The sequence below is a fragment of the Cheilinus undulatus genome, linkage group 17, assembly GCF_018320785.1.
Source record: "Cheilinus undulatus linkage group 17, ASM1832078v1, whole genome shotgun sequence".
In the NCBI taxonomy this organism is placed as follows: Eukaryota; Metazoa; Chordata; class Actinopteri; order Labriformes; family Labridae; genus Cheilinus; species Cheilinus undulatus.
The window spans coordinates 24,756,349-24,818,813 of record NC_054881.1 but is presented as its reverse complement, the minus strand read 5'-3'; the positions used below and the strand labels follow the sequence as shown (position 1 = coordinate 24,818,813).

Below are 62,465 nucleotides of genomic sequence, written 5' to 3'. Positions count from 1 at the left end.
ATTTCTCTGATGTCGAAGAAGGAAGCAGTGTGTTTGAAGCGTGCCTCAAATTAACTCAAATGTGGCCAATTAATCTATCAGAATCATCATCTTGGCTTTCCCAAAATGTTTAAGTCAGTAATATAAGTAAATGCAAATTTCTGACTTTGAAGAAAGTAATAAAAAATTCTCTGAAAAAGTCTCCCTCTCATTATTCTGACATTTAGCAAATAGAAATAATTTTGGAAATCCTAACTGACTTTTACAGGAAAAGTTTTGTCTGATTTCATGTCACACAGTGAAAGAAAAAAGGTTGTGTCTTTTTATAGAGTATGTGAACTTCTGGTTTCAACTGTATAAACTAGTAAAAAAAAATCAAAAGACACTGATTTCTAGTTCGATGCAACTGAACCATAAATAACCAGGCATCCCTTCCTAGTTTTCAAGTATCAAAGCGACAATGAAACTCCTACACACTGTAAATCCCATGAATACATTGGCAAAAATTAAGACAGAGATTTATTTATGAGTTTGCTTGCAGCTTTTGATGGATTCATTCCTCTCCTAAAAACCCTAGCTTATAAATTAGGTTTAGTGTTTATATAAGTAGTGGCACCTTTACACAATGTAAAGTAATGTATGTTTGGAAGTGGTGTATAAAAGTATTGAAAATTTTGACAACTTTACTCTTAAGTCACATATTTAAAAACAAAAAAGTGGCTTTGGGACACTATCTTTTAAATAACATTGAATCCAACGTGCAAATTTGACATCTGCATCTGATTAAGAGGTAAATTTACAAATAATCAAATGCGACTTCAGAATCAAATCTAACATGAAGAATGCTGCTGTCCTGGGATGTTTAGAGTTGTGAAAAAAAAAATTAGGGAAAAAATTGGTATGTCTTCAGCAAGATAAAGGAAAAGTTTTGTTCGTGTTTGTGAGTTGTAAAAGTACTTCGCATCTAGTTGGTGACCCTACACCATCTGCTCGCTCTTATATGTTGTTTTGGGAATTCCATCTGAGGGAGCCTGACTGAGGTTAAGGGAACAGTAAAATAATAGTTTTGACACCACACATCTGGGGATTATTTAAAAAAATAACTGTTTGTGATGAGATTTGACTCAGGATAAGCCCCAGTGATTGTCAGGGAGGCAAATCAAGCCTAAAGCTCTCCTGCCAAATAGAAAACACTCCTGATGTCTGTTTTTGTCATATTATCTGCAGAAGGCCGAAGTTTGTCAACAGGGCTGAAATTGATGTTAAACCGATGCATAGGTGCATCCCTAAATTCAGCATGATTCTAGAATAAATCAAATGATATCAATACCTATTTTCTGCAGCAAAAATAAAAATCCAACACACCCAATATCAACCAGTCTCTTGTTTTGAACTACCAATAAATGTGTGCAACTCATGGAAACTGTCTAAATTGAATAGTATACATAAGAACATCAAAATAACAGAGACAATCGTTTTTTCAAACGTGTGCTATTGAAAAGCATCAAAGTATTTAAATTTGGACAGCCCTTATCTTGAATAAATCTTAATTTCAGATCCAGAGTTATTTTGTTTGGCGCCTTTGGTCTGGTGATTTTTTTAAAGATTAAGAGATTCTTTCTTTTTCTGCATTACTTTTCCCACTTACAATCCAAAGTTATCAAGCAACAACCAGGTTATCCTGCTACATGTATTATTGGCATTGATGCAGGTCCAGATCTCATACAGTTATGTTTTCAGTAAAACATTTCAGGTATTTTCTTACAGGTGTGAAATTCCTCCTTTTTAAGGCCTTTACAGTAAGAATAAAGGTGTGCATCATCAGTTTAATAGACCACAAAGCCTGCAATAACCATAGCAGGAAGCTTCAAGTAACAAAACTCTGACAGTTTACACTTTGGATGCAGACAGCCAATTTTAAATGCATATAATACAGACACTGCCATCGATACATTTACTATATGTTACATTACACTGTTGTCTGCATTGTTTTTCACATCAACCAAATTGGCAATGCAGTCATAGAATTGGCTGTTTATAATGCTAATAATTTGGTTAGCATAAAAGAGTTCCCTAGATACACACACAAGTTCAAAGTAGGTATACACAACATCACATTCTTTCACAGCCACCCTCATGCTGCATTGCTGCCATCTTTGACAGAACATTTAAGCCATATATGAAGAGGGAATTCCTTACAAAAGTCAATATTTAGAGATGAATCTTTTGCCAGTGTCAAGAAACATTCCTGGCTTAAAAGTAAGCCTCTCAGGGAAGACCAGTGTTGTTAAGTGTCATTACAGAATTTATTCAGGTCTATGTCAGCCTTTATTCACATCACCTCAGATACTGGATTCACCTCCTCCTGAGAAAGCTATAGCCCTTTTAATGAGCAAGCAGCTAGCCATTGAGTCTCTGTGTTACCACCTCTCTGTACATGATAGAGATGTACACAAAGAGAAGCAAAATAACAAAGAAATCGTCCATGAATCCCAGGAGGCCAAAAAGGGCTTCAGGGAGGATGTCCAGCGGGGAGGCCAGGTAGGTGAGTGCTCCGACCAGGCAGAGGAGGATTCGAATCCTGAACATCCAGAAGAGGCCACCAACTGAAAACATCTCCCTGAAGGCATGACGCAGCAGGGTGGGCACATCTCGCAGCCTGTCCATATACTGGGAAAAAGAGAAGAAAAAATATCATAAGAACAAATTAAAAAATAATAATAAATTTGTTCAGAATATGATGCACAATTCAGAATGTAATTTGCATAACCATATCTTTAAACAGCCCTGCCACAGATCAGATTATCAGTATATTTACCGTTTCAGTCAAAGTAAAATTATTGTGGCAGTTTTACTAAAACAGGACATTTCAAAATGCGTTTAAACATGTTAGTCCACCTGAAACTGTTGGAATGAATACCCAGATAATGTGGTTGGAGACTGATTTACCCTTAAGATATTACAAGCTGAACAGCATCAACGCTAATCACAACAGAAGTAAACATAGCTATGCAAAATAAACAGAGCTATAAATGTGTCCACATTTCCTCCCCTCAACATACTCATAGTTTACTGTTTGATTTTTTTGTAAGCAAGGCCAACAGAAAGAATGTCTACAGAAAATAGGTGAGAGGAAGCATATCGCCACCTACTGTAGCGAATGCAATCATGTTTCCACTTTGATTTCCCCTCTGTGCATGCATACTGGGAGAGTATATATTGTATACACTGGACAGTTATTCATTTAAATAGCCTAACAAAATTCAAACCATTGCTTGACTTTGCTGGACATGTAAACATGTTGAGTGTGATACTATGGGGCAGGCACACTCACACTAGGCTATTACCATGCCCAAGCATGACTGACTCAAAGTTCAGTTTGTGTATGAGAGCTCCATACTGTGGCAAAGTATGGCAGACTTCTCTGACCTATTTTAAACAATCACAGAGTGCCACAGGACTGCACCTGACCAAAATGGCTCAAAATAAGCCAAAAGTCAGTGAAGTTACCGTCATGTTGTCTGTATACACTCCTGATCAAAATCTTAAGACCAGTTGAGGAATTGCAAGAATGTGCATTTTGCACTGCTTTTAGGTTTTAAGTAGAGCTTCAAAATGAAAAGGAGGAAATGGAAATGAGACCCAAAAAAAATTGAGTAAGCAATTTATTGAAAACAACAATTTAACTGCAATAGGCTGTTCATCAGCTGTCAGGTATTCACACTGTCATGACTTCCTGATGGCAAAGGCAAAAAAGCTTTCTGTCTTTGAATGCGGTCTGATTGTTGAGCTGCATAAGCAAGGTCTCTCACAACGCGCCATTGATGCTGAGGTTGGACGCAGTAAGACAGTCATTTTGAATTTCTTAAAAGATCCTGAGGGTTATGGTTCAAAAAAGTCAAGTGGTAGATCCAAATAACTTCAACCGGCGCTGAGCCAGAAGATCCGATTGGCTGTCCGTCAAGACACAGGATGATCCTCGACCCAAATTAAGGCCGTTACTGGTGCCGACTACAGCCCAATAATCATCAGACCGCATCTGCAAGGGAAGGGCTTAAAAAACTAAAAACATCTTCAACGCCTCATCTCCTTCAACGCCACAAAATTGCACGTTTGGACTTTGCAAGGGAGCACCAAACATGGGACACTGAAAGGTGAAAGAAAGCTTTATTCTCTGATGATGCCCTTTGTGAAGCCAACTTCACCACTTTGAGCAACGTTCCCACCAGCCTCCTGGAAACACTTGCATGAAGCATACAGAAACGAATTTTTGAAGTGATCGACAAGAACAGTGGAGCTACTCATTACCAAGTTCTTTTTTGAAACTTTTATTTCTATTTTTGGGGGTATTTTCAATTTTTTTTTTTTTCAAGCTATGGTCTTAAACTTTTGATCAGCTGACGAACAGCCTATTTCAGTTTAATTGCTGTTTTCAATAAATTGCTCACTCAATCTTTTTTTTTGTCTCACCCATTTCTTCTTTTTGCATTTTGAAGCTCTTCCTATAGCCTACTTAAGATCCAACAGTGCAAAAGGTAAATTCTTGCAATTTTTTAACTGGTCTTAAGATTTCGATCAGGAGTGTATTTCTCCACTGTGCTGACAATAGGACTGCGCATCTTGTTAACTATGTGTGTGATATTATGATGTGAGATGACGTTGGCCCAGTTGTACAGTTTCTTTTGTTCTACTATTTACTTGGCTACCTTTGAATAACATCCCCTTTTTTGTCAGAATGCATGTAATATTTCTTCCAACTTTTAAATAAAGTATTCACATTAGGGCTGTCGCGGTATACCAGTATTGACGATAACCGTGGTATTAAAAAATAAAATTTCAATATCATGTTAAAAATGTGCATATGATAATATCGTGTAAATGATCCAGTGCCACTCCAACGCCATCACGAGCCCTGAACATTTTTAATAAGCCCATCAATGTAACAGATCTTCAACTCCTGCTGTCCTCCACCCTCTGTGCCCCTCTTCTGAAACTGTCTAGCCTCACTTCAGCGCTCTCTTTCTCTCTCTCTCTCTCCATGTGTGCCCCCGGCATATGCACACTGTGAGTCCAGCAAGACGTTTAAAGATCACAAGTTTTCTTTTTCCTCGTTCACAAAGCTCTTAACGGACAGTATGTAGAGATAGAGACCTGCGTGGGACAGCTAACACCCTACCTGCCCATTCCCCCTGATTTCCTGATCATTAACACCTGCTGGTGCGGTGTGTGCCATCCCTCTCTCTCACCGCACAACATGCGTGTCCAATTCCTCCTAAATTCTGACCATCCATGTAATGCACAGAATGACAGAAGCTGTGTTCAGGTTAAGAAATTATAATAGTGCGTTCACTTAAGCACTGCCCTTTGCAAGTAAGGTTTTTTCATTGTTCTAAAGCAAGTCTTCTCACTGAATGAAACACGAAAAAAAGTCTCACATCCTCGTCAGCTATAATGCTCCAAAAACATCGGCAGCTGGCAGCCTGGACTAATTAACTGGACAATATTGATAAGAGTAACATCAGGGTGATATTTACAGACTACATCCTTTATTTTTTAAGCCGTAGGTGGAATTATTTTCCTGATCATTGTTCGTGAGTGCCAAAGAGTGCAGCGCTCCGTCAGCTCTCTCTGAGAGGTCGTTTTTACTCTGTTTACCCCTTTCTATCCCTGTCCTTGTCCGTAAATTAAACGCTTTATGAAAAGAGGCCAATTTTTATGGATAGAAGAAATTTCCCCTCAAATAACAGAATGTTGGCTCAGAGTCTCTGTGCCAGTGTCCATTCCTGTGCGTCATGTCGCGCATCAGAGCAGTGGAGACACTGATACTGTCTGCAGCACTATGAGGAGTGTTAATGCTTCTGTGCGCATTTATAGACTGTGCCTTGTTTACTAACTTAAACAGTTTTAGTGCAAAAATTAAATTCAGACCTGATCCCAACGCAGCCATCTAACTCAGTTCTTTTAGTGGAGCTAACAGGATAATTCTGGTTAAAAACTGCTGCAGGTGCTCTTGAAATATATCTGTAATTAATAATTTCCTAATGTGTTTATAACCCTACGTTTCTGACACTGTTTGGCATTATGATAATGTAAATCCTGTGTGGTGGAGAGTTTATCAGTCAGAGCGAGAGCCATGGGGGGCTTGTGGGGTCTATGCCCCTAATGTTTTCTCAGAAGCCCAGAATCTTTACCTCTGGTGAAAGTGCATTATCTCTGATAACTGATAAATGTAAAAAGAACTATCTTGGATTTTAATAACAGATTGACCCTGCTGATCACAACATGGAAATTTCATTCTTGTTGCCAAACAGAAAAAACCCAAATCAGATGTTTTTTTTTTTTTTACTTTGAAAAGCTTAAAAGCACATGCTACAGAATAAATAAAAACCCTACATTAATATTTCTGCATTTTTTAAGAAATATGACCCTCCACAATGACACAACAGCTGCAGTACTTCCTTAGACAGGTATTTTGAGTGTATTTCATCTGCCAAAAGAGAGAACACAACATAAATAAAGTTAAAGATAAATTTGATTAATTGTCCCATTATTATTTATATTTTTATCGATATTGTGATAATATTGTTATTGTGACATTTTTTGCCCACAATAATCGTGAAGTGAAAATCTGATATTGTGACAGCCCTAATTCACATTTTAAGTATTCTTTCAGTGGAAAATGACAACTAGTCAAGAAACCAACAATTCATCATGTTTGAAATCCCTCAAACTGTCTCTGTCTTTGGTTTGGTTATCTCAGTGGCAACACTCCAGGTTGAATAAAGGTTAAGTAAAAATAACAAGAATGCTTTACGTTGAAGTTGCAAGAAATGTTGCATACAGTTAACTAAGTAAAACCTATTAATAGCAGAACCAGAAAAAGCAGCATCTAGTTTTATCCAGAGATGTAAAGGTAAATGCATCTAACATAAGTTTTGGATAAATTATGTCTGAGTCTGAACACAGAGTACCCTATGTGTCTGTAGTGTACTCACAGATCTTGGCTGGCCTGAGAACCTGCGGTTGTAATCATTGATGTCTCTTAATATCAGCAGGGGTTCAGCCTCGCCATCCTGGACCCTCTGAGGAGCAGCGTGCTCATGAAATAGTGGGAAGAGCAATGTAACCTGGGCAAAAAAAAGAAAAAACATACCAATACCAAACAAAAAATGTATGCATACTTCTTAAGGAATTACATTTTCTAAAGAGGGAAAAAGATACTTCAGTAATCAAGATACAACCAGATGTCTGACTTTAGACTGTCATTTACAAAAATATTATTCTTACTGTGATTATGATTTTGACAATTACCTACACTAAACAATTCTATATATCTGGCAGTATATTGTTCAGTTGCATTGTATCCATAGATGTTGAAAGTCTTACCATTTGTCTGCAGATGGGGCAGTTTATAGCACCCAGCCAAGTGCCGTACCTCCAGTAGGCTATAATGCAAGAGCCTGTGTGGGAAACAGCACAAAACTTAGCATAATTAGACACATAGGAATCAATAGCTCCTGTTTCTTCTCAAGTTGTGTTTTGATTCATCACATCATCTTTTCAACTGAATCAAAGCTCTGCCAATATTTGCTAATGCTCTGACAACATCCTCGAGAGGTGACAATCACTTCTTCACAAACAAACTGAGTACAATGTCTTCCAGCCTTGAAAAGCATCCTCACTTTATTTCTTCTTTGATTGATAAAGTAACAGTCTGCTCTGTGTATAAATCCTCTTCAAAATTCTTACCACAGAAAAGGTGCCCACAGTTTGTTTCCACCGGCAGAACAGCCTGCTGTAAACACACAGGGCAAGACATGTCTGTGTAATACTGCTGCCTGGCCTCCGCCTGACTGTTTTCATCCTGATGGAGAAACAGAGTACACAAAACAAAGACACACATTAGGTGTAATATAAGAGTAACCAAGGTCAATTTTAAATATATCTCTTGACTTAAATAATATTTGAACTATTGAATCCAGCTTTAGCACTGCTCAGTATTACAGCGTACTACCTTAAATCCTGCCATAAGAAAAAAATATTAAAGGCTGTGTTTTAGTTCCTGGTTCTTCAAAGGAAATAATCTTATAATTACCTGTGATGTTTAGCAATAAAAACATTTCATTTGACTTTTAAAGCATGCCGCTTCTATCCAAGGCATTCACAGATAAAACAAAGGTTTATCCTTTTGTAAACACAGATTAATATGAACAGCCTACTTCTTGCTGTAAATGCGTACCAGGAAATATTGCTTTCGGTTCATCTAATTTACAAAATCAAATACTATATTCCCACATCTAACTGTAAACAATTTGACCAAAACAATTGTTTTGACATTTTAATAATTATATTTCATTGATAAAAAGCCAAGTCATAAGTGTCAAAATACCTGCTCTGTTTGGAGCTGTTGTCGAACGGCTCGAACATGCTCCTGATTCTCAGGATGGATGTTCTGCTCTTCTTGTCTGAGGGGTCAAAAATCAGGCATTTGTGATTCTTGTGTAACAGTCCAGCAGCACATAAGCAAACTGTGTCAATCATCTGCAATTCATTTAAAAAGTGAAAGCCAAACCCAAAGCAGTCGTTTATTCTCCTTCAACAATCAACAGTGTATGCTAAAGCCATATTAACATAAAAAAGGCAATGCAAAACATTAAAAACAGAAGCTGACTACAGAGTACAGCAAAGCTACAGAAAGACTGCCATTTCAGACTAACAAAAAAATGTCTGTATGAGACCATGGAGGAGACTGGGTGAGAGCAAGCTTTAATGCTCTTAGAGTTTAATGTCAGAATATTAAAAAATTACCATTGTCACTACTTTATAATTGTCAAATATCATCCTGGCATTGCCACCTACCTGCAGAGCAGAGTGAGAAGGCCTGCAAGAAAGGTGACGCTAACAACTACAACAAATAAGACTTGGTTGCTGACACCCTCAATGAGGGTGTCCTCATCTTGGATCAGGTAGTCTCCACATTGACCGTCCTCCATCACCCACACTCATAGCCTACAACACTGGAAAAACAAGAGAGAAAAAGTTCAGCAATTCATGGGAAAAAAAGCTCTGATGTCTCTATAAACAGACAAAGAAAAACACAGTACTTTCATTTAAAAAATTAGGGCTGTCAAGATTAATCAGGTTAATTATGATTAATTAAGGTTCACAATTAATGCATTCATTTTTCAAATGCATACTTTATTATCCCTTTTAACACACTTTTGTTAAAGCCCTAACCATTTCCCTGCAGCCACAGTGATGTGAAATAAGCACGTCACTGCTCCTTTATGTCTCATTTAAAAAAAAAAAAAAAAAAAAAAAAACTTGGACAGCTCAGTGGACAAATCAGAAGCCATCTGAACTAGGGGTGCACCAATCGATCGGTGCTGATTTCCTTACTTTTGGGGGGTCTGCAATCAGCCGATACTTGCATATGAAACCGATCTTATCCACCGATCTTATCTACCTCTACCTACTAAAATGTGAAAAACTAAAGGAACTGATATAATTTAGTAGTTTGGACAGCGATGCTCTAAACTTTCATTTATATTTGAGAGAACTACCTCATGTGCAGTTAAAACAACATGTTTGCATTGTTTCACAGGTATTGTTCAATGTTTTTCAATAAAATAAGATTGGAACATTGAAGGTGTATGCTGTCAGTTATCAAAAAAAGACACGGTATCAGCCAACACCAGGTCAGGCAGGTCAGGCTTTTTAAAGATGTGATTGGCCAAAAAATTGCAATCGGTGCACCCCTAATCTGAACCTTTTTTATGTTCTCCTATTTCACTGAAGTTTATGTTAAAATATTTTATCTACCTCTAAAGTAGGTCTATATCTAAATAGGAAGTCCATTACCCTAAGTTTAAGACTGCAGAAAAATCCCAAATAACTCAAGAACGGTTACCGTGCGTCGAAGCCCTTGAATAGACAGCAGATCTGGGAACTTACTTAGCTTTGCTTGACTCTTAACATTCGTCCAAAATCAGATTGAAATCCTTGATATGAGAATCACAAACTATGTCAGAAGTCGTTGTTGCTTACTGCCCTACCAAAACCAACATTCATAGTCTGACACAAGCTTAAGGAGCTTCTGTCCACCCTGCTAGCTACATCGACGAAGAGTAGCTTTATTGCTCGTTTCGTTTTGAACGATGTTAACGATGACGACGCTGTGTCTTTGTAGCTAACGTTTGAGTTACAATGGTTATTAGACCAGAAAGCTCATCTAAAGCCGACTTTAGCTGGAACATAATCGCTCGTGTCTAATTCATAAACCCCCTTAGAGAGTGAAGGCATTTGTTTGGCTTCTACAGAAGCCGAGAAGTCACAGGGTGACACATGAGCACAATTACCACTAAGCTACTCAAGCCTTCGTACCATTATAAATACACAGCCGCACATTAGGGAACGAAGTCGTTACTTGACGCATGACCTCACCTACCAACAAGACGTCCACTCCTATCACTAAAGGCTTCACTTGTCAACTCCATTCACCGTCTCAAGTCTGGAGACATTTCCTTTCCAACATGTCAGATTCAAAGTCCGAGCCACAGAAGGATGTCCCGGAGTGAATGCAGCATCGTCGCTAAGTCACGTCATGCTTTTTTTTTCATCAGCTGAAATTTCTAACGTCGCTGTTTCAGGTTGTTGCCCCTTCCTCTTCTGCTTTTTATTTTTCTTCGTTTTGTTCAGTATGAAGGCTTGAATTGCAATACTTTTAGGTTGAATGTTGCCCCCTACTGTTCAGGAGTAATAAAGTTTCGCAATAAACGTAAAATACTGCTTCGTTGTGTTCCACACTCATACCATTAGGTGGCAGTACTGAACAGTATACTGAGCTGTGAACACCTACGAACACAAGAAGAAGTAACGAGCATCAGTAAATATTTTTCTGCTAGCTTGATCGTCCTAACTAAACACTGTACAACTTTTCCACGACACGTTATAATTGGGGCAAAATGCCTCGGTATGCTCAGATAGTGATGGGCCCGGCGGGAAGCGGGAAGGTAGGATTGTCTGTTATTTTGTTTTAAGTGTAGAAATGCATTATTATGCTATTCGGCTAATGTTGTATGCTAAAGCATGAGGTTGTCAGGTTGTTTCCACATCGGCCTGGTTAAAGTTATGGCTCCCTATTCGTGTATTGTTTAAGTTCTTTTTTTTTAATTTCAGAGTACCTACTGCTCCACCATGATCCAGCATTCAGAGGCTATAAACCGCTCCGTTCAGGTGGTCAACCTGGACCCAGCAGCTGAGCACTTTGACTACCCTGTCATGGCAGGTAAATAAACATATTTGCACTTCCGAATCGTGGGATATGGGTGAAAAGTAACCGAGTGCATGTGAAGTAGCACATTGCAGGAGAATGATTTCACTTTTACTCCCAAAACAACATTTTACTAACATTAAGTTTCACCTTATATTAAACAACCTGGCTGGAGAGTTATTCTCTCATGTTGTTGTTGCACATTCAGACTTGACAGACATTTGACTCTGTTTTCCCATGATAACACCTCAAATTCAGTTGTTTCCCCAAGATTCCAACTAGTTTATCTCCTTTATTTGGATAATAAAGCTGTTTTTCGTATGCTAATGATGTAACTTCATAAGATATCTTTAGAAAATTACCAAAATGTACAAATTACTGGAAAATAGAGCCAAATATATATATATATATATATATATATATATGTCCTCCCATTGCTTCTGTTATGATGTGCTTTTAAAAATGTTTTTTTTGTCCTTTCTCTTTTCAGTCACATTTTTAACCTGTTTAGGTTCCAAATTGTAGCCTGTTGTTGAAATTTAGGTCACAGTTTCTCATTAATGAAAATGTTACAATCTGAATGTTGACCTTATTATTAGAGTGCAGCCGCCTGACTCTGTGCCAGAGAAGAAACAAAGTCTGTTTTCTGGCTCAAATCTCTGTAATGTTCCTTTAAATGATGATCCACAGACCACTGTGGCTGATAGATTTGGCAAAATTACCTTACAATGAATAATAAAAAACAGTATTTAACTGAATTTTAACTTTCAATAAAGGCAGTGACGTCAGCTAACAACAGACAGTACTGAGTCATGACATCATGAGTCCGCATATTGGCCCCGCCCACATGAAACCATGCCTGGAAAGAGGTGAAAAACTTTCTAACGATCTAAAGCCAGAATTCAGTCACATGTAGATCTCAGGGTTTTCATACGATTACAGCAACTATATTCCAACATATCTAGTGTGATAAGACAGGTATTTTGGATTTCACTTTGCAGAGTCTTTAAGGAGGTTGTCATGGATCCTGATGTTAGACCAGTTGAGAAATTGGGGTTTATAAAAAGCACACATGCTCACAGTAAACACAACAATACAGATATAATTCAATGTAACACATAGAATAAAGAAAACAAGAAAAGTACATGATTTTTGTTTTTCATCAGTTGTGAATGCATGTTATGTATATTTTGGATGACACAGATTCCTCATGTCTTTCTTTCTTCAGCCAAAGAGATTAATGAACAAAGATAATATGCAAGCATCATAAATGTTCTTAAACACATGCTTGTATTTGATTATATTAAAAAGGTGTTATTCTTTTTCCTAAGACAGTCTTGTGTTTTTTGTATCCAAAGATATCCGTGAGCTGATCCAGGTGGATGATGTGATGGAAGATGAGTCTCTCAGATTTGGCCCTAATGGTGGTTTGGTGTTTTGCATGGAGTATTTTGCTAACAACTTTGACTGGCTGGAGGAGAGCCTGGGGCATGTAGAAGATGACTACATACTGTTTGATTGTCCAGGTAATCATCCTGCTAAAGGCTGTTTAGGATGGATTTAACTATTTCTGTTGGCAATGCCCCAATAATGTTGAGGAATTAAATGATGTCACTTCTGTTCTTGGAACATGTATTTTTATCACCTTTTAGGCTACTGATCTCCATGACAAAACAAGAGAAAGAAAATTAGATTTGCTATGTTTTTATTACAGGGTTATGATTATAAATTGCTAACACTATTCCAGTTTAGGTTAGGTTGTCTTTGCCTTTTTGGCCATTTTCAAAAATGCCTAATTTTTGCAGGTCAGATTGAACTTTACACACACCTTCCTGTGATGAGGCAGCTGGTGGAACAGCTCCAGCAGTGGGAGTTTAGGGTGTGCGGGGTTTTTCTGGTGGACTCTCAGTTCATGGTTGAGTCTTTTAAGGTAACAGCCAAGTTGTGTCTTATCTCATTGAGTTTCATTTCAGCTCTGTCCTGTTAAATCTATTAACAGTATCTTATCTGAGTCCCTCTTTCCTCTTTTCACTGCAGTTCATCTCAGGAGTCATGGCTGCCCTGAGTGCCATGGTGTCATTAGAGATTCCTCAAGTCAACATAATGACAAAAATGGATTTGCTTAGTCCAAAAGCTAAGAAGGAAATAGAAAAGTGAGTGTCCTGTCTATGATGCACACATTATATGAAACCTGTTGCAACATTCCCCTGTCACCAATTTAGAAAAGGTCCAGAAAATGAATTCCTCTCCATGAGTTGGTTTCTCCTTACAATCTGAAGTCACGATATTTATTATTTAATTGATTGTCTGTTTGTACTTAATTTACACATCATGCACTAAATGCTGCAGTGTTCCAACAAATCGATTCATTGAAAGCATTACAAATTTGCGTGTTTTGTTTGCAGGTCAGTGTTATGTAGTATGTTCTGTTTTCCCTCCCAGGCTTTGCAAATAAAATCAGCTACAAAAAAGGTTAATTTCCTGAAACTTAACTCAATATCTTTTCAATAATCCTGTGACCAGAAATAATCAACATTAATGGGAGAAACTTTCCTAATCAGAACATCCCTTGAAGTTATAAATTGGACAGTACTTTGGCGCAGAGCCAAGCAGCTGAGCGCTGATCAGATCCATTTTTTCTTTAGTCTGAGAGGATCATGTTTCTCGTGAGGGGTGTGACTTTGGCTCATTGAGCCGACACATCCACACCATCCTAGAGCTGATTTTACTACCCCATTTTCCATGATTTTGAAGCTTGATTTTATAAACTTAGAGATGTTTTTATGACTGAAATTTGGACTGGGGTTCATAATAACACAGCGGCCTGTCATAAAACAAACCTAAAATAGCGAAATAAATAAAATATATCTTAACAGTGACTTTTATTCCTTCAAATGTTAGAAATTAAGAATGATTTTCTTCTGGAATCACTGATTGGCTTTTTCTTTTATCAGGTACCTTGACCCAGACATGTACTCCATGATGGAAGATAACTCCGATACCATCAGAAGCAAAACGTTCAAGAAGTTAACTAAAGCCATTTGTGAACTTGTAAGTAAAGCCTACAAACTTACACTTGGTTTAAATTTTATTCTGGATTATACATTTTTTTTTACAGCCTCTCCTTCAATTTGATCTAGATTGATGACTACAGTATGGTCAGATTCCTGCCTTTTGATCGCACAGATGAGGAGGGTATTAACATAGTCCTGCAGCATATTGACCTCTCCATACAGTATGGAGAGGACCTGGAGGTCAAGGAGCCAAAGGTGAAGATAAATTGAAATTAATTTAAATTTAGCAGTTTACATAATATGTGTATTTATCTTTGCTGTAATATATCTTTTATCGTTCTTCAGGAGTTGGATGAAGAGTTGGCTAACTTAAACTATGATGAAGCTTTTCAAGGCTGTGGGGACAGCTGATGATTAAACCACTTCAGGAATTCTGCAGAAAAGTGACTGGCTGCAAGGACGTGAGAAAGGGACATGCAGGGAACAAAACAGACCCTGAAGATCTTGTGTTTATTTGTTCAGAAGTTTTTATTTATGTGTGCCGTGATGCTGAGTCCTGAGATTCGGCTTTAACCCATGCACACCCATTATGTCTTTACTCATATCCGGACTTTAAACATTTGTTGGTAAGAAGAAATATTTGTGCTTTATTTTTTAATAAAATATTACCCCAAGCTGAACAGGTTTGCCTGTGTGAATAAAAACAGTATGTTGGCGCCCCCGTGTGGCAGCTACGCAACAGAACATTTAGCCACTTCCTGTAAAGCTGAAGGGTGGGACAAGCGGAAGCAGGGTCCTGTGGCGTTAATATTTTTCTCCGGCTGAGCAGTTGGATTGATATTTATCACTCAGCATGCCGGTAAGTAAATTTAACATGGGTATTAAACAAACTAAGGGTATTTGCGCCTTTTAGAGGCAAAACCCTGCATAAAAACTCAACTGTGACATAGCGGCCTTCGGGCTAAAGCTAGCAATGATGACGAGTCTAGTTAGCATTCTTGGCTAGCTTTTATTAGCGTTTTGTCGTAATTCGGTGATACTTAGATTACTAAACACAATAAAGTAGCCCCAAGTCTACGATAACATACTTTTAATGTACATAAATAAATGCTACATTATGCGGAGACAACACAAGCTTTGCAACATTAATGACGGTAGCAGAGCTGTCATTGATGCCAACTGACGGATCTGTATCCAGCAAATTCTGCTTGTTATGTGGTATGTGACAGCAACTTTTGTCCTTTCCTAAGGCCTATCACTCAACCCTGATGATCCCTGAAACCAGGCTGGTTGGGAATATGGCTTTACTTCCCTTGAAAACCCAGTTCAAGGGGCCAGCCAGAGGAGACGGTAAGGCTGCATGGTTCTTAGAACCAGTGTAAAAAGGATAGAAACCCAATTAATCCCAAACCAAACATGTGATGTTAAGTTGAAAATGGTTTTGATAGTTCATGCAGGATCTATACCTTGTTAAGACACGTTGCTCATTTCCTGATGAGTTAGTATCATTTCCATATATGGCATTGAGAGTGCACACTATGCTTCAGCTTCTCCATTTATGCGTGTTATACTGTTCACAACTTTTTCAGTGCATGCAAAGCAAGATAGTCAGGGTCTTTCTGATTAAGTGAGACCCTTTCTGTGCTGCTGTTTTGCACATGCAATGACTCAGAGAAGAGAAGATGTAATGAAGTGTTGCAAAGTGGGATCACATTTTATTAGAAATGTCAGAGTCATTTTTAAAGGGGTATTTCAGTATTTTTGAAGTTGGGTTGTCAGGGGTACTTCGCAAAACTAGTGCGGGTTAGTATCCTGCAGTGATATCAGAAAGCATTGCCCCTTCAAAAAGGACCTGCTAAAAGAAACTAGGATGTGCGGTGTAGCAGATGGGTATAGTTTCACGATGTAATTTAGCGAGTTTAAGGTAAAGATGAGCCAGCTAACAATGCTGGCTCAACTGCACACTATAAAATGTTTGGAGTGTTTTATTTTTACCCAGAAAACCTCTGTGTTTTCAAAGCAATGTGAGCATCAGCTACTTGCTAAGTGTTCTTCTGCCTTATCTTATCTAAACAGCTGTATGTGCCAAACCCAGAGGGTTTCTGGGTAAATAATAAAGCCTCAAACATTTTCATTACACTGTACAATTCAGTCCACGTTGTGTTTTTGGGCACATTTGACCCTAAACTAGCTGATTTATGCAGCGAAACTGTACCCATCTGCTACACTGTATAGCTTAGCATCTCCAAACATATCCTGTTTAAGGGACAATATTCACTGAAATCTCTGGAGGCTAGTGCCACTACTAATGCCAGGTACCTTAAACAGCCCAGCTTCAACTACTTCCTTTAAGCTATTAAGTATGTGCCTTTAAAGGAGTCATGTATTGATTAACATATTTTTTAATACCCTGTCCTTCATTTCAGGTGTAGAGTCAGACATTATTGATGAGGCTATCTACTACTTCAAAGCCAATGTTTTCTTTAAGAACTATGAAATCAAGGTAAGAAATTAACTGTCGTCTCCTCTGACAAATTCACTGACCCATTAACGTAGTGTAAAAAAAACAAGTAAACATATGTCCGTATGCATATGAGGTTTTCTTGTAAAAGTTATAGTATGACATAAATTGCAGAGGTGGAGAAAGTGCAAGATTGTCATACTCATGAAAACGTACAGTTACTTTGGTTAAAATTGACTTGAGTAGAAGTAAAAGTACTGTTCTGTAAGTCTACTCAAGTAAAAAGTAGATCATTCAGAGTTTACTGAGTAGCTACTTTTATAGTGAAATATGATCTTCCCTTAATGTGTTATAACAACAGAATATGAATCTCCAACCAGGTGTGACTTAACCCAAAGTAAAATGTAACAGCTGTTTTGGGTTAAAATGTAGAATCAATCTTTCTTTATTGACCATTGTTAACAGAAAGCATGGACCTCCTTTTTTTGTTTTTTGTTTCTAAATTCAGGACTTAATTCTTTTTAAAATGTAGTGAAGCACAATCCTTTGCCCAAAAATAAATGCATAAATAAAAGTATTGATTTTAAAAACAGTTCAAAAAAGTACAAGTACACGAAATAGCCTTTTAATTACAGTGATGTGATAAAATGTAATTGGTTACTTTTCACCCCTTATAAAATGATCAGTCTTTTTATAGTGTGTATGTTCCTCTTTTAGCTCTCTCTCTTCTCTGTCTCTTCCTTCTGTATGGTCTAAAGCAGCCATATTTTGTTCTTTCACATGCCCAAGCATGTTTTCTCAAGTTCCCTTCAGCTATGCATAGTTACTCAGGATTTTCAGCCACGCAACCTTTTACTGCACCAAACAGGCACATTACACAATATGTTAGCACATACTAACAAAACACCTGTAATTATTTGTTTCAGCCTAATTTCACCAGATAATCTGTATGTTTCTGTTTCTTCCAGAATGAGGCAGACAGGACGCTGATTTATGTCACACTGTACATCTCTGAATGCCTAAAGAAGCTACAGAAGGTAGATTGCAGATTTATTGATGTGCATATTACTGTATATTGGCTTCATGCAAATCTTAATGTTTACAGAAGTAATTGTGTGCCTCCTGTGATGACTGATAACCTTCAAGTTCTTACAGATGATTAGGAGAATGTTAGTTTCCCTCACAGAACAGAAGACGACATTTGTTGTCATCATTTGATGGGAACATTTGCAGATAATTGTTGTGTTTTTTGCTCTTTACAGTGCAGCTGTAGGAGCCAAGGAGAGAAGGAGATGTACACTCTTGGCATCACTAACTTTCCCATTCCTGGAGAACCAGGATTCCCTCTTAATGCAATGTACAGTAAACCAGCAAACAAGCAGGAGGAAGGTAAGGGTCAACACTATTAACCAGGGCCAGTATCCATTTCTGCATCTAAAGAGGTTCACCAAGACTATAAAGAAAAATGAGTCAAACGAGGTCTTACTTTGTTGGACATGAACAGCATTTTTACAGTCTTTAGCTGTGAAAAATTGAGGACCTGTATCCCCAGTCTGTATTCTGAATTACTGCCAGTGTCCTTGTTCCCTTCTTGTATTTCATGCAGTTTCTTGGCTGAAGTAAGATGAAGTAAAAATAGCTATGATGATCAGAGTGCTGTTGGCCCTTGTAGTTGGAAACGCTGTTTCAAGCCTCTGTTTTGTACTTGAACAGTATCGGGACATTTATGATGCAGTAATTTAGTCTCTTTTATAATTTCATCAGTTGAAAGGAAATCTCTAAAAATGCTACAGTTTCAATTTTAGCATTCAGATGAATTGTATGATATTGTTTGGTCTTTATGAGTGTATTAATTTCATTTAATCAGAGCCTTAATTGGCAAAGTACCACCATAAATAACTTTAATTGAATCGGTCCCAGCATGTTCTAGTAATGGACTAGTGCTAAAGGTAAACACTTCACTCCGAAAACCGATTCTACGGTTCTGTGCAACTTCTCGCATTTGCCTCTTTGGGTCAATTTAAAACCATAAAAAAGTGTTCGGCATTTGAATTTAATGGTATTTGACTATTTTGTGCCCAGTTTTTGTAGTATCCTGTTAGTGCATATTTTTCTACAGTTATTTTACTTTAAATAATTGAAAATGAAAGCATGCCCTAAAATGATGATAAATTCTTTCAAGTTTATATAAAGGTTAAATGAATGAATGAATTTGATGTTTTATGGACAGTGGTGTAGTCTCTGTGTAGAGATGTTTTGCTAGGACTAAGAAATAGAATGATACAGTTGTTGATTATGTGATAAGCTTTGAAGCTAAAACTAGTCTCACTTTTTCCAGAAACTATGAGGGCATACCTGCAGCAGATCCGCCAGGAGACTGGATTGAGGCTATGTGACCGTGTTTTTGACCCCCAGACAGACAAACCTAGCAAGGTGAGCCCAACATCTCTTTGAATTTACACCGGTATGAGTAATGTTGATTGTTTCCGATGTGGATTCAAAAAATGACAAGCCAGGTACATTGGTTGTACCAGCTCTGCCTACATTTTTTTTATTTACCAAATTAACTACACTTGACATGACTCTAATGTAAAACATGGCATTTTAACAAAGAAAGGGACAACGGAGAAAATTGAATAACAACTTTTTAGCAAGAGTCTCTAACTAGATTTTGTTGATGGAGTTTAAATCTGGCCATCCTACAATCTGGATTGTAGGATGGCCTTTATTTTAACAAAAATACCTAAAGTTTAGAAGCTTCTGGCACCTCTCTAAACACACTTTTGTTTCTTGCAGTGGTGGGTGTGCTTTGTCAAGAAGCAGTTCATGAACAAAAGCCTCTCAGCTCCCGGACAGTGAACACCTCAGGATCCAAAGTTTCTATTCTACACCTGCAACATGGATGGGTGGATTTGTCTTTTTTTCGGGGTGGGAGGGGTTTGCTTTTGTGTTGCAAAGATGATTTTATACTCTTTCAGTTTAAAGATATGTATTCTCCTGTCTGACTGTTGACAGTATTGAGCTGGCGCTTAATTCAATAAAGCAATCAAAGTAATACAAGTTTAACATGAATTTACTTTAAAATTTTACAGAAAGATACATTTGCAATCTTTTTGGCAATTAGAGTTCATCATGATGACTTCATGTACTTGAAGGGGTAGAGAGGCAAATGGTAGGAACAGGATTTCCCTCGATGTAGTCTAGACACTGGACTTCTGAGAAGTTGGACCAGGAACCAATGATATGGCTCGGAGAAGAAAGCTCAGTTTAAGTTCCTGCTTGAACTTCAGCTGAGCTCCATTTCTGTGCACAGTCACTGCAGTTGAAAACCTAATCAAATTTATTCTTTTACTTGGATGTTCAAAATCAACAAATCCTTGAATATGCCTTTGTACATATCATTTTAGCACTGTAAAATGCACTTAAGCATTCAGTATTGATGAAAAGAAGGTCAGTGCAAATTTAAAAATTTTGACCTAGTTTAAAAGATGCAATCAATTCAATACTTTGGTAAAAATGTCAACACTGAGGTTTACTTTTCGCTGGCGTCATGCCAAAACCTGATATTTTCAAAATCACCACTTGTCAGGGAATGAAAAAAAAAAATGCTGTAATTTTCAATTAATTTAATACTGAGTGGTCGTAGTCAGCATCTTTTTAACACTTTTCATGGCTATGGAATCGAGTAAAACCCACAGGCAAATGTAAAGGGTGACCGATAGCACTGATTTATAAGAAAAACATTAAAATAATGACAGAGATACAAAGTTTGGCCTGACAACAGCCATTGGTTTTCAAATTTAGCTTTACCAATAAACCTTCATATGCATTATTTACCAGCTGATAGCTTAAATTAGCATAAAATCCATCTGTTAGGAAGTTTTTCAGTCAGGAAGTCCTTTTGTTACAATCTTTGTCCCAGTAAGAGTGAGATATTAGAAGTTAAATGAAACTACCTGTAAAGCTTCAAATAAAGTCCATCCAAGTTAAGGACCTGTTCCAGACAAAAAAGAGGAAAGAAATCTCTTTGCGCTTTGAGTTGATGTAGTTTTCAGATCCAAACTAAGAAGAAAAAGCAGCAAGACAAAGAAAAACAAATCTGTCCAAGAAATACAGAAGAATGCTTTTATAAATACCATGTAAGAAGACTCTTAAAGATCAGTTGGAGGTTTTGATGCTAGTATGCATCCTCTTGGAGTCTCCTGCTTGATGACCTTGTTAAAGATTTCAATTCAAACCTCAGTGAGTGACAGGAGGGATAAGGACTTTGCTGCTTGTGCTGCCTGGAAAGATTGGAATAAATTTCTGAAATTTTCACAATAACATTTTCATCGTAAGTATTTGAGCCTCAGGACCCACCACAACTCTTTAAAAGAGAAATTGGGACCCAAAACGTCACATAAAGAGTCAGGAAATAATTGTTTTCAAGTGCATCATTACAGAAACATTGAGAAAACATGCATGCCTCATTTTTAACTTAACTTTCTTGCCATCACATGTAAATGTTGGTTATTTTTAAGAGCTATTGTAAAATTCACACATTATCACTGGAAAACCAACTTGTCACCCCAAGGTAGTGAAATGCATAGGTTGAGATTTCAAGAAAACTAAAATTTACTCATTATGTCAAAATGGAGTAAAATAATGATTTATGCCAGCTCAGGGCCTCTGTACATCACTGATATTTGCTGCAACTGTTATGTTCCATGCACATTTGCAACCCACAGAAAGCAGCTCACTTTGGAGTCTGACCCACCAGCTGAGAACCACTGCTTAGAACTACTAAGACCATCCTGATATTTTCTTATCTCTACAGGCCAGCTAGCACTCAGTGATTAGCAGGACTCTCCCCCTTGTTCATCCCCCACAGTGCAGGCAGGCAGTTGGCATAGATGGGCTATCAAAACATGATTGAATTAGTAATTTGTGATTAATTTATCATGACCTGATTCTGTACATAATTGAATATTCTTTATGGTGTAAATGTACAATTTTATTGTCTTTCACATCTTGTCTATACACAAGATGTGTGTGAAAATAAAGGCATGTTTAGTACCAATATCTGTCCCAAATGAAGGCACAGTAATTTGTAGTCTGAAGAAAATAAAAGCTCTGGCTTTCTGTAGTTTTACAGTGAGCTATTTGAAAAGATAACCATGGTGTCAGGTCAGATAAACACAATTCAACACAGCCTCCATCATAAGACGAATGCTTCATCTCTGCCCACGTTCCTCCAGAACAGACACATTCAAAACGGTGAAAGATTAAAGCATGTTCATCAAAAACACATTTATTGATATATTCTTTGGTTTGTCCACAATAGTTTTTCTTCCTGCATGTAGAAAAAGCAGTCAGTTGCAGTCTCTCTGGAGACAAGTTTCCTTTGCTGGCGGTCAAAGTTAAGGCAGTGCAGGGTGATCAGTTTTCCGCTCAGGGAAAAAAAGGAACACTTCCTCTGCTGAGCGTGCAGGGAAAGCAAAGCCGGTGCCTGTTTATTCCTATTTCTTAAGCAACTGCAACACTCCAAACTTGCATAACTAATGAAGTAACTGTAAGGTTGGTTGGCTCAGTGAGGCAGGTTGAAAAGAAAAGAGAGAACTCCATTAGACAATAAGCATCTTTAAATTAGTCACACGCTAAATAAATAGGTAAACAGAACAAACTAAGAATAGGTACAGGGGCATTTATCAGTGGGGATAACTGCTCCTTAAATCTGACAAATATGCACATGACAGAGAAGTAATTAAGAGTATTTTTTATCTTCCTGTGAGAGAAAATGCTGATGCTTGATCGGAAGTAGTTTTCTCATACTGATGGTAGAAAGTGAAAAGTAAACCAGAACCTTTGACAGAGTGAAAGCCTCTGTTCTAGATGGTGTGACTTATGTTCAAAATTCATTTTTAAACTGCAAAATCCAAATAAGGAGAGATAAATGAATTGTACATTTTGTGAGTCTTTTTCCTTGTGAGTGGCAAGCTGATGTTTACGTTGTGCAACATGTTCATCTAGATGGTTGAGTCTTGCCAGTTGTTGAATCCTCTGTGCAGTATCCCACCTGAAACAACATGAACACATCAATTTGATAATTGTTTGCCAAATTAAATTAGCAACAGTGAACTCAGAGATCAAGATCCACTAGTTTGAGGAGTTTGTGAAGTTATATTCTGATAAATCCTGATGTGTGGCTGCACTTACTGTGAAGCGATTCCTTAATCAAATGCCATCTCTTGACTCCTTCTCACACAGCGTGCAACCTTCTTCTTAAACACCCCATTAGGATCTTCCCGCCACTCTTTCTGCAAGATATCAATATTTCACCAACAACTTCAAAAGTGACCAAACATTTTGAAAAAAAGGTCACATGTTAAACTTGGTTTCAAAGCTCAGTTGGAGCTGTTTTTCTCTCACAGGTAAGTATTAGATAGTCTCCTTATAGCCTTTAAAAAGTACCCCCCATCCACAGGAACCCACCTCACTAAACCCATGTTTGTATTTCACTTAAAAATCATAAATCACCCATAAATATGACTTGTAGATTCAGAGTTTGTGTTAATCTAAGGACTCAGGTTCCCATTACAACAAGGACATACATAGTATATCAGTGGTAATATGCAATATCAAAGCAACCCTATCTTAAGTGGCATTTTGGTTACTTACAGCTGCATCCACATTTGCAGGAGAGTCTCCGTTTGGGTCTGCAAGCATGGAGATGACACTGATCATGATGGTCTCCACTGTGTGGATTGGCAGCCAGCGCTCCTCAGGCTTCTCGTAGCCATACTTGTCCTCTCCAGGTTCGTGCAGGATGGAGATGCAGACGTCACCATTTTTTGCCACTGGCAAGAGGCAAAGAGAGAAACATAAAATAAAATAAAATGTTTCCAATAAATCAGAGGACTGAGTACTATACTGCATCTCTTTTAGAAAATTAGATCAGCTAATATAATATTGTGAGTTGTGCTTCCACTACTGTGGCACAATTAAGCACAATTTCTTTGTTATCCATGTGGAAAAAAATGCTCTGAACACATTGCAAAAATGTCAAATTACCACAAGAAATGTGAAATCAAGAAGTGTAAAATTTCCTACTTGGATAGATATCTGACTATTCCGTTTTGATACAGTCAGATGAAGTTAAAGCTATTACTGGCATTTAGATAAACAGGAGGCAATTTGTAGCATGCCCAAGCAAGCTTGAGACTCAAAGTCCAGTTTCAGAGCGAGAGCCCAGTGCCATGCTCAGGCACAGTACTCTACCCAAGTCTTAGCATGGATGAAGGAGTGGGCTTAGGCATGTTATGACAACCCTCTATTCACAAGAGTTGTGCAGCAGGGCTATGACGCTACGATACATTAATTCCTTTTAACTGACCTAAATGATTCAAACTAAGCTACAGTGAGTAAAGTTCCTGTCATTTTGTCTGTGTTTTCTCCATTGTGCTGACTCTGTGAAACTTGTAGACTATGTGTATCATATTACTAAATGATGACGTACCCCTGCTCAGGCCTTGTTGGGCTTGGAGCAGTGTGAGTTCAGGCCAGCAGGGGAATTGTAAAGGGGGGAACAAATGTGCTTCAGCATGGTATGGGGCATTGGCCCAAGTGTGAGTGGTAAAAACACTTTTGGAATTTATTTCACGGGGCACTTTCCAAACAGGTTTTTTTAAACAAGAAGATGGGCAGATAGACATAAAAACTGTAATTACATAATCACGTAAAAGGCTGCCATTATGTTTGTGTTAGATAATACTTCAAATGTTTACAAAATGCCTGCAGAAAGGCCTTTAAGTTTACAATGGTGCCACCATTGTTCTTTGTGGACGTACCTTTATTTTCAAAAGGAAAATCTTTCATTTTTGGAAATTATTGAGTTATTTTGAAAGCACTACTGAAAAAACTTCCGGTGTTGTTTTTTTTTTAATGGGACTTGGTATCTGTATGTTCAGAGTTGAGAAAAAAAAAACACCAAAACCAAGAAGGTAAACTCAGGATACCATTTCTGTATTATATCGAGGGTGCAAATTTTAAAGCTGTCCAGCAATTATGCACAATATTACCTAATTATGCAGCCCTAGTATTTATTTTATTTATTAATCTTCACATCCTATCAAATATTAAACAATGTTATCCCATATCTGATATCTTTCTCACAAACGGCGCAGGCCTTGAGCTACAGCTGAGACTGACAGTCTTGTCAAGTTATTTCAAATAACTGCTGTAGAGACTAATTTGTCTGTATTATCAGAATGTTGATGCAAATCTTTAACCTGCTCCCCAGTTTCTGAAGCTTATTTCCTTTTAAGTTATTGATTAAGAGCAACTGATCTTATCATTTAAAAAAAATTGTTACTTTTTGGATCGGTAAAGTGATATTTCCCGAATCTTACAACCTGATTTACACAAGTTTCTCAATCCATTACCAAAAAGAAAAACATTTCTCCTATCTTGCTTTGATACAAAGTAATTGCAAAAGCCTGGGGAGTTGGTTCTTACCGTTTGGATGCCATATCTCTGTGATGAACTTCATCTTAGGTGGCCTCAGAGGATAGTCACGTGGGAAGGTGAGAGCTGCTTTGAAGAAACCTCCTTCACTACAAATGACAGCAAAGATGGTTTAGATATTAACTTTAGATTATGTGTGAATACAACTTCAAATGCTTGGAAGAGAAAAATGCATTCATGGGCAAATACACTCACAATAATGTGTCCTGTGGCCCAATAACGACCACCTCCCACTGATAGATGTCATCATCGTCTACAAGACCCGCAGAAAAGCCTTCCACTGGGTTCTTGTTCAGCTCTGAAAACAAAAAAGGGACAATAGCTTACACAAAACCAGATTTATTAATGAAATGTACAATATGTTTACAAGGGGAGTATGTTCATTAAAATAGCTGTCGAAACAGGTGATGTACGTACATAACAAGTGACCTAAATTTCAGAAAGACTAAGATTAACGATGACAATGGAAACCCCAGTTGGCGTGTGAAAACCCAAGCACGTTTCAAAATCCCAAAACACGGAAAATGTGTAATATGTAATGTATAATATACAGGGAAACAGTTTTAGTAGTTATTGAGCAATAGCAGCCAGACCTAACTTAGTCATATCCTCACTAACAGACGTCTGGTACGATGAATGCACGTGCACTTTATCTTTATTTGTCACGAGCTGAATTCGTCATTAAACATGAGCTTAACAAACAACACAATAGCTTAACAAACCACATCTGATTCTGATATTAAGACAATATTTCTTAAAATGGCCAAAGCACAAGTAGCAAGTTAGCCAACTCACCTGCTAATTGTTTACGTAGCAATAACGACGACTGTTCCGTCATTTTTAGCCGTATTTTTTACACTATTTTAATTGTATTGAACCAAAAATGTCTGTCAAAATGTCAACGAGGTTAAATTAAACATTGGGGAAGAAAAGCAAAGAGCTGTGTCCACGTTTTTATCCTCCGTCTGTCTGGTCTGACAACACCAAAAACATGAGTCAAAAGTATTACATGTTGTAAGCCCTCAGTTACACCTGTAAGGCCAATAATGCTTTCATGAGGTAAACTTTCAGAAAAGACTGAACCAAATAAAAAAGTTAAATTAAGACAGTGAGTAACGGAATTTTTAAAAGGCAGTTAATGTGGGCAGAAAGACCGGTAATAAAAAGACAGAGGCCTATTTTTTTATTACCTGCGAGGATTTACTGAGGGCAAAACACTTCCTTTCAGCGCTTTCTTCTTCGCGTAGCTTAAAAAAGCACACTGTCAGGAATGAGTTACTGCCACCTGCTGTTTGAAATGAATAAAATAGTATTTGAATTGAGAACGTGTTGTGTTCTATGACGTCTCCAGTTTGACAGAGAGAGTCTGAACAGACACTGTTATTCATCTATAATGTCGTTCATGTCATTTCATAAATGTTCTACATTATATGTTTATTAAACTGGCCATTAGAGTTTGGATATCAATTATCGTATAACCGTGCGATTTTCATATTTTAAGCTTTTAAATCCCTAATGACCCAATCCTTCCCATTAACTGCCATTCATTTTCATGGAACGTTTCCACCCAGAAAGGAGAGGGCCTGATACCATTTGGGCAAAGTAACTGGATTGGTTGCTCTCATCAATTACATGCAGGTAAACTTATGTCTGTCTTTAACAGAATTGTGCTCCAGCCTTAACATTTCAGTTTCAGTTTTTGCCCTTAGAGTTTGTTAAATATGCTCCTTTTCGTGGCTCAGAAATTTCAACAAGGAATATCTGGAGGTCATGTCTCTTGTTCATTTTGGACCTCCCTAATATTTGGATGTCCCTTCTGGACCAGCTGATGTTCTTCCTGGACCATTGCATGTTCTTCTGTGACCTCCTGGACCATTAGATGTTCCTCTCTGACAATCTGATCCTCATCTTGGACCACCTCATGTTCCTCCTGGACAGTCTCAATGGTTTTTTGGACCAACTGATCTTTCTCCTGGACCATCAGTGGTTCCTCTTTGACTTCCTGGATGATTACAGGTTCCTTTTGGATAATATGATCTTCTGCTGGACCACCTCGTGTTCCTCCTGGATAGTCTCAGAGATTACTTGGACCAGCCGATCTTCATCCGGGACCATCTTTTGTTACTCCTGGATGGTCTCAATTATTTCTTGGACCGTTTCTGTTGCAGTGGTCACACTCTTGTTTTGAATTGAGGGCTCTGGGTTAGTCTCAAGCATTTAGAGCTTCTTTCTGAGCTCCTCCACTTCCCTCTCCAGGTCAAGGCACCTCTTAGTCTGCATCTGTAGTTGAATTTGTAACTCCTTCACCTGAGATTTACTTTGGTCCTTTATCATATCCACTTCCCTTTCTAGCTCATGGCATCTGTAGGTCTTTTCCTCCAGTTGAATCTGTAGCTGAGACTCACTTTGATCCTTTATCACCTTCAACTCTTCCTCAAGCATGTCTGTCATGTTCAGGGCCCGGGACGCTGTCTGCAGATGCAGGTTCATTTCAGTCTTCAGCTGCTTCATCTGGACCTCAACAAGACTCATGAGCTCTTTGATATTGCCTGTGATATAACCTGACCTCCTGTTTTTCAATGAAAGCCTTGAAGTTTCCATCAAGCCTCTTGATTTGATCCTTTGTCTTTTTTCTCCAAGTGTCCCCTCAATGTCTTCTTTTGTCCTCCTCTGTCCTTACTCCATCCTGAGGTTGAAGTGCTCAACTGAACTAATGGATCCTTTTGGTCTCATCTCCTGGCGTTTTTGTTGCCAGTCATTCTCCTCATGCCGCCATCGGGTTGGTGGCAGGAGGCATCCTTGGTGTGGTGCTCCATGTAGCAACTGAAAGTTACTGGAGGACTCACTGTCTTCATGGCTCCTGAAAAAGCAAAATTCAAGGACGGAATTAAGGCTGACTCCCTCCTTTTCAGATTCTTGAACATCTTTCTCCTTCAACCATTTGGCACAGCTCTTGAGCTTGGATGGTTGATTCAACCTTTTTTGAACATTCATTGCTGTTGTTGTTGTAATCTGTGTAGGTTTAAAATTTTTAGAGAAATTGTCTCTAAAAGTGTCTCTTAACACACTCTTGCCTTTAGAGTTGCATCTGTGAACAGGTCTGCAGCTTGTATTCAAGCTTCGGCTGAATGCCCTAAGTGGCTTGATGTGTCAACAAGCCATTCAATCCCTGCTAAGACCCACCCTCCAATGCCATGAGCCAATCACACTGTTGCAGCTACACAGTTTTGGGAAGTGAAATTCCATTTAATTTTCTCTAACGGGGATTTTGTTGAAGTAGGGCGGTCAAGATTAAATGCATTAATTGTAATTAACTACCATCCACTATTAGTGCACCAATTAAAAAAAAAAAACGAACAAAGGTGCTCACAAGTAGCTGGATGTGTCTCACTAATCATTGCAGAAATGTCACATTTACAGTGCATAAATCATAAATCAAGTCATGTTAAATAAATATGAAGGAAGGATAGCTCTCAAAATGTCCACCCATCTGTTTGCGTTGGAGCAAATGTGATAAACACAACGGCAGCACATAAAACTCACCTGTTGAGACAGCAGAGCCAAAGATTAGCTAAGATGCTAACACTAATTGTAGTGAAAACAGACCTGAACATAAACACTTTTCTTGATTAAAAAAATCAGGAAAGTCTTCGGTTATCACGACAATATCCACAGCCTGTTTTATTCACAGGGTTTACAACCTTAATGTGTTGTTGATGATAGTTATTTGCTAACATAATCAATACATCTGAGCCCACTAACATGATATCAACACTACACAGGAGAGGTGCAGCTTCCTTCCTACAATGACTATAAACCACTTTCATAATCCTAAACTCCACTGCATCACAATCCAAGCCTTGGACAGGCTGCCACTGAAGCTGTATGATTGTTTCCCGCTTGACTTCCTTGTCAGTGCATCTGCTGAAGAACCCAGCTACTGTGGTGTTACTTTTCATGAAGCTGTACAGCCTATTCCTAAACGACCTCGAGTACAGCCACTCATAAAATGCTAGTGTAATTTATTGTGCTTTCTTCTTTGTCTTTTGTAGAGCTATTTCCAGGTTTGTTGACAGCAAAGATTTAATGCTTGCCTACTATGCTGTGTGACCTTTCCCATCTCACTCCTGCATGTCATCACTAGCTGTGCTTTGTTCACACCTGTCATACATGATATGAACAGACCGCACATGTCATATATAAATGTATTATACTGACATTAGAGAAAGGCAGAGAAACACAGTCCTGACTTTGATTTTTAGGCCACATTTACATAAAAACAATCTGTGGGAAATGGAATAACTTTTTGAATAACAAAAACATCTGACTAGGCTGACCTACTAGGCCAGTAGCTGGTAATGTGACTTTATACTGAAACAAGATGCACATGCATGCAAACGCCTTCTTCCACAGTGGTAAGACATGAACATACAAAAAGATGGCTGACATGAATGTTTGAGTGGATGCATGATGAGGTGGGGTTGTTTCTTCAAGTGCTTCGTAGCTGCAAAGCAAGTGAATTACATAAAAATGACAAGTGGGAGTGAGCAGCCCAAACAGAGCTAGTGAGTCCACCTACTTGTGCATGGTTATTGACTGGAACTAATGCATATACAAGTCTCCATTTTATGAAGGAACAGTGGTGTTGTCAAAAAAGTTGTACTCTGGAACCCATTTTAAGAACTTTCCATTTTCAGGCACCCAGAATACTGTTTTCATCTAAAGCAAAGGCCAAAACAAAACAAAGTGTTGTTATTTTCAGAAAAAATCATTGCAGGGTAAACATTGCCTTTGTGTTTTCCTGTTTAGGTTATGAAATTCTTGTCTCATGTGTGTCATGTTTTGATGTACTTCCTTACACCTGTGTGTTTCCCTCCTGTCTGATTACCTGCCCTGCCATAATTGGTCTCAACTACTCACCAGCCTGGACTTTCCTGGCTTCACACCAGCTTTTTTATGAGCTACATCAGCCTTCTGTTGCCAGTTTTTGAGGATTTTAATCTTGCTTTTTCTGTGTTTTTTTCTCACAGTTGTTAGATTTGTATCCTGATTTTGTTCCTGGACCTATTCTGTTCTCCTACCAAGGAGAATATTAAGGATTTGCCTTTGTAATTGAGTGAAAACAGATTTCTACAAAGTAATCTCAATTACACAAAAGTATGTAATATAAAATAAGTGACTGCATAAATTATTTCCCCCTTCAAGTCAGTATTTAGTAGATGCACCTTTGGCTGCAATAACAACACTGAGTCTATATGGATAAGCTTGCACATCTGGAAACTGCAATTTTACTCCATCATTCTTTGCGAAACTGCTCAAGCTCCGTCAGGTTGCATGGGGATCGGGTGTGAACAGCCCTTTCAAGTCCAGCTGCTTTAAACAATTTCTGTGTACGTTTGGGGTCATCGTCTAATTGAACAATAAATCCCCTGCATAGCTGTAGTTCTCTTGAAGACTGAATATTTTCCTATATTTTGCTGCATTCAATTTTCACTGTACGTTTACAAGCCTTCCAAGGCCAGCTGCCAAGCAGCATCCCCACAGCATGATGCTGCCACCACTGTTCTTCACTGTAGGGATGGTGTGTTTGTGGTGATGTGTGGTGCTTGGTATCTGCCAAACAGCATTTCTCTGATAGTCAAAAAGCACCATTTTGTTTTCATCAGATCAAAGGATTTTCTTCCATTCGACAATGGAATCTCCCTCATGCCTTTTGGTGAACTCAAGCCCAGATTTATTATGACTTTTCTTCAACAGTGGCTTTCTCTTTGCCACTCTCTCATAAAGCTTTGACTGGTGAAGAACCCGGGCAACAGCTGTTGTATTCAGAGTCCCTCCCATCTCAGCTGCTGAAGCTTGTAACTCCTTCAGAGGAGTCATAGGTGTCTTGGTGGCCTCTTTCACTAGTCTTCTTCTTGTAAGGTCACTCAGTTTGCGAGAACAGCCCACACCTGTGCCATATTCCTTTCTTTTCTTGAAGATAGATTTAACTGAACTCCAGGGAATATTCAGTGCCTTGAAATGTTTTGTATCGATCCCCTGACTCATACTTTTCAATAACCTTTTCTCTGAGTTGCTTGGAGTGTTCTTTTGTCTTCATGGTGTAATGATAGCCAGGAATACTGATTAACCAGTGACTGGACCTTTCAGACACAGGTGTCTTTCTACAACAATCACTTGAGACACATTCACTGCACTCAGGTGGTCCACATTTCACAAATAGTGTGACTACTACTGGCCGGGCATCTGTTGAATTAGGTCAGTCACTTCAAAGGGGGAGAATATTTATGCAATCATTTATTTTACCTTGCATATTTTTATTCAACTGACATTTCTTTGTAGAAATCTGTTTTCAATTTGACTTTTCAGAGGGTATTTTTTGGTTAAACAAAATCTAAATTATATTGATTCATAAAATCAGTAAAAGTGTAAAACATCCAAAGAGCAGAATACTTTTTAGTCAATATATAATGCCAGCCCCAATAAATCAATCAAGAAATATATATATCCATTACATCTGCAGGCTGTAATGCCCCAATCATCGGGCTAAAGCGTATTGTCTGCAGAAGAAGCCAACTCAAGCCCTGTCGGGGTCCCAGAGTGCACAAATCTGTAAAGGACTACCATTTCGTCTCCGTGTGGATGGCCAGCTGCATCTTTCTTGAAACGATTACGTCACACATAGCATAGGCCACTTATGCTGCATGTGCAGTCAAACCAAAACAACAATGGCTGATTACAGGGTCGTGTTCATGCTGTAGAGGCTACTGAGCTTGTTATGGCCTTTACAGCAAAATCTGATGCTCCTTTACCACCACCGCAAAACGCACACACCATATGTTTTTAAATCCAACGCGGAGAACAACCAGGAGGGCAACTAGAAAAAAGTTTGTGTCAGTTTTCTGTGATCTTCTTCTCTCTTTTGGTGCATTTCCATGGCAGCGTTACAGTGCCACGTACAGGCTTGGCATATGCACTACAGTGTTTTCAATCGTTTTCAGTGGTTCTGTGCTTACGCAGATATTTCCTGAAACAATCCTGTCTTTACGGAAAGCTTTTTCAAAACAAAACGTGTGGATGGAGCCTCAGTGTGAGGGTTGTCACTGCTACTATTTTGGTGGCAACAGTGAAGTGCTAATTGTGGAGGAGGAACATCTTGAACAACTATTGGAGTTGTTTCCACTCACACTGCTCCAGTAACAACAATGTGTACATTCATATGAGTAACAGTGCAGATAAAGTAATTTGTGAGTTTTATAATGCAGTATCTTGATTAGTCACTCGGGTTCTTTTTATAATATTAACTAGTAACTGCAGCTAATTAATTTTCAGTAACCTGCCCATCACTGATCCTGACTTGACGTCTTTTACCTTTCTTATCTCCTCTGACAACCTGTGACTTTTTCAGAAACTTCTCTGAAGATTGAGCCAGTGAAGTCACCTCAGGTCTATTTACTGACTTTGTTTTTGCTCACAGGCACCCATCAGAAATGCCATGAAAAGACATTTTTAATCAAATATGTATCAGAAGAAGTTTCTACTTGAGTGTTTTCCTGCAGATTAACAGATCCTGCTGTCACCCACAGTTCTTTATAAAAATGTAATGCATATGCTCACATCTGCCAGTTCAACTTTCATCTCTGCAACTTTCTTATTCTTATAAGGCATGAAGAACACTGTGAAAATAAGAGAGTTTTCAGGCTGTGTAGCAGCCAATAATTTTCTAGAGAAATCTCTGTGCACATGGGACAAGACCAGAGGTGAATATTGGACGATGTTAATCTGCAAGCCCTCAAGAGTACTGCATCACAACAGGCATGATTCTGATCTATAAACCACTGCATAGGCTCAGGAGCACTTACAGAAATCATTGCCTGTCAACATAGTTTACAGTACCATCCACAAATTCAAGTAAAAGCTGTTTTGTGCACAGACAGAGCCATATGTGGACAACGCTGCCATCTTCTCTGGGCCAAAGCTCATTCAAAATTAACTGAGGCAAAATGGAAAACTGTTCTGTGGTCTGATGAACAAAAATGTAAAATTGATGTAGGAAACCATGGACGCCTTGTTCTTGGCACAACTACAAACCTACTGAGAAATGGCCGTCCACCTAAAATTACAGGCAGGGCAAGGAGAGCATTAATCAGAGAAGCAACAAAGAGGCCCATGGTAACTCTGGACTGGAGGAGCTGTAGAGATCCACAGCTCAGGTGGGAAAACCTGCCCACAGGACAACTGTTAGTGGGCACTCCACAAATCTGGTCTTTGTGGAAGAGTAGCAAGAAGAAAGCAATTGTTTAAAAAAGCCTTAAGGAGTCTTGTTTGCAGTTTGCCAAAATTCATGTGGGGGACACACCAAACATGTGGAAGAAGGTGTTTTAGTCAGATGAGACCAAAATTAAATTTTTTGGCCTAAACGCAAGGTGTTATGTGTGGTGGAAAACTAACACTGCACATCACCCTGAACACACCACCCTGCTGTGAAATATTGGGGTGGCAGCATCGTGCTGTGGGGATGCTTTTCTTCAGCCAGGACAGGGAAGTTGGTTGGACCTGATGGCAAGATGGATGGAACAAAATACAGGGAAATTTTAGAGGAAAACCTGTTAGAATCGGCGTAAGACTTGAGACTGGGGTTCACTTTCCAGCAGGACAACGACCCTAAACAAACAGCCAGAGCTATATTGGAGTAGTTCAGACTGAAGCATATTCATGTGTTGAAAGTCCACAACCTAAATCCCATTGAGAATCTGTGGCGAGACTAAAAAATTGTTGTTCACAGACACTCTCCATCAAATCTGACTGAGCTTGAGCTATTTTGCGCAGAAGAATGGGCAAAAAATTTTGAAAGTCATGCATAATTTTCCTTACACCTCACAATTATGGGCCACTTAATGTTAATCCATCACATAAAATCCCAATAAAATACATTCACGTTTGTGGTTGTAAAGTGAAGAAATGTGGAAAAGTTCAAGGGGTATGAATACTTTTGCAAGCCAGTATATACTGTATGCCATCACTCTCTGGAGATCAGAAGACAGCAGCAGAGGGATATTTAAACTCAAAGGATGTGCAAATGTGTATTAGATGGCAGCATTACTTTGGGAAAGTAATTGCAGATTGAAGGTAGGCTACTTGAATGTAAAATGCATGCAAAGTATAGAAATGTAGCAACTAAATGGCGCATTACGTATTTCTATGGCATCTTCTGCTGATAACACAAGTGAAAAGGTTACAGACTAGTTCACATTTGCAGATTGGCTAATTATTACTGACTGTGACTTTAATGGATTTCAAATTGCAGCTAGGTAAAGGAGTGTCCCTGGAAAAGTGAAAGAAATTGGAAGAAATTGGATGAGTTGATGGGTGGATAAATTGAAGCACAAACCACCAGCCTTAGAAAGAAACACTTTACATGGCAGTCTTTCTTCTATAAGGTAGTGATGCCTTTAAAACAGAGTTGTAAGGCAGTGAGATAGTGTTATACCATACATAGATGCTCGTATGCCCAATGCATTCCCTCTATGCATATTATTACAGGGAAAAAGCTAAAGGGGTCTCAAGTGTGACTAATGGTAGGTCATTAGTTCTATTGATTATAGTTTTCTAACTGCTGTTCTGAGGTTGAAACTACATTTGTGAAGGCTGCTGATGCACTTTAAACTGAGAAAGTGAATAAATAACTTCACCTTTACCTCTTTACTTTAGAATTTTCCATTAAATTGAATATTGCTCCTCATAAAAATAGCAGAAAAAGTCCCTCTACCTTAAATTTTTTCATTTTCACTTTACCTGTATTTAACCAGATAAGACCAGTTAAGATCGAGATCTCATTCACAAGGGTGAGCTGAGCAAGAGGTCAGCAGCACACGTCATAATACTTAATACATAAATAATACATTTTTACCTTTTACGTAAAGCTAACATCCAAAAGAAAAAGTTGCCACAAGAATAAATTTTCTTAAATATTTTATACATTCAGCCTCTCTATCTAAAGACAGTTATTGATGAAGCTGAGGGCAACTTCAGCATAAAGCAATACTCCTGTCTAATCTGGATAGAGCTAAATTTCACACACTTTGATTTCACAGAACATCCTGTCTTTCTGATCCTAGAACTTTAAAGTCTATATTCTTTTCACCAGCCTGGAAAAAAAAAAAGAACTGTTGCTCATGTGTTTGGCTCTCTGAACTCAGTGGGTAACACTCTATCATGTTAAAAAGGATTGAAGGCAAACCCTAGTTTTAGACTTCAGTGCTGCTTTATATGAATAAAAATCAGCACCTGCTGATTTAAGTGCAACTTGACACACATGACAAGAGCTAAAGTAAACCACCAAGATTTGGTACATGCTGTGGTCTGAAAAAAATCAAGAGCCCCTGAAGTTAACTCAGTCTCTTATAGTCTATTCTAAACTCACAAACCTCGTCTGAATGTTTAGGGTGGTATGTTTCACTTGATTTGCTCATAGCTTGATGAATTCAGTGAGTGGTCTGATGGCAGAGGTAAGAGGAGCATGATCAGATCGGTTTGAGCTGACAGAAACTCAACAGTAGCTCAAATAACTTGAAACAACGGAGCTATGCAGAAGAGCATCACTGAACACTCATGTCGAACCTCAAAGCAGAAGAAATCCAGACCAAGTGCCACTCCTGTCAGCAAAGAAGAGGAAACTGTTCACACAGGCCCACCAAAATTAGATAATATAAATATAAATGCCATAGCCTGGTCTGAAAAATCTTGATTTCTGCTGTAGCAGAATCAAAATCACAATCTGACTTTAAAAAACTTGAAATCCTGACAGACAAAAACAAAAACAAAAACAGAACTCGAGCAGATTTTTCAGCAACAAAAAATTAAAAACAAATTTCTTTATTTATGCATGTTGCCTTTTTCATGATGTAGACCACTTTTCTGAAAACAGAGTTGTCTTTTTATTGGACATGTTAACAATGTGGATGGGGAAAATAATATAAGTCATTAGGAAAGTAATGTCAGAGCTCAGAGTGAAGGCATAATATGGAAAATCATCAGGATGCCAGAAAACAAAGTAAAAGAAACAGAAAAAGGCTTTAATGAAAAATAATTAAATAATTGTGTAAAGGGACCAAAGTGGCAAAAATGCATGGGAAAGGACTAAAATGAGCTTAAAGTGGCAGAAATGGGCAAAAATGGGGTAAAAGTGTCCAAAAAATTGATAAAAAAGGGCAAACAGGGGAAAATAAATCTTAAATAAGCAAATATCTGCAAGAATGGGTGAAAAGTTGCAAAAGGAAGGAGCAACAGGCTGCAGAATGTCTCAAAAATGGTTTTAAAAAAAAGTGGCTTGACTGGGCAAAAAGTAGGAAAAAAGGGGCATAAAAGTGACTTAAATTGGCAACTAGTGGAAGAAGTGAGCAGAGAGCATCAAAAATATGTTGAAAGTGGCAAAACAAATGGCCAAATGGGGTTAAAGTTGCAAAAACATGGTGACAAAAAGTGGCAATATGAGGCAATATGGATTGAAAGTGGCTATAAAGGGAAAATGGCCAAAAAGAGTAAAAAGTGGGAAAAATGAGCAAAAGCTACCTGCAAAAATGAAAAAAGTGGTAATTTGTTATAAACTGGTAAAATCTGCCAGAAAAGGAAATGAAAAAATGCAGCAATTTGTGCCAAAAATTTGTTGAAAGTGGCTAAAGAGTAGGAAAATGGGTAGAAAGTGGCAGAAATGGACAAAAATGGCAAAAAAGGTGGCTAAAATGAAAAACAAAGTAGAAAATAAAGTGCAAAAATGGGTTGAAAGTAGCAGAGCTAGGTGGAAAAATGTGGCAATGTGTGACAAAATTGATTGACAGAGGCTGAAATGTGGCAAAAATTGGGCATAAACATTGTATAAAGATGGGAATGGTGGCAGAAATGGGGTAAAAGTGGCTAAAAAAAAAAAAATAAAAAAAAATAACAATAACTTTACTTATATAGAACTTTTTAAAACACAGTTACAAAGTGCTTCACAAAACCCAAAAGGGTCAGACAGATAAGCAAACAAACATAACAAACACACCCCCAATAAATAAAACAACCAACATACTGTATTTTCAATTGCAACACATTTGCATACACACTTAAATGCATGCAAATGGCAGAAATGAGAAAAAAGTGGAAAAAAAGTCTTAAATGGATAAAATCTGCAGAAATGGGTTAATAGCATAAAGGAGTGACAAAATGAGGCAACATGTGGCAAAAAGTGTCAAAAACGATAAAAAAAGCAGCAAAAATGTGTTAAAAGTGGCAAAATAAATGGCAGAAATGGGTATAAAAGGAGCAAGAATAAATGATTTCCACATCAGAACCCAATGATAGCGTGACACACTTTTCAGCTCCAAAATGAGGTAACTGTTAGCCAGAAAGCTAGCAACAATGCTACAGATCCAACACACATGCACTGATATCAACAATGCCTGACAGGGTGTACCTAATGATGTGGCTGATGAGTATACTGTTGTATCTCTTTGTCAATGAAGGAGGTGTATGAGCTCAGTGCACCTCTCACAGCTCACAATGGGATGAACAGCTTCTGTTAAAAGACAAGGTTTTATGGCTGATAGAAAAGATCAACTACCCAAATTTGTTTCTCCACTCATTGTCATCAAATGTGTTCAATTCTTACACAGAAATGAACTAAATGTGTGATGCAGCATACAGCATGGGTGCATGTTGTTGTCTTGCAGTAGAGGGCAGTGTAACCCAAGCTTTAAAGCTGAAAGCTTGGTTTCAAATCTAGATGAATTAAAGATTACAGCCACGGCTGTAATTTAAATTCTGTGACAGCGCATCCACTTATGATGGTTCTCTCCAGAGAAAGGTGCTTTATGTGCTGTTCTAAAAGTCTGAAAAAACCCCACTCTAGATGGCAGTCTCTCCCCGCTGGTTCTTGTCAAGCATATGTGATGTTAAAGCATCTTTTTCCTGAACAGGATCCTGTGATAATGTTGGACTGCTTCTGTCTTTCAGCTATGAAGTATTTTCTCTTTTCAGGACAAAATCTTCATCTTTTTCCGTAGGAAATACATTAGATAGATTTATTGTAAATCAGGGCTGGAAAGCTATCTACCCCCAATAGTTATTCATTATATGTGTAGGAGATAATGGATATAATACATTATCCTTGCAATTAGCAGAGCTGAGAGCTCGATTCTAAAGAAAAACAACTCTGAAAGAGTGTGGAAATGTGCCAAAAATTTCCCGTGTGCCTGAGTACAAAAGCCATCAAAGAATCAGTGAATGATTTAAGGGCTCCATTTGATAGGATTATTGTTTGTTTGCAGATTTAATAGCATGATACTTTAACATTAAACCTTTTCTTAAATTGTCACTACCTTAATAAGAGGTTTTCACAGTTCATAGGGATTGCTTAACTTGGATTAGCTTTGGATCAGTGGTAGTCACTTGTCTGTCAACCTGTTGATGGTTCAATCTCCAGCTTCTGCAGTCACATCCAAGGCTGCTAATAAGGGGTATCAAGAGAAGAGCTTTCTGAGGCCTTGCCAAATAGGTGGCACATGGAGGTCAGGAAAAACCTGGTCAATTGAAAAGTTAATCTGTGATAATCATATTTTGTATTTAACATTTATAATAACAACCAGTCTTATCAAAGCAACAAATAAAAATAATTTGATTTATCTATTTATGTATGCTGAAGTATAGTGTAGCCTTTTTTCCAAAATTTAATCCCAGACAGAATTGCATTTTTATTGGTACTGTTAACAGTGGGGATGGGCACACATAAACAAGTAGAAAAGTCTTCATGCAGGATGTCATGGCTAAGCTGATGTGCACAAACCACAGGATGCCAGAGAATAAAGTAGTAGGACTGGCAAAAATTGTTAAAAGAGGCAAAAATGCAAGATCCTGTGGCATGAATGGGCTAAGAAAGGCAAAAAGGGGCAGAAAAATGGAGAAAAAGCAGTTAAAAAGTGGCAGTTAAGAAGTGCAAAAAAATAGATCAAAACTTTGAAGTAAATGTAAAAATGGATGAAGACAATGATGACAAGGGGTGTGAAAGTGGCATAAATTAATCATTTCAACATCAGAACCCAATGATAGCTTAACACACATTTCACTTCCCACATGAGGTAACTGTAAGCCAAGTTGCTAGCATCAATGCTACTGATCAAACACACATGCACTGATTTCATTAGTCAATCACAGGAGGGCTTGTTTAGCTGTTTTTTTAAGGGGCTACGTTTATTCTGTGACCTTTTCTACTTCCTGGTTAAAAAATGCTTTTATTTTGTAGCATATACGAAACTTATGGTAGACACATTAGGCATTATTGGTTTGTACTGTTCCCAAATGTGATTGGCACTTTTCCTCCCTTCTGGTTTACTTTAACATTATTTTGTTCCATGCTCAATGACACTTGCATATGTACACAGTTTTGTACAAAAGGCGTAGGTATGAATGAAGTTGGTTTGTAAAGAAGAAAAAAAAGAAAACATCACAACCAAGGCCATTATTCAGGTCCACATTTGTTAATGCTCTTTGCAGACACTGGAATTTATTCCACTGGCTACAATGGATGATTGGGATATTTATAAGATGCCAATAAAGACCCTCTCTCTTCCTCTATTTCACCCGTGCTGGTCAGGGAATGAAAGGGGTCGATTCTGCACAGATGTAGAAGAACAGAAATGGGTATAAAAGGAGCAAGAATAAATGATTTCCACATCAGAACCCAATGATAGCTTGACACACTTTTCAGCTCCAAAATGAGGTAACTGTTAGCCAGAAAGCTAGCAACAATGCTACAGATCCAACACACATGCACTGATATCAACAATGCCTGACAGGGTGTACCTAATGATGTGGCTGATGAGTATACTGTTGTATCTCTTTGTCAATAAAGGAGGTGTATGAGCAGAAGAATGTAGAAGAACTGCACAGTTGTAGAAGAATTGGAGTTGTGTTTACACTGACCAAATGGAACTGGACTTTTGGCTGAAGTGTACTTACATCTGGCCCTGGTTACTTACAGTATGTGAAAGCCCTGTTAAGCACAAAAAAAGAACTAGCAACGGATTAAAAAGTAAATAAACATAACAAAAGTGAATGATAAAAATGTTTGTTTGATTTTGCAACTAGCACATCACTTTTGAATTATTTCCTGGGCTGTTGGTCAATTTGAAATCTAATGTGATAATTTTGGACCTTGACACATTGCAATGTATGTGTTAATGCTGGCTGACCTAATATTTGTTTACATAGTCATCTGGTGTGCAGGCATGTAGACAAAAAAAAAAACACCAAAAATGCCTCTAATATTGGTTGAACCTGTTGACATCTCTGTGCAGCATTCAGCATTGCAGACTTTTCTTTCACATTGGTACTTCCTGCCTTAAATAATGGAGCTTTATTTCCCTCAGGGACAGTTTGTCACTCTGCTTGGCTGATTACATCCCGCTTTGATTTAAACACACTCATTCCTCACAAACATCAACATAGCCACTCTGTTCTGCCTGGAAATTAGTGAGCCTGCCAGGATGATTAATGTATAGTGGTTGAAATAATATCATTTGGTGACTGTACAGCCCACAAATCACATCCAAAAGTTTGAATATCACTCTGGCTCTAAGAAACGAGCAAATTAACACAAATGTATGCAAACAATTTTAGTGGTATGGCAAGAAAGGACACCTCTTTTAAAGATAAAGTTATCTATCAGTCTTATATGATTATAGAAATGTAAGAAAGGACTCTTGACCTGATGTAAAGATCACTTTTCTTCCTGCTTCATTCCTGTTAAAAAACAAGTTCATGTATTCAGTTGAGCTAATTTTTCTGTCTTCATTCTGTTCTTGAGAGCCAAACAGAAATCTAATATCTAGTGTTTTGTATCCTCTACATCTCAGTGCTTGACAGGTAAAACAGTGGGATACTGTACATATTTGCTGCTTTTTGCTAGTTGAAAACAACAACCTTGATCATCACAAGACACCACCCCCCTTCAGACTTCGGTCCAGCAGTGGTGGTCTTCTCGTTCGGTGGTTCTGGCTGAGAGGCTCCAAAGTTCAACGTTTATCATCCATGTTCCTGTTTATCACCAAAACACAAGAGGACATGACACAGGCGAGAAGAGATCTGATTAACAGAACAACAGGGTGGTAATAAGACCGGCATGGATAATGAAACACAACAAAGATCATTCATGCACACAGGAGACAGTGAGTGTGAAATTAGTTTAATATCCCCCTGAAAGAGTGCTTAACTCTGCATATTAATGATTGGGAATGATTAGATGTAGGTTTAAGAGAAACACAGGAGGCACTAGTACCTGTTGATTCAACCTGTATTATTTACCTAAACTTTCTTGTCCTCAATTCAACCCTGCTAAAGCACATACGGTCAATACTCTGAAGTACTACATGCCCTGAAAAGCATTTGGCAATAAGAATTTTGCAGTTTGAAGAAAAGATTGACAGAAAGTTAAAATGTTCTGTCTACAATCTATTGATCAATTCTTTAGTTCATGCACGAGTTCATGATAAAATATCATTAAAGCACTATTTTAAGTACAGTGCTTAACAAATTTATTAGACCACCTGTCATATTTGTCTCAGAGACCATCCAGCATCATGAAGTGCTTTAATGTGGACTCTTTCATTTTCAGTGAGCTCTCCACATTTTACCACTTTGAACAGGAATGAGGGATTTCAAACTGAATTCACCTTTTTATACCCAAATTTGAGCCGGCTTACTGGGCTTCTCTGAGAAGTCAGACATGAATCAAGCATAACATTCAACCACTAAAACTCATTTTTCTGTTCAGGAATGCAAGTAAATAACTATAATATGACATCTTTATCAAGAAATATTCATGTGCTTTACTATTTTTTCAATTTTTTTCAGTTTTTTTGTAAATAAGTAAATTTGAAAATTCATGGATAACAATAATAATGATATTTTAGCATTAAAAATATCATTTGGGTTAAAGATCTTCTACATATTGGTGTATTAACCATTGCAGAAACATAAAAAATGATTTTGGTAATTACCAATGCTGTTAATTTAGAGCAGCTGTGGCATAAACCTTACATTAGGTGGTGGTCTTATAAATTTGTTAAGCACTGTACTTCATACTTGTGCACTGGTATGTCCACATCATACTCCAACACTCTACCAAAAAGCTTGGAATTAACTTTTTATGCCAGTTCACCACATTTCCTGCTTTGTTGTGTACAAGAAACCATGGCAACTGAAATGGAGTGTAGGCTGTTTTTTTTTTTTTTTTTTCTTGGAGTGGTGAAAAATCATGGGCATCATTAATTATGGATCATGATGACTTAAAAACCTTAGTAAATGCATTATTAATGTATGAAGTCAGGCATGAGATCCTGTTTCAACATGTCCATTATTTCATAATAGATTGATAATAATTCTATGGTATTTTCTGCATTAAATGCTTCTAGTTTTTCTCCAACCTTGTTTTTGTGTGAATTGAGTCGAAGACAAAATAAAACCAATGGCTGCAACTTCATCCCTACTGGCTCTGTGGAAATTTGGACCTTAACTAAACAGGCCTTTTACCTATCACTTCATAGATGGGTATTGAAATTGCACCACTTGCCACAAATCACATGAATGGATTAGCCTTTGTCCTGGACGAGGCTGCTGTTACTCTGTGTCTGGCATGGAGGAACAGAGATATTTAAGAGTTTATCTTTTCTCCGCTAGACCAGGAAGCTGGATGAGGGCTAAACCTGTATTTCACCTGGATCATTACCTGGCTCTATATGTGATAAATTTCTCTGACTTTTTTTTCTGTTGTTCCTAAACCTGATATGCTTTTCAGTCTATTTTTCATTTGTGATTTTATTTTGTGACTCTAGCTACAGCCAAAATGTGTATCAAACTGCTCTGATTAGCTCATCTCAGACACTTGTGTGTTCCCATGCACCATCGCCCTAAACCAAGTTTAAATGGTGATGGAAACAGCTGTTTGACTCTCAGGAGAAGAAGTTAATCACTTTGAGACAAAAACCTAACAATTTGTGTGGCATTTTTCACTGTTGCCATTCTGATCTCCTAGGTGTAGGAGAAGGGGCTATTGGGTCCAGTTCAGACCAAAGATTCATAACACAAGATTATTTTAGAGCATCGCTGGTGACAGACATAGCTGTCCAGACTGAGCAGTTGCAGCCTGAATCAAGCCATCTGATAATGCATCCTGAAATTGTGTTTGTCAAATTGCCAACAGCTTAGAAAATGGTAGACATGTCTTGTGTTTCAACAGCCAATCAGAGCCTGGAGGCCCAGAGGGGAAATCAGCTGATAATGGCAGTTGTAAAGCTGGAAATGGTCAGCTGTATGTGGTATTATTTTTTGTCTCTCTCAAATTTTCACCTAACAAAAACTGACCCCATGCTCGAAATTAACAGTTGAAAATGCAATTTTTATCAGGTCCTTGTTTGATTAACTAATGCCAATTGGCCTGAGCTACACTATATGGACAAAAGTATCTGACCATGCCAGCTAATTATTTGTTTGTTTCAGACCTGTTGCCACAGGTGTCTTCATTTGCAAACATTTGTGATAGAAAATGGGTCATTCTAAAGAGGTCGGTGACTTCAAGCATGGTGCTAATATGGAAAATAGCTTTGTAAAATGGTTGGAGAAATGCCATCCCTGCTGGATATTCAACAGTCAACTGTAAGTGATATTAGAAAGTGTACGAGTTTAGCAACAAAAGCAACTCAGCCATGGAGCGGAAGACAAAGTGAAATCATAGAGCAAGGTCAACGACTGCTAAGATTTAGAGGGCCTATTAAGTGCATAATTAATGGGAACATTGACTCATGGACTTTTCTGTTGCTCATGTTCCACCTGATGCACATTTTGCCTCCTCATTTTCTGTTGGATTTATGACTTTAGTGGAATTCGTATTCTGTTTAGGATACCTGTCTTATCAGCCAGAGAATGAATAAGCATCTTTTAGTTGTTATTATTGATAATTAAATATGTACTGAACTGCATATTTTAACCATGGTATAGTGGTTTGAGGGAATCAGGTTTATTTTCAGTATTTGAGACATTTTGTGCAATTTTAAATCATTTCATGACAAAAAAATAAATTATCAACTAACAAAACAAAAAAAAAACTATTCACTGCAGACACAGTGCAGCCATTACAGCAAGCTCCTGCCCTCAGGGAGTGCAGAGGGGAAAGACCATCTTCCACAAGTGGATAATAGGATGACTCAGCCCTACAATAAAAAAGGGCATCACTGTCATAGATGGGCATGGATGTAAGTATTTTAAATATACAGTATGGATGAAGAGTTAACTGGTAATCCATTAAATGCCATGTATGCTTCTCTGATTAAGATTTAACAATGGTTCTGTGTACAAGCAGTGCATCTCTGACTAATTCTTTACATAATGAACCAAATCACACCAAAAAGGAACAAATAGATCCGTGAGTAAAACTTTAACCACACCGACTTCTTACATTCCAGTTCAGCTGCCATCACTCATGAGTAGTCACAGCTGCAGCTCATTAGGTGTCCCAGCTGCAGCTAATCCTTGGCAATCAACATTTCTTCAGACACCAGTGTACCCCAGCTCCCAGTCTGGTAACTGAGCTCCTCTGTAGGTGGATCCCATGTCGTTTGTTTATCAGTCCTCGGTCCTCAGTCTTCGCTCGAACTGGATTTTCTGATCCGCCATCTTAAAGACTGTCCCCAAGACCCTTAAGTGGTTTTAAGACCGAAGTCATAACCAGAGGTGTCAAAAGTATTCACATTCATTACTCAGGTAGAAGTATAGATACTAGGGTTTAAAAAGACTTCTGTAGAAGTTGAAGTATCAACTCAAGCTTTTTACTCAAGTAAAAGTACAAAAGTACTGGTTTCAAAACTACTTAAAGTATAAAAGTAAAAGTAATGTAAAGGGGGAAAAAATCCATTAAGGACAAAAGCTTAGGCTGCACCACAGGGGCTAGTTCCATTCTGCCATTCCATTCCATAATATACATTCCATTCCATTCCACCATATCATTCCATTGCATTCCATTCCATTATACATTCCATTCCATTCTACCATTTCATTCCATTATACTTCCCATTCCATTCCTTTGCATTCCATTCCATTATACTTCCCATTCCATTCCTTTGCATTCCATTCTACCAATAGTGCAAAAAAAAAAAAAAAAAAAATTTTTCTAAAGGTCATAATGACTATAATGTTATATTAAAACGTTAATGTTGAAAAATTTGGGATGCACCTGTTTCAGCTGCATTTATGCCCATTGAAAATGAATGCATTTTAGTACAATGCAAATACATTCAAGAACCATATATGTGTACTACCAGCCTCCTTGCTGGTGCTTGGTTGGGACATTTGGCTCGAGTTCTCTTGAGTCTCTGCCACTGACATCTTTGTACTAGGCTACATACGTCTGCTATTTCCTTGCTGGAGTGTGACGTGATTTGTCATGTTCGAAGGTGCAATGGATGGTGTACAAACCAATAGGGTGTCAGAATGGTATTATGTTTATACTTCTCATCCAACCACAATCAAATTCAATCTATCCGGATAGCGCAATTTATCTGGATAGTTTTTTGGGTTTTTAATTTGTGTTTTTTTTTTTAACGATGCCAAGCTGGAATGAAAACAAGCTGAAATGAAAAAGCAGTAATGAGGCTATTTTTAAATGTAAGGAGTAGAAAGTACAGATAATTGCGTGAAAATGTAAGGAGTAGAAGTTAAAAGTTGTCTGTAATTGTAATTACTCCAGTAAAGTATAGATACCCAAAATTTTTACTTAAGTAAGGTAACGAAGTATTTTTACTTAGTTACTTGACACCTCTGGTCATAACACCAAGGACTGAGATTTGAAGACCAATGAGCAAAGACACATGAGAGCAGGCTTCCTTGAACTCTTTATACTCAAAGACATGCCCCCTTATTGGATATCACTCTCTGATTGGATGCTGCTACACAGTGGATGTCAGTGAAACTTCACAGCACCAGCAGAAAAAAATAATAGAGGAGAAATGGAGTTTATAACAGACGATAAACAGACTCAACGGACTCTAAACAGAATAGAAACTCCAGCAGTTTTAAAAGGCTCAATAACTGATGGCTGGGATTTTAAAAAGTATTTGAAATAAGCATGTATAATGAAATATTGACAATACATTTAATAAAATCAATATTAAAGAGTGAACCAGTATGGAGTTTAATAATTGATTTGTTTTCTGATTCACCTTCAAACACAAAACATGTTAAAAGCTCATAAAATCAAAAGATTCAGATATAACTCTTTGTTTTTTCAGTCTAATTTTGGTCCGTCATAGCCTTAATTTAGTCAAAAGATAGTTGTAGAAAATTTAGCAATGTTTTGTCTGTGTGACTTGGTCCATATTTAGTCCAACAATAGTCGTTTAAAATATGACCATATTACGGCGACATCTTTATAGAGACGCCTTTTCAATGACCTGGAAATTATAGCTTTTCACCTGTTACTTTTCAATTAAATCTAGACGTTGTTTAGACATAGTGGACTGGACACGTTTTTTAATGTCTTTTCAACTATTCTTTTGCTGGGAGGGTTAGAAGTCAGTTATTTCTGTTTATTAGATTATGAAGAGAATTAAAGTCAGACAAAAGCAGTCTGTCTGTCAGGAAGAAACACATTTTAAATCATAGAAGGGTCAATAAAGTTTCTATCAGTCTAGTAGTAAGCGACAGGTTTAATAGCCCTCACAGTGAATAATCAGGATAATAAATAATTTTATGATAAAGCATTTGCTGGTAGAAAAGTCTACATGTTTTTTATATAGCTACTGCAGGTTTCTCTTCATGCAGGTGTTTTCTGATCCCACACTGAGACCAAATACTGTAAATGTGGATCTTTGTTTAGAAGAAATACAGTACAAATTTATGCAGACACAGATGTTTATGCCTCCTGACAGCTGACTGATGATCAGCTGATTAATGATCAGCCAACACCATCATCATAAACTGACGTTGGTCTTTTGGCTTCAGTCCTCCGTCGATTCCTCTGGTCTCTCCATGAGTCCCTGGTGGGCGGGACTAAGGGTGTATTCACACCTGGCGTGTTTGGGGCAGTTGTTCCGAAACAGTGAGCGGACCCCCTAAAGTCCGATGCGTCAGATGCGGGACAAAACAAGCTGGCCGAGATCACCAAAATAGGGTGGTCTTGGCTTGCTTCCATTTGAGCCCTGTAGCGGTTCCTTTGCAGTGAGAACACAATCACCTCAGAAACCGGCACAACTGACTCAAAACTGTAGTACACACTGTAGTCGTGGGGGCAGTAATGCGCCCGGTTGCCAACCGTTCAGTTAAAACAATAGAAGAAGAAGGAGTAGAAGAATCAGCAACAGCAGAAGAAGAAGAGAAGGCGGAAAAACAACAGATCCATCTGAGCGAAATGAGTTGTGGCTCCTTGAGTGGCACGTCTTCGTTCCTAGACTGTCAAAAAAAATGCATGTTTTGTTGTTTTAGTGAACACTGGTACATTAGCCAGATGAACGCTATAAAATAAACTAGCCACACATGCTGCTGATGCTCCATTGCTGTTGTTTTTCCCCGTGGAACGTGGTTAAGAACCTGAATGAATGAATGAATGAAGATAAGAACCACCCCCCTCTTCTGAGTAAGATTTCTGACCAATGAGAGATGAATTGGAGCGCACGTGGCATTTGTTAACAACTTTGGACCGCAGGAGACTTTTGCCGTGTGAACACAAAGGAACCAAGTGACAACTGAAACAAATGTATCGGTTTTGCCCCTGAACAAAGGAACAAAGCAAATGAGCCACAGGTGTGAATACACCCTAAGAATTAAGGAAAAGACTCAAGCCAGAGACCCACGCCATGTATAAGTCAAAGTGAGACGCAGCCCTTGACCTTTCAGGCCTCGTCCACATGTAGGCAGATATTTTTTAAACTGGAGGTTTTTTCTCACCCCTACTAAAAAATAAGCAAGCAACTGTATTCGTGTAAGCATATCTAAAGTTCTGTAGCGAGTACAGTTAGCACAACTTTGGCTGCGTCCACCATTGTTATGGAAACAAAAGTAACATTGCACACCAGTAATGTAAAACAGAAGAGAAACCAGCACTGAATGTGACATTTCAGACCAAATTCTCCATTTTAACTGGTTTCATAGAAACAGGGTGAACAGAGTTTTTAAGAAATCTTTACATCTTGGAAGAGGTTTTCAAAAAGGCGCATTTACAGTGACCTAAAATGGTGTTTGCATGTGCACAGAAAGTCAAAACGTACCAAAATATACCTGTCATGTTAAACGGCTTTGTAACAAGTGAACTATGTTCTGTATTGCTCTGTATTGAGTAAAATGATGTAGAGTTGTTTTTATTTTGGTCATCATGGAGAACATAATCATCATTTAGACGTGAATAGAAACACTTTTTAGAGTAAAAATAACTGAAAAACATTACTTTACAGAGTAAACTATACTCTGTTTGAGGAAGGGAAGATCTTGGGTTTTCAGGGTTTTCTTGATCGAAAGGACTTTGCAGGAATGCACACCACACTCTTTACATAGGAAATTATGTCGAGAGCAGAAGGCCAGAACAATCTTGCCCACAGTCGCTGCTGAAAGGTGGATGTTAATTAGGAATGCATGTCACTGGTTGGAAAGATTTCAAAGCAGTTCTCCAGCCCTCTCTGTGCCCTCGAGAGCACATGTATTCCTTCAATGGGAATGCCTCTCAACAATAAGCTACAAGGTTCCAGGAAGCTGTATGGTTTTGGTTCTCTAGTCTTCTGCTCAAGGGAGTGTTGATCTGAGCTCTGTTGTTTATTCCTCCGACACCCTACTCTCACTGCCCACGTCAACATCTAAAAATGTATAACTAGAAAAACAGTGCTTTTAGTTAAAGTAACTTAAGCTTGAGGAGGGTGGTAGGACAATAATTATGCTTCCCAATTGAAGCACCAAGCCACTTTGGAATACTGCCAGTATTCCTTAAAACCTCCGGCTACCTTCTTCCATTCTTCTGCTGAATTGGGACACTGAAAATTCAAAGAGACCAAATTACATTTGTAATTAATATTCCATATTAACAGTACATTAGAGCACTTAGACACACATTAGACACTAGAATCTTTGTGTTATGTTTATGGTCCTAATGCACACTTGTCCTTTATTTCCCTTATACCTCCCTCTTCAGTTTCCTCTCTCACTGTCACATTAATGTTCTGTGGCCTATCAGTCCAAACAAAGACAATGTTGAAGGACTGGACAAATGGAGGGCATATTGTCAGTCACTCCTCCCTAGTTCCAAATAGTCTGCAGCTATGACTGATGGAAAACTGTATTCAGGTAAAGCTTTCCTTTCACCATATTCCACAAACGCAGCTGTATATGTGCTGGTTCAAGACTATCTGTGTCTATGCATGTGAAGAACATGAATTTTAGATTGCTCTTTATGGAACATGGTGGTGTCTCTGCTGATGGTTCCTATTGGCAACAAGATCCAATCATCTAAAGTTAAGTCAAAATTTCCACTCTGTAAAGAATTGCAGATGACAGCGAGTTCTCAGTCGACCTGTGATCTATCTTCCTCTCACTCACTTTCCTGGCAGCTGCAGTCTTTTTTCATCCTCTGATCAATTTCATGACTCATGAATTTAGCTAAAGCGTTATCCAAAATTTTATGCTCTTCTTAATCATCCTCTGCTTTTATTTTATTTGATTCAGTCACCATGAAATCAACCAAAACAGAGTCTAGAACATTATTTTCATAGGAATATTCATTTATAATACTTTACTTTATGTCATTTGGTTGACTGGATCCAATCAGAGAGATAAACTATATGTAAAAAAGTATTTGGACACCTGACCATTACATCAATAGGGACCATAATGGCTATGTATTCAAATAAATGTACTCTGATATGGAGCTGGGACCCTTTTACAGCTATAAAAGCCTCCACACTTCTTGGAAGGTTTTTTAACAATTTTTGTGGAAATTTGTGCCCATTCATTCTGTAGAGCATTTATGAGGTCAGGCACTGATGTTGGACCAGAAGGCCTATCTCACAATTTTCATTCCAGCTCAGCCCTAAGGTGATCAGTGGTGCTGAGGACAGGACCTGGTGTGGGCCAGTAAACTTCTTCCACACTAAGCTCATCAAACCATGTCTTCATAGTCCTTGCTTTGTGCACTGGGGCACAGTTATGTTGGAAAATAAAAGGGCCTCCCCCAAACTGTTGCCACAAATTTGGAAACATAGCATTGTCCAGAATGTCTTGGATAGCTGAAGCATTAAGATAGACCTTCACTGAAGCCTAACCCAAACCCTGAAAAACAGGTCCATATCATTATACCTCCTCCACCAAACTTCAGTTGGCACAGTGTGATCAGGCAGATAACATTCTTTCGGCATCCTCCATTTGACAGTCAAACAGAGAAGTGTGATTTATCACTCAACAGAACTTGTTTCCACTGCTCCACAATTTTGTATCCTAGTGTTTTACACCGCTCCCTCTGACGCTTGGCATTGGACTTGGTGATGTAAGATTTGTGTGCAGCTGCTTGGCCATGGAAACCCATTCTATGAAGCTCTGCTGCAGTTTTTGTGCTTAAATTGTGGCCAGTTGAAGTTCTTGAACGATGGAATCAGCAGAGCATTGGCATATTTCATGCACCTTGGCTGAGTTGCTGTTGTTCCTCAACACTTCCACTTTCTAAAAATATCACTTACGGTTCAGTGTGGAATATTCAGCAGGGCTGAAATTCCATGAACAGTCTTACTGTAAAGATGGCATTCATCATAGTACCACATGACCCCTTTTTGTATCATAAATGGGGACTGCATGGCTAGGTGCTTGACGGATAGATGGCTGAATATGCTTGTCCATATAGTGTAGCTTCTGGTCTTACAATTTGGGAGTAATTATCTAACTATCCAGAATATTTTCTCTTAACTTATGGGCCATTTTTTGTTTGTTTGTTTTTTTTAGAACTTGACAGAGCCCACACAAAAATGGACTGGCAACCCTCAGATTCCCCGCCCAAGTCCTTACAGACTGAGCTACTGGACACCCCTGGTCTAGTAGTTTAAATTTAAGGTAAGAAAGTATAAATGCTGATGCTCATGTAAGATAGACTGCATATTCTCTGGTGCAGGGTGATAAAATGGAGCGCTATGAAATGCAAATCAAATTTATGAGATAAAAAGCCACTATGAATTCTGAAATCCTTAACCCACCACATCCCCACATCGATATGTGTGAGGCGTTATCAGTCTCTCTGGGAAAAGGTCGAGAACCTCGGCCTGTGCGGTGTTAGTGATTTAAGGTCCTCAGGGGGTGAAGCATGCAACAAATAATGGACATCTGCAAAAGTCAAACAGGTCAGGACTCCAGTGGTCTGATAAGGCAGAAGACTCATGAATTATAGAGTGAAAGAGAAAATATGACATTTTTTTCCTTTTCATATAGGGACAAAATGCTCTGCAGAGAAATTACCTTAAGAAGCTGCTGTGATAGAGTTCTGTCAGAGACGATATCAACTCCAGCCATTTCTCTCACTCTAAAAGGTTTGAATTGCATCAAAAACTCAGAACATTTTGGAAGAGTTCAGCATAAAAAGGGGCACCATTTTTATTATTTTTATCTGCTCAAATTCCAATTTTTCTTTCATATAATACAAGCCATTCTTTCACAATGAATGGACATTGGCTTTACAAGGCTCATTGGCTTTAATTAAAGCAGCCTGTGGGAGTCATCATCATTCCCTTGAGATATATTCAGTATGTTCATTTATATCAAGGTTTCATGGTGACACAATGCATCATTTTTAAATATAAATTAGAGCTGTGGGACCATTCAATTCTCCTGTTTAAATTCATTAAGATAAATGGCAAAACCAAGAAGCCTGACATGCTGATTTTAGGACTAAGAGGACCTCTCTCTTCTTCCTCTTTGACGCTTCTGCAGAAAAACCTGACAGAAAAAGACACTCTTAATCCTTAAAAAGTATTTAGCAGCCTCCACTCTCACTTTCTACAAGATTTTGGAGTGTTCATTTATGAATTTGTGCCCATTCACTCTTTAGTGCATTTATGAGGTCAGGCCCTGATGTTTGACAAGAAGGCCTGGCTTGTGATCTCAGTTCCAGTTCATCCCTCAGGGGATCGATGGGGTTGAGGTCAGGGCTCTGTGTGCACCAGTCAACATAATCCACATCTACATGCTGATGGGAGGGGGTAGCTGGGTCTGAAAGGGCAGCAGAGTTAGATCACAGTATAAACACCGAAATATGATTTGTAAATCAAAATTAATGATTAAAGTAAGTCAAACCACAGTTGTAAGCCACTCTAAAAAAACAAACTAGGTGTTTGCTACATTAACAAGATGGGATCATGTAGTTTCTACATTAGACAGACCCCCCCCCCCCTCGAAAATCTCTGCCCCCCCCCAAGGGGGTCCCAAGGTTGGGAACCAAGGCCATAGACCATGGTCTGTGCCATTACATCCTAAATATGAAAGTACTTTAGGCTGGAGATTTACTTGCTGTTAACTCCATGTTAGTGTATGCACAATGGCTTCCATTGTGTGGGTTGTACATGTCCACAAAAATTAATGCAGGTCAATGGTATAAGTTGCAGTATGCATATATGGTGGGAAGGTGTAGAAACAGACTGGCCATGATGGTCAATAAAGCAGCAGGAAAACAATGACAAGAAGCAAATTTATTAACCAGGTCCACAATTAAGTATAACAGTAAAAAAAAACGGTTTTCCCTTCAAGGCCTCAAACATGACTTAAAATAGCTGGGATAGAATAGTTCCATTACAGAGTTCAAAATTTAAAACTTATGGACCCAAAGACAGTGTATCAGTTTGATGAGTGACTGTGTAAACCAGTGGCTTTCAGTTAGGTGTGTCTGAGGCTGTGCTTGTTGGTCACCAGTCACCATGGTCACTATAGTTAATCATTAAATGTTACATCTGTGCATGATGGGGAATGTTTAAGAAACAAAGTGCTGAGTTACAGACTGTTGGACGTGGCTCGGGGCCATAAAATGCCCAGGTCTGCTCTGGATGTACACTGTATGCTCACTATTCTCTATTTCTGCAAAGCCAAGTCTAGCTCTGCATAATTATCACAGAGAGAATGGGAGAAGAATGAACCTGATCCAAGCTAACCTTTAACTGAGACTGTGGGTGATGCCATGGAGGTAAAATGATGAATAGCACTTAAAGACAAAAACTGGAAGCACTTTTCTTACTCAAATCTGCAATGCTGAAGCTTAAACACTGCAGAGGCACCTTAAAACACCACTCCTGAATCCAGTTCTGTCAGAATCTTCTTGCACAAACATACAAAGCAGTTATTTTTCACTTTAAAAAAGAAAGTTTGAGTGTCCTCCATGGGTTCTTTTTGTGGGCAAACAAAGTGAAAGGGAGCCCAAGGGGAGGATAGGAGGGTAAATGCTTCTCTAATGGAGTCCTAATCTGTGGAGGCAATCTGCAGAGAGCTGCTCCTGGCTGTGCCGGTTGGTATGATGAGACAGAGGTGACAGCATGGCAGTAATTATTAGTGGTATCATTGATCAGACAGAGGGATGATGGATTCTGTGGTTCCAGATTGGACATGAAGTCTGTCAGGAGAGTGTCAAGGAGGAGCTCAATGTGGGGAAAAAGGGGAAAACGTGGAGCACATGGTGTTCTGTACTTTGGTGCAGATCAGGAGAGGTCCTGGTAAGGTTAGAGATGGGTTGGCTGTATTTGACAAAAGCCATTTATAGATGAGTTTGTGTCTTTATTTAACAAGACTACGATAAAACCTAGTTTATTACTGACCTCAATGATCTGGGATGCCTGACTGAATTGTGTGTGCTGGCAGAGTGATTTTTAGTTGGGGTGTGTAATTGTGCTGTCCCTTAGAGAATCCCCTGGAGAAGAATTTACTGCCTCATTTTTCATGATTTTGAAGCTTAATTTTATAAACTTAGAGATGTTTAATTTGACTGAAATTTGACCTGGGGGTTCATAATACAGTGACCTGTCATCCAACAAACCTAAATATAGGTCTGTTTTCACTTTACAGGGTCTTTCAAAATGTATTCATTCACAACTGCCTGGTACCTCCTCCTCACGATGGTCACCAGCCTGGTCACACGGTGCTGTGGGATGGCATCCCAGTCCTCAACCAGCATTTGTCGCAAGTCAAAAGCACACTCAAGCTGATCCCACAAGTCTTCAATGGGGTTCTGGTCAGGACTGCTGGTAGGCCATTCCATCTTCTCCACTCACAAAATCTGTAGGTAGTCTCTGATAAACCCCGCTCTGTGGAGGTTAGTGTTGTCATCTTAGAGAAAACAGGTGCCAATCAGGCGCAACAGCAAAATAAGCTGTTTGGCATTAGCAGAGAAGATTTGGCAAATTTTTCATGGGTGCAACCAACATACTCAGCTCTGCTGCTCATCCCACAAATGCATGTTCCTTACAAATGTGTAAGCAACATGATCTTGCCTTCTTGCTTGACTTTTCAAGACCTTCTCTGTTTGGTTCAATTAGTGACGTATATCCTGTTATTCCAGACTTTATACCTTTGCCTTCAATTAAAGCACTTTGCCAAGAAATGATACCAAGATGCATTTTGATAAGGTTTTTTTCTTTCATAAAATGTGATAATACCCAAGAAGCATCATGACTGTATAAAAGTGATCTATATTTGCATCTGGCAGGATAAGAGAAGCACTTCAAATCACTCTGAATACCCTTTCTTCCTGTTTTGTTTAAAGCAGAAAACTCAAACAGAAGTGTACTGTTTATAGAGATAAGGGTTAATGCTTGTGCATGGTCATTGGATGAAGGATAGCGCTCTCTCCTGGTGAATGTCATTACCTTTAAAAAAAAAAAAATCTGAACTTTAATGTGCAGCTGAGCTCCTTTGTCTTTATGCTGCTGCACTGACCCTGTTGTTATTTCAAACATGCTGCTCCTGCAGTCCCGCTCTCTCCACCACCTCCTGAGTTTAAGCACTTTAATGTCACCATGACATACAGTGCCTGGAGGATAAACACGGCCATCTCTTCCACTTCTGCACATTTAATCTGATGCTGTCTCAGGAATCAAAATGATTCTTGTATTATCAAAGATGATGTGACAAAGAAGCTGTAAAGTCAATAAAATAAGTAAATTAATCTTTAGACGTGTATCTGTGTCTTGGTCTAGAAGTTGCAGATAGAGTGTGTTGCCTTCTAAACAGCTCTGAGTGGATCACAGAGGCCTTGAGCTCTGCAGGTAAACAGGCTGCAAGGCAATCTGTTGCTGTCCGTCCCACTTAGCCAAAGGCTGCAATGGAGAGCCGATGTTTGGTGATGCTGCAGAGGGAGGGATTACAGAAACACTCAAGGGGCTTTCACCACCTGTGCATGTATATTCTCTGTGTCATTGGGCTGGCTCAGAGAGAAGTCTCTATCCACGTTTCTTGTTGATCCATTACCTGATATGTCTGACTTTTTCTCATTATCCCATGCTGTGTAATGAGAAAACAATCAGCCTGCCTTCCTGTGCAGTGACAAGCTCTTCCATGTTTCTGTCAGGCTGCAGGAACAGAATTAGCACACAGACCAGGTAGCTGTCGTGTTAGCAGAAACAGTGTCAACATGTGTGACTTGTGATTAAAAATCAAACTATCATCCTCCTTTGTTAGATGTCAAGGAATGTATAGTTTTCTTATAACTCCTCATGTGATTATTTAAAATGATTACAGATGAAGTCACCTATGTTACAGAATTTATTTATTGTCTTTACACTATATTTTGTGCACTTCTGCAGAATATATAGGAAATTATAGATACACTATGGACAAAAGTATTTGGCTTCCTGACCATTACACCAAAGGGACTGAAATTACATTGTATTTTAATACTTGTACTTTTATATGGAGTTGGTCCCCTGTTGTAGCTATAACTGCCTCAACATTTCTTGGAAGGCTTTTCACAAAACTTTGCAGTGTTTTGTGCAAATGTGTGCCCATTCATTTTGTAGAGCATTTATGTGGTCAAGCACTGATCTTGGACAAAAAGCTTGGCTCACAATCTCTGTTCCAGTTCATCCCAAAGGGTCTCTGTGTGAGCCAGTTAAGTCCCTTTGTGCACTGGGGCCCAGTCATCTTGGAATAGTGGAGGGCCTTCCCTAAACTATTGCCAAAAAGTTGGAAGCATAGCATTGTCCAAAATCTCTTGGTATGCTTAAGCATTAAGACTGGCCTTCACTGGAGATAAGGGGCCTGGGCCCTGACCCTAAAACAGCCCCATACCATTATCCCTCCTCAACCAAACTTCAATTGGCACAGTCCAGTCAGGCAAGTAATGTTCTCTGAAGAGCCGTCAAACCTAGACTCCCCATCTGACTGCCAAACAGAGAAGTGTGATTTATCACTATACTGCTGCACAGTAGTGTCCTAGTGCTTTACACCACTCCATACGAAATGCGGCATTAGACCTGGTGATGGAGCCGCACCATGCAGTTGCTCTGGCATGGAAACCCATCCCATGAAGCTCCTGCCACACAGTTTTTGAGCTAGTCCTTAGAAGACATGAGTTCTGACATAACCATACAATTTTCTTGCCGTTTTTTACCCAGTAAGGCTTTTTTCACTGTCTGAGGATAGAGTTCAGTGGGAGGGTAAAGACCACAGCAGCTTCCACATCATTCTCCCCTTGTGGAGGAAAGGTCTCACTCTGAGACTGATAAATGTTAATTACCCCATACTGACATCAGCCTGCAAATGCAGCTTCTGCTGCAATAAGAGATGGAGAACAGGGAGTAATTGATGAGAAACTGCCTCTTTTTACACTGATGACTTTATAATGAACATGTTTGTAATAACATTTTGATTCTTTTCCTTTTCTGCATCTTTAGACATGAGCTTACATCACCAGCTAATGTCTGCTCTATATTCTGGTATCATGCTGTGAAGTGTGGTGACTCCATCTCTGACTTCCACCCAGTTGATTCTGGGGTAAGGCGGGGTTGGGGCAAAAATATCAAAACCAATATTTGGGCCAGAGGTTCAACTACTTACAGTAAGTTCTTAGAAGAGAAACTCCCTCCAAGTTTGAAGGTATGGCAAAGTGTATGTGGTTACCATCACCAAGTTTTTTCCATGCCACATTTCAGCCAAAGGTGCCAGACAAATGCAGCATGTGGTCCAAGAGTTGATGCTATCAGGGGGATGTACTTGGCTGCTATGCGCTTATACTCTTATCTGAAAATAACCTTGAGTGGCATAATATGGCTTCCTTTTTGATAACACAATATTTTAGACTGACATATTCTGCCATGATGCCACAGTCAGACTCTGCCAGGCTACAGTCACGCAGAAGACAGCTCTTATAACTTCTCCTCATGCCTGAGTCATGAGTGCTAGGGCTTAGTGAGTGCAGCAGTTTGCAGTGAGACATAGCCTGTAGGGGGCACTGTTGGATTTCATGAGCCCTGGCAGAAGTTTTTGCTTCTCTCCTCTCACTGACTGGCCTCTAATGATCCATCCAGTTTATGGGAGTCAGTGGTGAAATAAAAATTGTATTTTATGCTGTGTCATTGTAAACCACTTCAGCCTGCATGAGTTTTAAGCTTAACAGTCATAAAAATCCACCAGTAAAATCTGCCTTTGACTCTGATTGCACACAAACATTTATTTAGCATTTTTGCTGGATTCGATTTTAAAGCCAAATTTAACTGAACGTTTTACAGTAAATGTTGAAATAATCCTGCATAAATTGTCGGTGAATGTGTAACCTTGACAAACATACAAATCCACTCATCAAATTCCGAGGTCATTTTTATCTTTTTCCACAGAATCAAGCGTTTCTAATGATGTGGATGTTGGTAAAGTCTTTGGTGTAAATGAGAGGGTGTGTAGAAAATGTCCTGCGTGTGTTTGATGGGCTTGGGGAATGAAGTAATAAAACAAGGTTCACTCTGGGGGTCTCACTAACAGGGAAGAAGTGGAGGCTTTTTAGGGAATTGTGCACATCTGCACTGTGCATGGAGGAAATTCCGGTTCCTACGTAAGCAGGCATATTGTCAATGTTTTGCCTCCAGAGATTTTAGCTGCATAGTAGCATATTCAGGGTCTCTTGCCTTGCTTCACTCAGGGGCTTACACTAAATATTTGTGACCTTTTAGGCTTTTTGTGGAACAAAACAGTCAGCAAGGCATTTGGCTTTATATTCTTTATGTTAAACCAGTACCTGTGAGCTCTTTCGACAGCTTTGTTTGATTAAATGATTCAGATGAATCAGTAGTAAAGTGTGAGCACAGACATGGATCTTTGGGAAGGTTAACATACAGTGCTTAACAAATTTATTAGACCACCTGTCATATTTGTTAATTAGCGAGCCAAAGGCGACATACAATTACATCATGATGTGTTTAAAGATGCTTAGACTTCTGACAATTCAAGGAGGAGAAAGTTAAATTATTATGATGCGTTCAAAGTCATGTACAGAAAATTGGAATTTTTGTTTTAGGCGAGGCTTAGTCATTTAATTAACAATCTAAAATAGATATAAAGCTTAAGTTCTGTTAAAAACATATTGCCCAATTTTCCAACCCAAATGCACCAATATTCCTATTAATATTACTAATATTATCAATAAAGAGTTTGATAATTTAGTCCCATAATCGATTCGATTAAAAAAAAAAAAAAAATCAATGATCCTCATCCCAAAAGACCATTATGCAATGTATATTAGTATTTTCATCAATTAATTTTTTTTTTTGTACATAAATAATAAATAACTAAATAAATATTCCATATGCTATTAATGGATAAAACTGCAGTACTTCATGAGTCACCACCCAGTTTTTTTTTTTTTTCTTTTCTGGCAACTCTGATTTATAAAGTAAATTTCCTCATTCAAATCCTCCACTGACAAGCAGGGCGCCCATACGGCTGGTCTGAAAATAGACCTGCAGCATATCCCTATTGAAGCGCAGTGGAGTGGCGATTCAGAGATGTGCTGGTGCAAGACTGGAGCGCGGTCAGTTGAACTGCTCTGATTGACTACAGAGGGAGCTAGTACCATAGTAGGGTTTGTGGCACTGCATGTGGAAACTGCGGGTAATGGGTGGCCTTGCTGGCATGTCACAAAATCCCTTTGCCAATGCTTTGGTATCCAGAAACCAAGCCAAGTGGCTACCTGAATGTTTGTAACTATAAAAGATTTGATTCAATGCAAAAATGGATGTTTACATAATACACATCACACAATCCATTTGGGGATGTGTAGGTCATTGTTAAGACCATTGCTTACCATAGCTTTCAAACTTTAACCATATATGGATGTTGATCATTAATGTAGTATTAATTGCGTTGATTTTGTTGGCTGTTCCACTGAAATATATAGTAGACTGTTAAAAGTTTCACAGTACGATGGCATTTATCGTAGTTATCAACAGCCAACATTTGAAGGCACAAATCAATAGCAGGGTCCAGAACTCAGACACGTCACGTGGCACTCTGGGATTGTGGGATTTTTCTTCTGGAACTAAACTGTTGGGCTCTATTGCTGCTAAAATTCTACACCAATTTGAATGTTCATCAATTTTCATTGATAAAAACCAAAGATAACAGGCCTACACAGTTCCTTTTTGCTGTCGTGAGGCCAAAACCTTGTATCTCCAAAATCACCACTTTTTGTTTAAAGTGTGACCAATGGCACATGACCAACGGAGATAAGAGGTTGTGTCCCAACACCAGCGTTTTGCTTAAATACCTCTCAAATGTTAAATCAGGATTTTAGTTGACGTGCAAATCTAATTTTAACAACTTTTGGGGGGGGGGTCACTAGCCGTTTCTCAATTCAAAGTTCACAAGTTCAAACTTGCATTCTCTGGAAGTTCGAACTTGGCAAGTTCGCTCCGGAGTTCGGACTTCAGGGGTACGGGAGTCCGCAGAACGATGCTACTACTATTGGAACAGCAGCGGACTTTGCTAGCGTCCCCTTCTACGTCCCTACACGTCACATCCGGTTGCCTGCTGGTTTTGTCCGACATCATCCATTTAGAATTTATCAATGATGAATTTTATCCAACTCATCCAACGTTTCTGGGTTTCAAACACATTTCTATCACAAACAAGTAATTTATTCATATTTTTACGTGGCAGCAATTGTGTGACTTCTCCTCTGCCACTGTTTGAGTTTCCCGCTGGATGATGCAAATTGCATTGTAGGATTGTAACTGGGTACTTCGACCGAACTTGTTTTGATGCGGACTTTGAATTGGAACAGAACTTTGGCTTTGATTGATGACGTATCATAAATCTGTACGTCCAGAAGTACGCTGAAGTATGCGTATTGAGAAACGGCTTCTGTCTTAGTTTTTTCTCTAGATATCTGATGAATTCTGGTCCATAATGTGTCTTGTGACTGCTATGATCTAAGCTTTGTATTTTCACTTTATAGAAGGCAATAACTGTGATTTCAAGATGTCTCTCATTCAGCCATTCTGTCCACATTTCCCATAAAGAATATATACACCACTGCTCTGGGCTTGCCCAGACCCAGTGCTGGGCCTTCAGTAACAGAGGATAATTCATCTCTTAAAAGGTCCACACAGAGGAGGACCTTAATCTTCAAAATCTGAAGGTTTAAACAGAGACATGAAAAACCCTCTTGTTCCACTGAGGGCAGGAAGCTTAGCATCATGTGGGCTCTCGTTTCTGGTCTGGAGTCTTAAAATGCCAAAAGCCCAGCAGTGTACATGGAAGTACATGTTATATTTGTACTAAAGGTCACTGATGAGGTAGACAGCTGGGCTGATGTTCAGTCATGTCTTAACACTCACAGCCTGAGGTGGGATTGCCACCAGCACTTTAATGCTCTCTTCTTCTCATCATTCTGCTTTAGTCCCTGTGTGGGTTTGCTTTGATGGAGAGAACAGAAAAATGATCAGCTCAGAAACTGATGTTGTTCTCAAGTTCAAGACATTTCTGTAGTAAATGAAAAGAAAAAGCCTCAGGATTCAGACATTTTTCAGTATACTGACATCCAGGAAATAAGATCTGATTGTGCAGTTTTGTATGCTTGTCCTCATAATGCATGATAATCTTATTAAACATCTTTCATTAAGGGTTTTCTCCATGCAGTGATGACTGGTTGCACATGTTGTACATGCAAGTGTGCCAAAAACCTTAACAGTCTAAGCAGACACAGACATCACTGAATCAAAATCAGATCCTTTTTATTTTAGATTTTATTATTTTTTTGTCTTTTACTGTACTATAGAGATGTCTTTCCGTTATTTTAAATTTAACTACTACTACTACTACTACTACTAATAATAATAATAATTACTTTATTTAATGTACCATTTATAATGTCTTGACTGGACAGTTGATAATAATGTGGACTTAATATACAGTAAATGACTAAAGAGTAGTCTATATGTTAACAAAAGGCTACATTATTTAAAGGCTCCATGTTTGAAGGATCACATATGCAGTATTGCCTTAAAAAGTATAGAATGTAGTTTGCTATAAAAAAGGGAAAAAGTTTAAACTTTTGCTATAATCAGAACCAGCCAAATTGATGTGGGCCCATCCAAAATTGTAATCCTGGCACCATGCCTGGTTCTGTCAATGTATAACTCCACAGGATGACTGTTTTAGGTCAGTTTGTTTAAAGAAAGCTCTGGATCTAATAGTGAGGAACAAAAAGATTAGAGAGGTAGCCATCAATCACAGCCCCCTGCTTTTCTTGCCATCATATTACCTCTGCACAATCACACCAACCCCATCAGTAATTCAACAGACAAAAGAAGACTTTATCTCTCCAGCTGTCCAAAGACTGATCAGTTAGCTGATTATGATGTTAGCAGATCATCAGCTGATAAAATTTTATGGTTGAAAATTTAGGGATGACTAAGCTGCTGCACACCCTGCAGTGCATACAGCATGCAAAACGTTCAGGAGGAGAGATGTGAGCGAATATTAACATCTTACATTTTAATTTGCCCATAAGAATTTTCCATCCGTTATATAACACAATAGTAGCAGAATGAAGGCGAGGACTGAGGGTTCATCTGGCTCAGCAGGTGTAGTGTTACAAGCTTCTCAATGGGAGTCAGGATTGTTGTGTGAAGCATAAGCTCCAGCACTATTCACAGTGTTTTGTGCATAATCCCAGTGCTTTTAACTGGGAGCTGGGACAAAGTAAAGGACACATAGCAGGGTGACT

The 62,465-nt window shown here is 38.6% G+C and overlaps 4 protein-coding genes across 5 annotated transcripts; 2 read left to right on the top strand and 2 right to left on the bottom strand.

Annotated features, from left to right (window-relative positions):
- Positions 1–1,786: 1,786 nt before the first annotated feature.
- Positions 1,787–10,656, bottom strand: rnf170 (ring finger protein 170). 2 transcript variants are annotated; one of them, XM_041810258.1, is made up of 7 exons: positions 10,423–10,656; positions 8,839–8,996; positions 8,369–8,444; positions 7,729–7,843; positions 7,366–7,439; positions 6,975–7,106; positions 1,787–2,649 (listed from the first exon to the last, which is right to left on the bottom strand). In XM_041810258.1, the coding sequence occupies exons 2-7, from the start codon at positions 8,970–8,972 to the stop codon at positions 2,380–2,382; spliced, it is 801 nt and encodes a 266-aa protein (XP_041666192.1). In that variant the 5' UTR covers positions 8,973–8,996; positions 10,423–10,656; the 3' UTR covers positions 1,787–2,379. The 2 variants fall into 2 exon arrangements, with proteins under 2 accessions (XP_041666192.1, XP_041666193.1); XM_041810259.1 differs by having other exon boundaries at positions 10,427–10,656.
- A 157-nt stretch (positions 10,657–10,813) lies between these two features.
- gpn3 (GPN-loop GTPase 3) lies at positions 10,814–14,939 on the top strand. The gene is made up of 8 exons (XM_041810534.1): positions 10,814–10,991; positions 11,158–11,266; positions 12,610–12,777; positions 13,057–13,181; positions 13,289–13,404; positions 14,206–14,302; positions 14,392–14,520; positions 14,611–14,939. The coding sequence occupies exons 1-8, from the start codon at positions 10,944–10,946 to the stop codon at positions 14,674–14,676; spliced, it is 858 nt and encodes a 285-aa protein (XP_041666468.1). The 5' UTR covers positions 10,814–10,943; the 3' UTR covers positions 14,677–14,939.
- Positions 14,940–14,987: 48 nt separating this feature from the next.
- arpc3 (actin related protein 2/3 complex, subunit 3) lies at positions 14,988–19,781 on the top strand. The gene is made up of 7 exons (XM_041810535.1): positions 14,988–15,124; positions 15,516–15,615; positions 16,692–16,768; positions 17,695–17,763; positions 17,989–18,115; positions 19,065–19,159; positions 19,523–19,781. The coding sequence occupies exons 1-7, from the start codon at positions 15,119–15,121 to the stop codon at positions 19,583–19,585; spliced, it is 537 nt and encodes a 178-aa protein (XP_041666469.1). The 5' UTR covers positions 14,988–15,118; the 3' UTR covers positions 19,586–19,781.
- Positions 19,782–22,000: 2,219 nt separating this feature from the next.
- On the bottom strand, positions 22,001–26,238 carry LOC121524938 (ubiquitin-conjugating enzyme E2 G1-like). The gene is made up of 6 exons (XM_041810536.1): positions 26,024–26,238; positions 25,424–25,526; positions 25,220–25,317; positions 23,384–23,562; positions 22,922–23,022; positions 22,001–22,781 (listed from the first exon to the last, which is right to left on the bottom strand). The coding sequence occupies exons 1-5, from the start codon at positions 26,064–26,066 to the stop codon at positions 22,936–22,938; spliced, it is 510 nt and encodes a 169-aa protein (XP_041666470.1). The 5' UTR covers positions 26,067–26,238; the 3' UTR covers positions 22,001–22,781; positions 22,922–22,935.
- Between the last annotated feature and the right edge of the window lie 36,227 nt (positions 26,239–62,465).

Excerpts from the sequence above, each read along its gene's own strand:
- LOC121524938 (XM_041810536.1), bottom strand. The coding sequence starts at position 26,066 with ATGACGGAACAGTCGTCGTTATTGCTACGTAAACAATTAGCAG. Across the intron at positions 25,527-26,023 it reads GCTACGTAAACAATTAGCAG|AGCTGAACAAGAACCCAGTG; the intron begins GTGAGTTGGCTA and ends TTTTGTTTTCAG. Across the intron at positions 23,023-23,383 it reads CTGCAAATGTGGATGCAGCT|AAAGAGTGGCGGGAAGATCC; the intron begins GTAAGTAACCAA and ends GATATCTTGCAG.
- arpc3 (XM_041810535.1), top strand. Across the intron at positions 15,616-16,691 it reads GGGGCCAGCCAGAGGAGACG|GTGTAGAGTCAGACATTATT; the intron begins GTAAGGCTGCAT and ends CCTTCATTTCAG. Across the intron at positions 19,160-19,522 it reads AGACAGACAAACCTAGCAAG|TGGTGGGTGTGCTTTGTCAA; the intron begins GTGAGCCCAACA and ends TGTTTCTTGCAG.
- gpn3 (XM_041810534.1), top strand. The coding sequence starts at position 10,944 with ATGCCTCGGTATGCTCAGATAGTGATGGGCCCGGCGGGAAGCGGGAAG. Across the intron at positions 13,182-13,288 it reads TCATGGTTGAGTCTTTTAAG|TTCATCTCAGGAGTCATGGC; the intron begins GTAACAGCCAAG and ends TTTTCACTGCAG. Across the intron at positions 14,521-14,610 it reads TGGAGGTCAAGGAGCCAAAG|GAGTTGGATGAAGAGTTGGC; the intron begins GTGAAGATAAAT and ends ATCGTTCTTCAG.
- rnf170 (XM_041810258.1), bottom strand. The coding sequence starts at position 8,972 with ATGGAGGACGGTCAATGTGGAGACTACCTGATCCAAGATGAGGACACC. Across the intron at positions 7,844-8,368 it reads AACAGCTCCAAACAGAGCAG|GATGAAAACAGTCAGGCGGA; the intron begins GTATTTTGACAC and ends TTTCTCCATCAG. Across the intron at positions 2,650-6,974 it reads TCTCAGGCCAGCCAAGATCT|TATATGGACAGGCTGCGAGA; the intron begins GTGAGTACACTA and ends TCTTTTTCCCAG.